This window comes from Porites lutea, chromosome 1 (genome assembly GCF_958299795.1).
Source record: "Porites lutea chromosome 1, jaPorLute2.1, whole genome shotgun sequence".
In the NCBI taxonomy this organism is placed as follows: Eukaryota; Metazoa; Cnidaria; class Anthozoa; order Scleractinia; family Poritidae; genus Porites; species Porites lutea.
Genome location: NC_133201.1, coordinates 16,602,802 through 16,674,890, shown reverse-complemented (window position 1 = coordinate 16,674,890; position 72,089 = coordinate 16,602,802). Strand labels below are relative to the sequence as shown.

The 72,089-nt window shown below is 38.5% G+C and overlaps 1 protein-coding gene across 11 annotated transcripts; it reads right to left on the bottom strand.

Annotated features, from left to right (window-relative positions):
• Positions 1 to 19,061: 19,061 nt before the first annotated feature.
• On the bottom strand, positions 19,062 to 71,420 carry LOC140945968 (uncharacterized). Of its 11 annotated transcripts, none has more exons than XM_073395037.1 (6): positions 71,224 to 71,386; positions 65,398 to 65,487; positions 62,306 to 63,692; positions 61,282 to 61,335; positions 59,591 to 59,683; positions 39,424 to 39,972 (listed from the first exon to the last, which is right to left on the bottom strand). In XM_073395037.1, exons 3-6 carry the CDS (start codon positions 62,351 to 62,353, stop codon positions 39,850 to 39,852), a joined length of 318 nt encoding a protein of 105 aa, XP_073251138.1. In that variant the 5' UTR covers positions 62,354 to 63,692; positions 65,398 to 65,487; positions 71,224 to 71,386; the 3' UTR covers positions 39,424 to 39,849. The 11 variants fall into 11 exon arrangements, 1 of the variants encoding a protein (XP_073251138.1); XR_012166793.1 differs by lacking the exon at positions 39,424 to 39,972 and adding an exon at positions 58,502 to 58,603 and having other exon boundaries at positions 61,282 to 62,020; positions 71,224 to 71,385; XR_012166794.1 differs by lacking the exons at positions 39,424 to 39,972; positions 61,282 to 61,335 and adding an exon at positions 58,502 to 58,603 and having other exon boundaries at positions 71,224 to 71,385.
• Positions 71,421 to 72,089: the final 669 nt, after the last annotated feature.

Genomic DNA, 72,089 nt, shown 5'->3' with positions numbered 1-72,089 from the left:
CATTATGCCAAATGAACGCTGTTTCCAGATAAATTACCTAATTTTCCATCATTTTTTTGGTGACAGAGAAGTATAACGCTTGTCATCTCAGCATCTGCTCGCAACACTTTAAAAAATAACCTTCTTTTAGGAACCAATAGTTTAGTCTTCTAGCATCTATACGTTTAGTCTATGTATTTCTATTCAGTTTGTTATCATTGTTTTGTTCTATTATTCTTCATATAACCGCCATGCAGGGATTGATTAGTGCATAAGCATGATGTATTCATTACGGCACGATATACAATTTGATCACTGATTTGATCTAGTCTAGAATTTTGTGCATGAATCAATGTTCAGTGTTAAATACTGTTAAATATCAAACATATTTTAAACTATATGCTGACTTCAAGAGGACAAGGTCTACAATTAGTTGATGGTTTTGCAAACCAAGTACCACGTCAAAAAGCCATTTGTGATAAGGCGTATGGATTTTAGGAAGCCAGGTCTGAAAACGGGTGTTTAAAAGGACATATGAAACAGGCTCGCGATTTGGAGAATTGGCAGCACACCCCGATACGAATTCCGAGGATTACGCCCCCTCGCTACCAATGGGCAAATGAGTGAGTTTTATTATAGATTTGTTACTGAACGTTCCTATGGATGCCTAGTTTTTTTAGACTAAAACTTCATTGTGGAGCAATCGCTGAGCGTCGTTTAGACTGCAAAGGTCTCACAATCTTTCTATTTTGTAAATTCCCATGGTACCAAATAACGCACATGCGGCAATGGCTTCAGCGACGGTTTTGTAATCTTGTGTCCATAACCCTTAAATTCGTAATTACCTTACGTAATAACTATTGGTCATACTGCCATCAATCAGAATCAAGATCAGCTTTCGGAAATATATCACTCGGTATAATTTCCACATTCCATCTCGCTCATTTTTTTTTTTTTCACTCATCTATAGCCTTTAATAAATAACCAAGCAGACTACAATCACTCAATTTCCACAAATACTGCGTTCTTTTGTTAAAATTTTGGGAGGTTCATTTAGCACGATCGAAGAGAAAAATCTACTTGCCTTGAAGCGAAATTTAACGCAAACTCCACCGCCTCCATGGTCAAACTACAACGAGTTGCAAGGCTTTGAGTACTACCTATAAAATCGTGCTTTGATGCAGCCTTGGTTGGTGTGTGTGGGAATTTGAAAATTCAATCATTGCTTTCAGGTGTCGTTGGGTTAATGAAGCTGATATTCTTAAAGCATTTTAATAAATGTTCCTTAAAGAACGGATTGATTGAACCGTAACTGTTATTTTGGTAAAGATAAATAATAGCAGCAAAGCATTTTTACATTATGGTTCTGGGGCTGGTACATCTTACTCAAAAATTAGGAACACGTATAAAAACACTTTAGCATCAGAATACAGCATCCTTCTATTGATCCCAAGCTGTACCCCAATGACTAGAACTAGGTCTACGTGCTTGTGATTGCCAGAGGAAAGTTTGTGTTTTCGTATTTACTAGGCTTGTCTAAAAAGCGAACGCCACGTGGCATGTGATCTTCATGAAACTACTTTCGCAACAACAACGGACAACGGAGATACAAGGAAAAAAACAAAGAAAGATATAAGAAAATATAGCGGAGAAACAGTTGGTGTAGCTTTTTGGTCAGACCCAAGTCAGTACTTGAGATAAGCGTTTCGTCACAATGCTTCTGTCAAAAACAGTCGATAGCTTTCAGGGAAGATTGAACAGCAATGTTCAAAGCACCATGTCGCGTATGGCAAGGGAGCTCATTTGGAACAAACTGTCGAAACACAGGCGCCCTTAGCCTGGTATTTGCACGATCAGCATAAACTGCCCATTTATGACAAGATGTCAAAAAAAAAATTTCAGGAAAAATCGATATTGCGTACTGATAATGATCGAGACTACATTTTGCACTTCACAACGTAAGCGAAAAACTAGCCTCTGCTCAAAGGTTAGAGATAGTGTGAAGTAATATTTCACGACACGACACGCACTGTTTTATCCAATATCCAAACACGAGAAGCGGGTGCACAGACCTACTTTTGTACTCAATTTGGTGGCCATTTTTATCCTAGAGACGATAAAGCCGTCCATGATAAGACGGACGACTATAACATCTATTGTAAAAACGGCAAATAAGACACGCATTTAACCCCGGTCGACATGACATCTTCTGTTAAGTACGTCGTTTAGACGCACTCATTAACAAACGACTTCAATGTCTCAGACATTAAATTGGCCTAGCCTAAAAACGCGGGACGGCGTAAAGTGGGACGCATTTATACGCCCAACCCGTTCGAAAACGACTGGGAAGAGTCAGTGTTTTGTCCTTCTCAGAAAAGTCTGTTTTGTTCAATGTGTACCTCTACTTTTATGCGTCCCGGTCTTACACCAGACGACTTTAACGTCTCCAGCATAAAAAAGGCCAGTTAATAACTTGTTTTCCTTTCTTGCCTCTTTACGCAATATTTTACTCACTGGAAGTGAATCAAGTTAACCCAGTGTCATAAAGCGAGAATAAGAGAGGGAGCTGCAATTTCTTTTGTTTTTCAGTGAATCGTCTTACGTTTTTTAACTATACTATAATTTATTGTTTTCTAAACTCAATTCCAGCTCTTTAAAACAGACCCGTGAAGTTCAATTCTTGCAAGACAGGCAGAGGTGGAAGCCCGAGCTTCTCTCATATCGCCAAGAAACGACCATGCAGTTGACTCCCGATAACTCGAACCCTCGCTAACTCGAACCTCGTGCTAACTCGAACCAAAATTGATTTCCCCTGGATTTCCGTCATACATTTACTGTAATTTTACCCTCAGTAACTAGAAACCATCGATAACTCGAACATCCCGCTAACTCGAAGTACTCTAGTTTTTGTTTCCCTCAGATCATTTCTATATAATTTTACCCTCGATCAGAACTCGAACCATGTTTTGAGCCCCTAAAAAGTCGGGGAAAAAACAGTCTACTGGCGTCCGAAACATTGAATTTTGAATTTCCCATTGACGTGTTGTGAGCATATAGTTAACTAGAGAGGCTGATATTGTTTGTCACAAATCTAACGTGAAACAGCTTTACTTCTCAAAACAGTAAAACGCATGCTCTATTTAGGCAATGTTTTGTTATGTTACGTTCTGATTTATAATCTAGAGGTATCTTCCAATTTTCACTTAACATTTCTACATTTAACTGTGATTAAAATGTTCACTGTGCCGTAAAACTGTTTTTTCCTTACTCCCGGCTATTTTCTTTGAGCTCCCGATAACTCAAACCTTTTTCGATTTCCCTTGAAGGTTCGAGTTTTTGAGAGTCCACTGTATACTATGGTTTCAACAATAATTTCTGAAGAAGGCTGCAACCTCTTCGTCAATTTCCGAAAGACTATGTGTACAGTACTTCTACCCCCCCCCCCCGGGTGGGTTACTCCCTTATATAAGCTATATAGGTATGTGACACCCCATCGGGCAGGGTTTTTGCCCATTTTGGTCTGGAATCAGGTATGGTTTTCGAAGGAACTACGGGGGTGCATGAACGTAGTTATCGTGTCAATTCCAAATGAGTATACGTAAGAAAGAAAGAGAAATATGCCAATTCGAAATGGATTTGAAGAATTTTTTTGTTTGCGCCCTAATCTAAGTAACGATGACATAATTTCTGCCTAATGGCCACATCTGAAAACGGGTATGGATTTTAGAGGTCTGGTCTGAAAACGGGTGTGAAAAATGACATTTTTTGGTCTGAAATAGGGTCAAGATTTGGGGAACCGGGCGGCACACCCCCACCAAGAGTTCCCAGGAGTACCTTCCGGGAGTTCTACAATTGAAGACATGAATACGATACATGGACTCCCGGTTCAGGAACCACCCCTGTGGAGCCTAGTCCATGGACCCCTTCGTGGACCCAGACCATGGACTACCCCTGTGGACCACCACTAATTGTTGAAGATGAATTTTCCAGAAGTCTAATCAAATTTTAGGAACCTTCAATGATCTTAAATGGAGGAAACTGTGGTCAGCTTTAATTATCAGGATTATGGGCTTCTCATACGTTACACTTGTTCAAATTTTTTTCAATTCCATATATACGACTTATTCAATGAGTTCATTCAGTCTGGTCGAACCACAACCATGTGATGAGTAACCATATTTGAAGGGAGCAGGAGGAGTGGTAGAGAGGAAAAGTCTCCTGCGCAGCTCTATTTCTTTTTGGCTTCGCGTTGCGTGAAAATTGAAACAAAAACGGCTGCGTATGACACTACGGAGGAAGCTTATGTCTATGTTATTGTAACGACAACAATTTCGACTTAAATGAATGGCAATTTACATGAACCAACCTGTAAGTGTCTGCAGACTGACCAACCACATTGTTTGATGATATGCAGGTCATTTTATTTTTGCTTAGAATTCGTGAACAGGATTCAATACGTTTGTCGACCAATAAACATTTCCATGGGCTATGAGGGAAGGGAAGTCTAGGTCCTCCCTATACCTCTACTCGTGTCCCCTTCAAATATTGTCTCTCCTGCCAGACGTAAACTCAACCCATGTATGAAATTCAGGAAAAAACTGTTGAGCAAGCGTATAGTGACTGTTTATTAAAGGAAAACTCATTGCAGCAAAACATTGTACATAAAAGGCTGAATTACGGATACTTTTGTTCTGTAACTCTGACAATATGCACAAAAATAGATAATAAAATCCTGATAATATAAAATGACACAATTTCGCCCATTTTCGTTTAGACGGCTGGTAAAAATTCATCTTCAAAAATAAGAGGTGGTCCTCGAGGGTTGATCTTACGGAAAAATAGGGGCACCTAACTGTAGCAGGTTCTACAAACCGCCTAAAAAGTATCAAATAAACGATGACAAATCGATATTCTTTTATGGCTCAGTCAATTCCAAACGTCCCCAACCCCCCTTCTCCCGGGCATTTGTGAGGAATTTGTCATTTTGTTTTGGAAAAGGTGCAAATGGCCTGGATGGGGCCCGGCGTTCATACAGGGTTCATATAGGGTGCAAATGCCCCACCCCAGGACAACACGAAAATTATATTTTCCAGTAAATAAGCTGGAAATACCATTTTTATGGGAAATCTCTAATAATCTAGGGGTAGCGAATTGATGGAGCGAAAACCACACATACGCATTACTTTAAAGCATAATTATCAAAAAATATTTGTTATAGAAATATCTAAAACAATCCCTGAATAAGCATATTTTTAACTGAAAAAAAGAAGAATTGACAAATGCCGCACCCCCGGGCAGAGGTTTCTGACAAGTTACCTACCACCGGGACCGACAAGATGACAAATGCCGGGGGGGGGGGGCTGGCATGCTTGGAATTGACTGAGCCGTTAGTATTGAAATAATGTGCTCATTAGTTATAATAGCCCGTTCCTGGCGTTGAGAGTCTTAGAGGTTAGAGGCGGGATTCCAGGCCAGGGGGAAGAGGGGGAGGGGGCGGGGGGAGGTGTGGCTCTTGACTCCCTTTTCCTTTAGTAAAATTGAAAAATAATGCAATTTAGGCACTTGATACACAGTATAAGAATATGTGTAACGCTGATAATCTTCGCAAACATTTGCATTCACAGAATGTAAAAATTAAAAATACAAAATACAAAATAAACGCTAAAAACGGTAACTCAAACCTAACTCAATCTTAACTTAAAATTAACTCAAACTCAAGTCTAACTCAACTCAGACTTGTAACTCGATCATTATCCTATCTCAAAAAAGCTAAACGCAAAGAAAAGACGGGGGCGGCTATAAATTCGAACATTTAGATTGAAACTTATTACGCATCGAATGTTTTGACTCTGAGACGGTACGCAGTGTACCAAATGAACACTGATTTTGAAAGAAGGGTTTTAATTAGCTTCTAAAAAAAGAAACTGTGGTGTTGCGGTGGTAAGAGTGAAATGCAAACATTTGGTTTTATCAACTGAGTTGATACAGTAGTTTGGCCTCTGTAGAGGGATTGAAAAGCTGTGGTTTATATATCAGATGCTATTTACCAATCAATTAATAAACTAAGTGTCTGGTCTAAGCCTAGGAGAGTATCCTCGCCTTTAACAACGAGAAAACCAAGGGTATGATCCTATCCACCCCGCAAATGTCCAGAGTACATCACCTTGACGAGTATGATCCTAACATCGCAGTCAGTGGTTATAAACTAGAACGTATTAAATCTTGGAAACTGCTTGGAGTTCACATCAATGAACATCTTAAGTGGGACGATCACATTAAGCACACGGTATCTGGTTGCTACGCCACTGTATCAATACTAAGAAAACTGTGAAATATCTCGCCAAATGTGAGCTTAGAAAGCAACTAGCAAAAACATTGATTTTGTCAAAACTAGATTATGCCGATCTGATTTTTTACCCTCTACCACAATTCTTACTTCGCCGTTTGCAACGAGTTGAATTTGCTGCCGCAAGTTTTGTACACGGTCACTATGTTAAGAACTTTCGGGATGTACTTAAGAGCCCATGACTGTAAATATCGAGAATCGCTGGCCAGGCTAAAAAAATCGAAAATTCTGATAATTTGTCAGAAAAACCCCTTTGGGGAACTATCTTCGAAAAAAATATTTTCAACTTTCAAGAATCTGTAGTTTTCGAGAAAATGAGGAAAAACGCCGAGATAGCGGTTTTTACCTAATTAATTATGCAAAAATTAGAGTAAAAATGACCTACTTTATCGCGTCTGTACCGAGGCAAGATTCAAAGATATAAACAGAAATATTTTTGTTTAAAAGAATTCTATCTTTTCTTTCTATCCATGGTATGTTTTAAATCATAAATATGATTTGGAATTTTTTACGGTTTTTTAAAAACTACCACCAAGCGCACTTTTTAAAATGGCTAAAAAATGAGCAACTTCAGAGGCAAAAACCTCACCTTGGTGTGTGTGATACCTAGCCAAAATGTATACTAGGACAAAGTTCAGCTCTTATATTAACAGAATATGAAATAAAAATCCTGGGTACTCCGGATTCGCCTTTATAAAATAAAAAGTTTCGTGACCACCAGTGGCAAAATGTCAAATTTGCGTAAGTCAAATTTGTACAGAAACGATGCCGCCTGATTTTTCTTTGTAGTTTCGGGACGTGGTATATTCGAAACGTAGGAGAAAGGATGAAAGCGACTTTAAATGAAGCTAAAATTAAGTAAAGGACCTGAAATATTGATATCCCTGATAACAAATTGCTGTGAAGGTTGGTGACACAATGTGGCAAATTTGCACACAAATGCATCTGCATATTCCTATCCTATACTGTTAGCATCACGCAATATTTGAGGTTTGAAATAGCATAACCAAGAGAATAGCTAATTTTAGATGTTTTGTAATTTGTATGTTAGCTCTTCTTAATTGTACATTATAAAATTAAGGTTGCTCAGCAATTGTTGAGGGTCCACAATAGGGTTCTCAAATCCCATCTTCCCGCTTGTTTTTTTCTCTTAATCCCGCTATCCCGCCCTCTTTTTTTTAAAGCGTTTCTTGCTTTCATCATACAATGTTTAAGACCAACCTTTTTGAAATAGGAGGCTTGGATGTTTAAGGTTCTTGACTTAGCCATTAGCGACCGTAACTCTATTTTCTGTTTTGCTTATTTGTTTATTTATTTTTTTCTGAGCGTATCAGTACTAAAAAGAAGGTTTACTTCGATCTGAGTTCCGGCCATAACAGCCAGTTGAATCGGGTAGAAGGATGTTTCGATTTCTTTGCTGCTAGATTCCATTAGGCGATGAAGCCAATTGTCTAAGCTAACTACGGGTCATGGAAAATGTGTATGAACACAATGGTTGCACAGATTTGTAGAATGTTCTCTTTCAGATATGGAAACATAAACCTGGTATGAAATCGAACAGCACAACCAAATGCAAACAACCCCCATGCAGAAAGTTTACTTTTCCAACCTTCTTGGACTTGGTCCTCGATTCTTGTTTAAAATCTCTTTATTTCTTCCATTCTAAAATCCGCACAAAAATAGGTTCGTGTGACCTGCAATAGTTTGCAAAACAGTCTTTTTTTCTCACGGTCGGTTTTAAAAGGTGCCAAAATGTAGTCACGACACAACTTAATTCCCTTATTCCGCTACTTTTCCCTTACGATTCCCGCTTCCCAACCCAATAAAAATAGGAAATCCCGCTCCCGCTCATTATCAAAACTCCCGCTTCCCGCTCCTTTTTGTTAGCTCGCTTCCTGAATATCACCACAAAAAAAAGCCAAATCCTGCATCCCGCCAAACCTATTGTGGACCCTCATTGTTGTTGGGTGTTGGAGTACTGTATTCTGCAATTGCGTGACCGTTGTCAAACTCAGCACAGTCAGACTTTATTTTTACCGGTACGATAAAAAATAATGTGAGCTTATGAAGTGTGTAAAGAAATATTATTCATGTCTGATAACTTAACTTTACTTTATTCACCTGAATGAATTTCACCGTCATACATCTTTCTTGGAGTGGGCACATGCTTTTATGGTACCGATAGTTCATTCGTCGAGCCATTTTGGGGGATTTGCCATTAATAACACTATACATCAGACCCTGTAAGTTTTCAATCAAAAAAAATGCGAAATAGTTAATTTTCTCAGTAGTTTTTCAAAGTTATATTTTGGTGAAATTGCCATGTCTCGCATATTGAAAACAACGTAAGTAAAGACGAGATTAAAGTAATCATTGCCCCCTTTTCTCTCTTTTCTGAAATTCTTCCACCTGCTCTTTCTGCCTCTTCACTGTTCGTGCGTTCAACACTATTAAGTCCAGACACGATTGCGAACACCCAAAGATGGTCAAAGATCGCCAAGCGGACCGACCAGTAATTGTGCTATTGATTAGGTGAAACCTTAATTCACGATCATTGAACGGACCCTCACGGATCCTTGCAATTGTCCTCTAATAGAAAAAGTAAATCAGATGGAGGGAGTACTGCCGACACTGGGGTCGTTTTGGTGTTTTTTTTTTTTTTAACCATGAATATCCTTCATGGACCCAGTTAGCTTTCCATTTATTCAACAAGGTTGTAAACTGATCAAAATCAACAAGGATGGAGTTTTCCACTGGTACCTCATTTAGCAAATTTTCACCTATCTTCATGTATCTTGAGAGAGTTACACACACACAAAAAGCAACATTTGGGATAAAAAAATCTACTTCCAATTTTTCTATTCACCTTCTATTCTCTACAGATTAATTAAATGTCCCTTTCCTGAAAAGTTAGCCAGCCAAACTTCCTTGCAAAACAAAGACAGTGAGAAGACGATCAAGTGCCGGAGCAACAGAAGAAGAAAGGCAAAGGGAAAAAAGAGAGCGGGAGAGAAAGATCGATATAGGTTCGAAAGAGAGGTCCAAATATTGGCTTCTGTGAATGCTCCAAAAAAGCTTCTAAATTAGTGTACGTCCAATTGAGCAGTCTTGTGTTGCAACTCTCTTTTTCAGCCTTTCCCATATCAAGCTAACTGGCTAGCCTTCATAACAGGCGTGCGTTTTTCAGGCGAGCGAAGGCAATTAAGCCCGAAGCCGGAGCGAATGCAAGTGAGGAGAGCCATTAAGGGGTATGTCTGGGGCGGAATGCAAAAAAACAATGGTATGTGGACGGCCGTTGTTTTTTCTACGTCTTCCCCGTCGCGCTTGTCTGCGCTTCTCACTCACTTCGCGCTTGCCTTCGCTCTCCTGCAAAAACGCGAAAAAAAATAATGCCTGTTATGCAGGCTACTAACTGGTTGAAAGCCGGTCCAAAAAGGAGGATTTGGTCAAAAGGCGGGGTTTCTTCTACTAAAATGGGCCGTCAAAAAAGAGTTAAAGGGGCTATGCCAAGCCAATTGCTAGTTCATTTTAAAAAGCTAATATGGTCTTCATTTCGCATAAATTTAGTTCCAAAAATTATGGTCCAGTTTTGTTATGTAACACTATATTTAGGCACTGAAACTGTTTCCTGTCGCTTTCTGTTGCTACTGATGGCCAGGATGGACATGGACTGAAAATTGGAAAAATTGGGCCATCTTTTTCAAGTTTCTTTGAATGCATCATCCAAAAAGATATTTTTGGCTAGTGCTCCCTGATAAAATGATATCTTCTTCATACCCCACATCTAACTCTACACTGAACATTTTTTGACCGGGTAAAGGCAGTAAGTAATGACGTTACCACAGAATCAACCTAAAACAGCAAATATACTGATTTGGGGTCTTCTTGACAAGAACTGTCACAGGGAGCCCAGAACCCCAACTTCACACATTGACAATCTGTAACCAGCTGTTGTCATGTTTCGTTCCTGCGGATATATAATATTAGATACCGTCCAAACTTAAGGACACTGTTATTAGAGGGCCTGCTGCTAAGAGGGAAATATCTAAATAATGGATTTTTTTTGCCTGGTATCACAAATGGCTAGAGCTAAAATTTTCATGGTCGAAATTCCAAACCAAGGAAAAATGTTTTTCCGTAATTTTTTGGGTAACGGCACATGTTATTCAGCAATTGAATAGCCGCACCCCCTCGCATATGCCATAGCTTAACTCTTCTTTCCCTTTGTCTGCAGTTCTTTCCTTCTTTACTATGGGAAACGGTTAGGCGTAAATAAAACTGCCGATGCCACTTACTTACCTCACTATGTTATTTAGCTCCTTGGTCGCTATCAACTACCCTGCGAGCAGAGGCCCTTCGATCTGCCTAGATAAGTCGGGAAGAGGAAGAGAAGGGTAGCTATCAACTAAACAGTGATTCGATCGGACGTTCCGGTGTGAAGGCACGAGCTGGGACATTGAGGGTACTGACGTTAATACTCCTGAGCAAAAGGCAGGTATTTCTTTAAACAAAACTCGGGTCGCTGTAAACTGAAAAACGTAGTCAAGTTACGCTTTTACTCTGCGTCGCCTTACTGTCCGGTTAGTAAATGGTACTTACGTCGATATAAGTTCGTTGCCGCATACTGCGATAGGCCAGGGGCGTCAAGGATGACCTTTCTGATACTTCTCTTTTCAAGATGATGCTACGTTTTGCAAGCACTCGACATGGGTGGGAGTTGGTTAGAATAGCTCAAAAGCGGTGAACAAGGAGTCTTATCTTTCATCGACAAATCCTAGTCGCATCGTCGGGAAAGGTGATTTACTCTGTTGGAGTACAGTTGAACCTCCATGTGCGACCACCTATCCAAAACACCAAAACCCACCCACTTAGGTCTTACAGTTGGAATCTCTCCTGTAAGCGCCCGCGACCACTAATTGGGGCTGACTGTTTAATGATTTTGCATTGTTTTTAACCTCTTGTAAGCGACCACCTGACGAGTTTTCTGATCTCTTGTGGTAGGAACAACAACAACATGGAAAGGCACATATCGTAACTTGGAAATTGCATGCAATAAATTATCTTCCTTAAAGTAGATGTGTCCAGTTTTCTTCTCAAAGAAACCTCCTGTGGTTCGATTCTCGTAAGAGACCACCTCCCGTTAGCGACCACTAAGTCTGCGCATTTTGGGTGGTCGCTTTCGGGAGGTTCTACTGTAGTCTCCTTTTCCAGTTCTCCGGCGGCGTCGGTTGGAGTTTGTTTTGGTTCATGGGTTTCGCGCATAGATTTACACACTAAGGCACTGCTACATTATATTTTGAAATCAACAAATATCATTTTCTATTTGAAGGAAAACGCCCCTTGGCCTGTGGTACAACTCCGCGATGACCTAAAAGAGGCAGTTTTTGCGGGAAAGATGTTTCGGATTCGTTTCGGAGGAGAGAAACCGCTGGACCGTATGAACTACGATCACTTAGCTGGTTCCTAGGGCCTTTGGTAGCTGTCTAATTATACCTCTATTTGTGAAAAAGTAAAGAAATTAACCAAGGGACGGTTTGTTGTTTGTAATACGTAGTAAAAAAAAATCAGATTTCAACATCTCTGGCAAGAAAATGCTAACTTTTAGTGCGTGGCTGACAGGCATGCAAAGTTACTATCCCTTCTAATAAACTACTGAGAAACAAATGATGTTGCGAACAGCGCATTGTCTGTTCAAAACAAAGTTTCCATAAAATTTCATAAGGAGAAAAAAATCAGTAAAAGAAGGCGGAGCTGCTCGAGACGTCGTTGCGTGACATTGTTACTCTAACTGTTAGTTTATGACTTCCTCTCACGCAGTGTATCCCGTTCGCAAAAAACCTCCTTCAAAGTAAAATTTCAAGGAAAATGTACCTACCTATTTTAGATATACCGGAGGCGAGTTTACGATGAGACATACGGATGCTAATACAACGAAGTCAGGAAAAGGACCGAAAAGAAACGAGAGACATGGGATATAGTTTACATAATAATTCGGCGCTTTTATATAACGCTTCTTCGAGGTCGTTTATTATTATTATTTTTTGTGAACGGTTAATTACTCTGATCTTTTAACATAAACTTTATCAAAAAACGCTTTCTTGCTTCGTGATGTTTCCGAATATTACACACACTGACCCTGAATTGAAACAAAACCGGCTGCCGCAACATTTCTCTACAAATTTGACTTATGCAAATTTGTGACATTTTTCCGCTGGTGGTCACGAAACTTTTTATTTTGTAAAGGCGAATCAGGAGTACCCAGATTTTTTATTTCATATTCTGTTAATATAAGAGCTGAACTTTGTCTTAGTATACATTTTGGCTAGGTATCACACATATCAAGGTGAGTTTTTTGCCTCTGAAGTCGCTCATTTTTTAGCCATTTTAAAAAGTGCGCTTGGTGGTAGTTTTTAAAAAACCATAAAAAATTCAAAATTAAGTTTATGGTTTAAAACATACCATGGATTAGAAAGAAAAGATAGAATTCTTTTAAACAAAAATATTTCTGTTTTATAGCTTTAAATCTTGCCTCGGTACAGACGCGATAAAGTAGGTCATTTTTTCTCTACTTTTTGCATAATTAATTAGGTAAAAACCGCTATCTCTCGCTATCTCTTTTGCTCGACTGTTCTTCACTGATTTCACAAAGGGATTTGATCTTATTGACCACATCACTGATGCAAGAGCTGGCCAAACTAGAAGTCTATCCTGTCCTCCTGAAATGGATCGCGCCGGGCCTTCCTGACCAACCGGTAGCAAGCAGTTAGAATCGGAGGAACTCTGTCAGATTAGCGAACTCTGAAAGGAGGAGTACCCCATTGGGACAAAACTAAGTATAATCGTTTTCGCAGTTATGACGAATAAATTCTTGTGTGACTGGCACCTACGCATTAAATTTGTCGACGATACCACTGCTTTGAAGATTATTCCAAGGAACTCTATGTTTGCTTAATGTCGTTGCTTCGGAAATCTATAATTTCGCGATATCTCATAACATGAAACTTACTCTTTACTATCAGCAAATTAAGAGCGTATCGATTTCAAGAGGAATTACTTGACCTTATAAGATCCTATCTGTGTGATCGACTAAACTGAGTGTAACTAGGTGCTATTACTAGAGAAGCGAGTGGAAGCGGACTAAGAGAGGCTGTCCTCAGAGATTGGCCCTAGGCCAATCTCTGTAACATCTTCCAAGACGATTTGACATATGTAATTGATTCATCTCTCTATATATATACGCGGATGACCATCCAGTGTATGGAATAGCGGAGACCCTAGAAACAGCTAACAACTATCTAATAAGAAATGCCAATAATAAAACCTCTGGTTTGTATGCTAGCAATTTTCAAAAAGGAAACCCCAGTAGATACCAAACTATGTCTTTAATACATAACAGTACAGTAAGTGATATTCCATTACACTTTCAAGGAAACACCAGGCAGTCTTAAGTTGTTAGGTGTCACCATAGACGACCAGTTGAATTTTAATATTCATATTAATAAATTATGTAAGAGGGCGAGTCAACGGGTCGGAGTAACGATGAGGCTTAAAAAACTCATTCTTACCAATGCTAAAATTAACTTTGTATAAATCAGCCATATTGCCCTACTTAACTTATTGCCATCTGACCTGGCACCTCTGCACTGCTTGTAACAGTAGAAAACTCGAACGCATGCAAGAAGGAGCATTACGCGCACTTTTTCTGAATAACATAACAGAATGAAATTTTCCAGACTGGCTTTCGATTTTAGTTAATTTTTTTAGGCCTTAAGTAACAACGAATAATTAGTAGGCTTTTGATCAGATATTAGTTAATAACAGGTTTTCTTAATTATGTTGTTGAGTGTCCCCAATTAGTAGAGGGGTATTACCCTCGGCTAGCTACTTTGACACGTTCATAAAGTTCTTTTTGGTTGATTTTATTAAGCCAGCTAAGTGTAAAGAGATGTTTATTAATTTCCTTCACAATTCTAACTCCTAGCCTAACCCTATTGTAATAGGTAACAATATTATAGAGCGGGTTGAAAATTACAAGATCTTAGGAGTAATAAATTGATGAACAATTAACTTAAGTGGAATAACCTTGTAGATCTCATCGTCAAGAAAGCCAGTAAGAAGTTATACTCTCTTAGGATATTATGTAGGGCTGGTGTGGCTCAAGATAACATCCTTAAAGTTTATCTAAGTACAGTAGTAAGACCTGTAATAGCATATGATGATGGCAGGCTGATTCCAGACTATTTATCCGATGTAATAGAGCGAGTCCAAAGAAGGGCTTTGAAGAAAATTTATCCTGAGGCTGAGTCCTATACGGAGGCCTTGCAATTACCAAATCTAAAGAACAAAACTTGAGAGATCAATGACTTTTGTGTTAAGTCTTACATGGATAAGATGAAGTCTAAAGACCATCCTTTACACTTCTTATTGCCAAGGCCACTCATTAATCAGCCCGAGTACAATCTAAGGAAGAACGCAGACAAAATCTATTTGTTTAATGAAACTATTACCTGTGGGACAAAGAGGGCAGATCACTATTTTACATTTCGATATTTTAACTAGTATGATTAATTTTTATTGTAGTACAAATCAGTAGTACAAAGTAATTTTACTCGTTAATTCCTTTTTTTCTTGCTGCAAGAGAGCCCAGTAATAAACTATTTCTTATTTCTTAGATTAAGTTATACACGTGAGACAAGCGTGTTCTCAGTCACAGTGAGCTTGTCAAGCACAAAAGCTAGATTTTACGCCATATTTGTTATATTTGTCCCTGCGCAACAAAGACAGACCATCCCTTATAAGTTGCAAAACTGAACGCTTTAAACGAAGCTTTTTTCCGGCGATGTGCCTTTATGCTCATGGCATGTAATTTAGGAACTTATGGAAATTTAATGTATAACTTGATATATATTTCTAGTTTCTAGTTGTTTTATCTAATTTATTGTATTATATCTTCTCATAATTGTAAGGCCTAGTCCATTTTGAACACGATGTAATTGGCTTAAATTAATTTTCTTTTTATTAATATCTATATCTTTTTAAAATAATTTCGTAATTCGCTTATTTCTAAGCGCGACGATTTTATCAATAAACCAGACTTATTATTATTATTATTATCATTATTATTGTTATTATTATTATTATTACTATTATTATTATATGACCCTATTCAGACCGACGGGGGGCCTTTTGGACCGAAACCCCGACTCCCCCCTCCATCGCTAAAAATTTGAATAACTTCAACTGGCGTCGGTTTCAGCTATGATCACCAACCTCAGCGACTTTTCCTAGAAATGATCTGGGAACATTTTAAAGTAGTAGTCAGGAGTACGTCAACATTGACGTTTCCATGGCAATCGGGTTTAGAAAGCCGTGTTTTTTTCCTATAAAAAGATTTATTCGTATTTTTGCCTATTAAATTATAGCATTAAACTTATAGCAATATTTTATCAAATTTGTTATAACTGTTAGTGTAATCCAGACTCTTTTTGCGGCTGATTTGAATTTAAAATGACCAAATGGTAGAGGGTCTTCAATAGGTTTTTCGGGATCCGGTATTTCCCTTATTTGAATCTCGGGATTCGGGATTTTAAAGCAAAATCCGGGGGAGATTCGGGATTGAAAGTATCGCTGGAGGTGCATGCGTCAAATGTTGCAAATGATGAGTAAATATCTCTTTGTGATTTTGCTGATGGCCGTTTCATGAGCGGTTTTGAAGTTATAGCGGGGAGGAGGAGGAGGGGATCTAGGAACCCAACCTTCCCGGTCGCTGTAAGCGAAAAATAAAAGCCATTTCCTAAATAGAGTTAAAGGAATACCGTGGATAGCATCAAGCAATTTTAGTCGAGGCCAGGGATGCGTGTTTGTGGTGGTGGTGGGATAGGAAAATATTTATAGAAGATCGACAACAACTACGATACGGGCTTCGACCCCTCAAAGAACTGAGATGGGGTCGTAAAAATGTCAGGCGCTCTTACCGGTTTCGCGGGTCATAGAAGACACCTCACGTGTAGTTTTAAGGTATTATTCGTACAGAGAGGGTTGCGGTAATCCTTAGAAAAGGGAAAGGCATTCTAGACGTACCATGAGTTTTTAAAATGGAGTAGGGCCAAGGAGAATATGGGCAAGAGCCGTTACAGCGAAGGATAAACCCTCTCAAGTTATTCTGAGGAGTATATGCGCCTCTTAAACCTCTTTCCTCATTTTGGAGTGTATCTACAGCTCATTTTGAAGGCGTGGTGGCCGAGTGATTAACACCTAGAACTTTGGATTGTAAGTCCGGGTTCAGGCCTCATATTGGTGATATGCTGAAATTGCAGAATTAAACTGATAGTCCGTTGTACAAGGCCAACGTGGCCGCATGTAAAATACTCTTCTTCGTTGCTGTTTGAAATATAACAAAATTACAAAAATTGGGGCAGTAGAAAAGAAAATTCCCAAAAAAATTTCTGTAGGAGTAAAGATTTTGCTCATTATGGCTTGAAATCAATCAATAAACGTACTTGTCTTTTAAACTTCAAATGAATAAGAGAGAAAGACTGGATCCGAAAGAGGAATAATCAAAATATTGAGAAATATATGATTCGATCTAAATTTTAACGAATTATTTACAAAGGTGCTGGCTTCAAGTGGACAAGGCGATTGTTTCGCAAACCGAGTACCACTAATTTTCTGAAAACGGGTTTGGATTTTAGAAGCCAGTTCTAATAATAGGCGCTGCAATAAATATATGACACAGGATCAGGAGTACTCTGCCTGCGCTACCAATAGGCAATAAAGATTCTGAAAGGGTGAGTATTACGAGACAGTGTGTTCGCATATCTCCCTCTGTCCAGCTTCTTAAGCTAAAACCTCATCGAACTCACTTAAGCAAGCTCTGATGGAGCAGTCGCTGAGCGTCATTAAGATTCCCCGGCCTTATGATCTTTCTATTTTATATGTCCAAGGGAACTAATCTACCCAACAACTTACATGGCAGTAACTTCAGAGTAGTGGAAAAATAGCGGTTCTGGCCCACTTGTCTCCACCAGCAGATTTTCCCCATACAAATCCTTCTACTTTTAAGCAGTACTTACAGATGAAAATGAACTGCATCTCATTAGCTACCTACGAGTCATGTGTAGTACTGTTTTTTTTATATACAGAAACTGTCAAGTCGGTTAACAAATTAATATCATTTATTGCAGATAGTGATAAACCGTGAAATTCATGTGCAGCTTATAGCTAGTGATAGTTTTGTAGTCTATAATATTTCAAGGAAGTGGAAATGATTTGCCCAGTGAATGTACATTGCAGTCCTGAGTAGGACTGTTGTTGACAGCGACTGACATTTTGACACAACGGGGTGATCATCATCATTTTCATGATTATTCCCAAAACATCAGTCCCTGTCAACAACAGTCCCAATAAGGACTACAGCTGTATATACCATTTACTTATATGAAATGACTCCTAGACTCGAACCATTTAGGATAATATTATATTGTGTAGGGAAAATTTATTCTTACTCTTCTGACATGGTGTTCTAAACTACTTACAATTTTCTATGACCAGTGCCAAGATTCAAATCCATAATACATCAACAAAAAAAGTATGGCCACACTTTCACATAATACAAGTCTGTTAATACCGTTTTTGTGTTTCAAGTATACCTTTTTTAAAACCTCTTTACGAAATGAACAGATACTTTTAATAAAAGTTTTACATTGTAATCTTTGACAAAAAACCTTGTAAGCCTCTTTCATTATCACACAATGATGAAGGCAATTATTTCAAGACCTTGACAGATTTAATTGTTTCTGACGGGCTATGTCACGAGGATACTGCTGTTTTAGGTCACTTCTATGCTCAAGTCACTACTTAGCGCCTTTACACAAAATGCTTGACCTGTACAGTTATGTAGAAGATACATGTATCAAGCTAATTTCGTCCACAGGGAGCACAAACCATAATATTTTTTGGTGACATTTCTGCAGTCACGGGATTAAAAATTGAAAAAGTTGGCCCAAGTTTTTCAAGTTTCAATCCATGTCCATCCTTGTCATTTATAGCAACAGGTGACAGGAAACAGTCTCAATGCTTCAATAAAGTCTCGCTGCGCTTTTCAAAAACATGCGAATTCTAAAGTTCAAAAGCCAACTGACATTTGCATTTTTCACTACCGTCAATCATCTTAGCCGATCTCTTAGGAATAGAACTTTACAGGTTCAAAAGGTCATGGTTTGTGATTGGTTGATTTCGATCCACTTTGTGTGTTTCTGTGGTTCATAGGCTCAATGCTTGTGATTGTAATTATAATTGACGGCAGCAAAAAATTCAATTGTGAAGGCGGCTTTTCAACTTAAGAGTTCGCATCTTTGTGAAAAGTGCAGTAAATAACAAAACTGGACCATTATTTCTGAAATTCAATTTATGCCAAGACACATTTAAGCCTCTCAAAGAGCAAAATATAGCGTAACATAGCCCTTTAAAAGCAATATAAAATGCCTTTCTGGAAAAGATGTTCACAAAGTTTAGTCATTGTTCTAAATAATTATGTGTTATTGACCAACATTAATTGATCAAGATGGCTGGATATTGGCCAAGCTCTTTTTTGTGAGGCCAATATCCAGCTATCATGACTGAACAAGCTTTATCGATCTATTACATAGTGGAAAAGAGAACTTTTACTTGCGGGAACAACACAGGATTTGCTTCATCTTGCCCGCTTGAGGATTCAGCCATGTAATAAATACTGATATTAAGTAGTTGGACATTTATTTGTCTTTAGCATGGAAGTAGTATTTCAAGATTTAAGTTTGCAAAACTTGACTTGCTTGACTAACCATACAGCACAGCGTAACTTGTGACTGATATTAAGTTCAATGATCCTGCTTTCTTTGGAAGAACTTTCTGCACCAACATCACATACCAAGGTGATCTGTTATATGAAAAAATATAAACAAAGTGCTACTTAAGTAAAATTGCAGGCTATAATCCTCAGGCTACCAGACCACACTTACGTCACAATTAGAATGACTGTGTTTACAAATGAATATGTTGCTGTTAAATTTTTGTTTTTTCTTTGTTTTTGTGTATGGTAATGCATGTGGAGGAGGGGGGGGGGGGGGTGGGTTAGATTGTGGGCAGTCTCACTTTTTCTTCAGGTTTAGTGAGGGGAGTGCACACGGGCTTGACGGACCAAGAAAAGAGAGACTACGCGTAGTCTTTGGGCGGGGGGGGTGAGAGACAAAAAATCTTTCAGCAGTAAAATAACTTTACCAATGTAGATATTCTAATAAGAATATTTAACATAGCATATTAATGATATACAAATCATGTTAGCACATTACACTGTACATGCGCATGACATTGTATACATTGTGTACAGTTGTGTTTCATAGTAATGGTCAGTATATTATGTTGCCTGCACACTGCGAAGTTAAGACTGTGGACCAGGGGTAAATTCATGCAGACAGAGGCTGTAAACTGTAGACTAAGAGTAAAATGCAGGCGAGGTGCAAATGCAGAATGAGAACTGCAGACTTGGGGTAAACGGTAGACCTGGCATTAAATGTACTTGCCGCCATTTTGACTTTTGAGAGACCTCACTCTTCAAATTAGCATGTTGCTTATGTTACAAACACAAGGGTTTAGGTTATAATAGAGATAATATGTTTATGCTTACCGGTAAATTAGAGCTGCTTTATACCCATAGTACTGTTTACAGGGAAATGTGACAAAAAAAGGGAGTACCGCAAATTATTTCAAGAGCAAAATGTTTCACAGATTTTAGTTATGTGCTGCTCAACGAAACTTCCTCATAACCACATCAGCAGGGTTTTCATTTACATTATTCTAGTAGCAGGAGAAAGGTGTAAAGTTACAGGAGAATAATTATTTTGAAAGAGGCTCTAAGTCTAAATAAAGACTAGTCACAGGCTACCAAACATTAGCTGGAAAATGGAGAATTCTCCAATCTCTGATGCCTAATGAACACCCTGCATCAGATTCTCTTAGAGAATGTGCAACGTACTTAGCTTTGACTGTGAGCTTCTTAGCCTTTTTCAGAGGGCAGTAGCACAAAAAAACATTATGTTTATCTCACCATCCACACAGAGAGAATTATATTTTCTAATAACATTAGAATTTCAACCCAAGCCTGCAGTCCTCATTCTGCATTTTGCAACTAGTCTGCACTTTACTCCAAGTCTGCATGTGCAGTTTTAGCATTACACTGACCAGTTTTTTAATTCCATTTGCTGTCTGTAATTCCTGGTACCAGAAACAAAAAGCCTATTTTTCCAGGGCACAAAGGAGAAAGTTTAACCCCCTCTCAGGCTGCACATTATCATTGACATGTACTCAGGGTCAATACCATGGGAGGTAAGGGAAAGTATATAACAAGGACTGTCTGGGAAGACCTGAAATGAATGAATGTTGAAATGATGTTCTCACAACTTGTAAAGCAGTCACCTTGGTGGTCAGCAGATAATTGCAGTACATGTGTATTCCTGGTGTGCTAATTAGTATTACTGAAAACAAATTTAAACAAAATTCCCATCAAACTCTTTCGAACAAGAGTTTGATACAGTGATATCAAACACAGCTTTTTGGAGAGTTTGATGTCCGAACGAAATCAAAATAAACCAAATTATATTTTAAAAAAAAATCAAATGTGATAACTGAATCAACTTTAGGAAAGCAACAGGCTAGGGAAATCTGATGAGTGCTGGATTCAGAAAAAATAATTATGCTACGATTCAGGACAATTAAGGAGGAAAGAATAATAATTGAGATAATTCCCAAGATGATTTCAACTTGCAGATTTAAAAATTTTTTTGCTTGGCACATGTAAAAAAATACACTGACATTTTCACAGAGAATATTTATTTTTATAGAATTGACTCCAAATATGGAAATAATAAAAGAAACGAGAATTAAATCGACTTCACTGCTTTCACACTGGATCAATATATTAACATACTTGCCATCAAGAGTTCGGAATTAGAAAGTTTGGTTTTGTTCTACAATAATTTTCCTTGTGTGAGTTCCACTTTGATCGATAACTGAACTCAAAGTTTGATTGACTTCAAAAATTGTTCGATTTTGTTGATTGCCCATGCTTCATCAGACTCTTTTATTCAAAACAGTTTGATCTAGTTTGAAAACCTTGAACAATCAATGATATGGCCAATATTATATTTCCCACAGTAAAAATTTTTGCAAACGGAGGCGAACCAACAGAGGAAAGACATGTAAATCAATAATTTAATATTTAAAAAAAATATCATGCCTTTTTGTTTTTCTCTTTTTGTTTTTTTGTTGTATTTGTCCCTTGGTACTGAAGTTGCAAGGGAAACTAAAAAACAAGTGACGGTCACAGTAATCAAATAACGTCTTAACTGACAACAACACATGTTGAGCTATTGATTGAGTTAAGATACACCAGTTTTACCGCGTGGGGATATGGGATATCAGATACCGGAGAAAGTGTCAAAGTTAGTGAAACTAAGTCTATTTTATAAAGCTGATAAATATGAGCGGCCTGAATAAACAGATGCACACTTCTTATGCTCTTCTGTTTATTACAGTCAGTTCAACACCTTTATTAATTCAAAGTAAAAATTCAATGATCCTAAACTGTCAGTAGTTAAAAACAAAGCACAACTGTACTACTGCTGAAAGTGCCTGTGTCTTGACTGACAACAACGCTATCAATTGAGTTAAGATACACCAGTTTTGCCTAGTGGGGATGTGGGATATCAGATTATTATAGTTATGATGCTGATAAAAAATAATGGAGAAAGGAGAAAGAGGGTCTGGAAGGGCAGGAGGGGTACAAATGTCAGGCCATTATTTTGTCAGTTGTCAGTTACAGTGTACATGATTATTAATGATTAACTATGAACTTTTTTGTATATTTTTGATGCGAAATTAAGGCACATATAATGTAAATTAAACATTAAATTTGAAAACTGATGCAATAGTACATTAATTTAATTTTTGCTATTCAAGTGGCCCTCCATATCTCAAGTCTTGCGTTACTTTCCTCCACTCAAACGTTTTTGCTGTACTGAACTTCAGAATATCTGAATGTTAATATGTTGGGGATGCTTTGGCACATGCAGAAAAAATTGGGGATTCACCACTTGTGCGGTCAAAAATAATTTGCTCAGTGGTATTCATATGGACCAAAATGCATTGGATTTGAATTACCATTCCTATGTTGTGGAGGCCACATTTAATAGAAAACAGATGTATGTGTTTTCAAGACTACCATTATATAGTTTGAAAGGGCGCCGAAAAGATGTATCGAGTGTTGCCATCCTCTGACACCAACCTCGAAAATGAATTAACAGGTCGAAGCAACAGGTAAAGAGAATATGCCGCCCGGACACAGTTTGATCGTTTAAATGAAAAGAGGTAAACAGAATCTTGAAAGAGTATATTTTTATCTACAGCTCTGTGTTTTTCAGCTTTCAGCTGTGTCTTTCTCACTCCAATGATATTAAAATGAAAATCGAGTTCGTTTAATAAATGGGTTTGTAAATTTTCGAGATTACTTTTTAGACTACACACATTGTTGTGAAAAAGAGTCAATTGACTTCGAAATACCTGTTTGTTTAATTTATTCGTTAGTAAGCTAAAACTATGAGGAGAATAATATTTGCATCGAACGGGACGAATAGATGAATATTCTAAGTCACCATTATTTACATTATCAGCGTTAAGACTAAAAAGGTCGATATCATTAAGACTAGGCAAGCGATCGAGATACTTTTTACTTGGAAGATTTTCTATCGGCATTAAATTATTAAACGAGCCATGGCATTGGCGTATATTTTGACCATTGTAAGGCAATTCACGAAAAAGTGCCTTACTGAGTTTAGTTTGAGCTGAATTTGGCATTGTTATTCAAGAGAGATTCACATTATGTAAGACATATACTTTACGTAGTTAAATGTACTTAGCTTAACTGCCCTTGTTCGTCTTGGGCTAGTAGTAATTCAGTTTGGGCTAGTAGGTTTTCAATTTCCACTAGCCACTTTGGCTAGTAAAAGAAATGAAATTGACCGACCTTCATCTTTCTCAAGGAAGACATCTTGGAATTTCATTGTGGCGTATCATGTTACGGGCACATGCTATTCAGCACAAATTTAACAGTGGCACGTAAAAGGGTTCCTGAACATGTTATTATGTTGAAAGAAATATTTGACAAACAAGACAGCATTTTCTGAAAACGCACATCGATGTTCTTTTTTGTTACAAAATTAGCAGAACAAAACATGAGCTTCCTGATAAAATCATGCGCAAAATCGCTTGGAAATATAAACGGATAACATTTCATTTAGCTGACCAGACGTGACATGCTCGCGTGAGACGATCGCCCAGTTCACACAAACACTTTTACAACTTATATTGAATTTACTAGTATAGGTATTTTTGCCAAGACATCATGATTAAGAAATTTCACGCAGAGTTTCACAGCATTGCCAATGCTTTTCAAACATTTCTAAAGCACCTGCTTGTGAAGAAGTCTCAACAGTTTTTACAATGACGTCTTGGTGTTTCTTTTTTTTTTCAAGGAAGTCTCAAAGAAAAACAGAGTCCTGAAAGTCTTATAGTACGGGAAAATGGCTGGATTTTTCTTTGTGATATGTCGACCTGAGAGATTTGATGTGAGGAGAACTCGGGGCCATTGAACAAAATATTTAAATTGAAACCGGCGCAATTCATTGAGATGATTTTGGTTTGCTGTGTTTAAACCAGCCAAGCGTTACACAACGTGTGTGCTGAAATTTCCGCTTTGGTGGTGGAGGTCTTCCACTTGCGCCTTCTTCAGCGGATCGTTTCTTTTCAGAACTATCATCTTTGCCTTTTTTCTTTTTTAAAGCCATTGAAAAATCCTCTGATATCCATTATGGAATTTTGAGAAAAACAAAAGAATTTGCATGTGAAACAGCTTGACACATATTTATTTTATTTTTATTTATTAGTCATCGTGGAAATCCGACTTCCCATGGGTTATTCACCAAGATGGAAAAAAAAAAATCAAAAAAATTAATATTCAAAATTCAAAAATTGACCAAGCCAACATCAATGCTTGGATAGTAAAAAATTTTTTTGGCTAGTAACATCTAACTTGTCACTAGCTACTAGACTAGTAAGTTGAAAAGTTAGTGTTGAGCCCTGGGAGACAGCTGACCAGACGCAACCAGGGTCTCTCTCTCTCTCTCTCTCTCTCTCTCTCTCTCTCTCTCTCGCTCCGCAGCGACGGGTGGGAGAAAACCCTGGGAACAAGGTTGGGCAAGAACATTTTTGCATAATGAAGGGATTTCCAATTTCGCTGAGATGAAGGATTATAATGTTGAAGCAAAATGGACAATGGCTGAATGAAATAGCTGAAACACTCTTTCTTTTACTATACAAAGGTTTTCAGGTAGCTAAGATTAATTTTTGATTGTACAAAAACGCAAGGCCTGAGGAATCTGCCAAGGAATAAGTCAAAGAAACAAAAGATACACTGTATGTATCAGCAGAGAAACTAAATAATTGTCTTTTGATGAGACTTTTTTCACATAGTGAATATGGAGTGAATGTGGATTTTTTAAGTTGTAGAACTTCTTATCATTTGTCATGCTATCAAAGAGAATCAAGAGCTCTATCTAATGACAAGTGCAAGCCTTTGCTCTTCCAATGAAACTTTGAGAGAACTTTCTCTAGCAGATAATGGCAAAAAACAATGCAAACAGTTGATTGACATCCAAGAAGACTCAAGTTTCAACGCACAGAAAAAAACCTAAGTTTCAAGGGTGTGGGTTATTGGGAACTGCTGTACAATGTAAAATCTTTGTTCTCAACATTATTCCTTGGTCAAACGCAAATAATAAAAATTAATGCTGACAGTACACACAACTTATTACATTAACTTAAGCTAGCATGAGGTCTTCTCGCAATCCAGTATTAAACATCACTTGTCAGTCAACAAAACATTCATCAAACAAAGAGATACATGTAAACTCATTAGCAAATCAATGATAGATTCTCTATGTGCTTCGAGTTACATCCAGTGTACATAGCTTGGTTTTTCAATAAAAATGTCCATTGGAAGAGCTAACTAGTAAATTAGTCTCTCGTAAAGTTGATGGAGCGACCCATTCTTCTCTTGTGCTTTAATTTATCGCCGTCCAGATCAGAGCATGGGAATGGCAATGATGCTCAAGAGAAGCATCTTTAATATCTACTTTTCCTTCTTCTTCTTAATGCTTTATTGTACAGAACTATAACCTCCATAATTATGTTTGCAAGCATCATGAATGTTGATGAAAGCAACGATATAACGATTGTAAATCCCCAAAAGGGCAAGTGAAAACAGGACCCTGGACTCATGCAAGCTACAGCAAGAATGGTGAAAAAACAATGCAGAGTCGGTTTACATTAGGAAAACAACAAGTTTGCACATGTATCACACTTTTTCGTACATTTTATCACTATCACTATACAGCTACCATACAAAACTTCCTAAATTGTTTCATGTTTTACATTTTTCTGTCTGTATGAATGACACAAGACAAAAATTTTGTTTTTGTTTCTCTGAACTTAGTATACATGTACAGTCCTTGAGATTTCAACGAGAGAAAAGCTTGCCAACATTTAGCAAATTGCACAAGGTGATGACTTTTGAAACAGTGCAAATTTACTTCTTAAGCCGTTGCTGTAGTGGTTGCCTATTTCCAAGAAGCCATTAAAATTTTGATTCTCACAACTACTGATCAATCCTAAATGTATATTTAACGATTTTCCAATATTGAAGTTCCCTGAAATTTACAAATGTACTCGTTTCAAATTGGAAAGTTTATGCACTTTTATTAAATTGGCCTGCTTCCCAAAATTGTATTCAAAGAAATGTTTTTAATGGCGAATCAAGTTCATTCCTGTATTTACTAGAAATTCTAATAATTTCTAAATTATTTCCCGTCCAAATAAATATAAGACTTTCTGGTACAAGATTTCGGGGTCCAAAATGTTTCAATTTACAAAGTGCTGCTACTATCTCTCTTTTTAAATCTACATTGAAAGCATTACTCTTTAGCTGATTCTCCAGTGCTCCAGTGATTCTTTAGTGCACCAGTTGTCATATGTTTAATAAGGTTACATGTACTTTTTTGTTGAACGGGCACCTAGAAATTTGCTCGGGCTCCTAACTTCTTATTTTACGACCAAAAAATTTTCTTAGGCAGCAGCCTTGATGCAATGTATTGAATGACTGTATTTTTCTGGCAAATAAATGAAATGAAATTGAAACTGAAGCTACAGTACCTAGTAACATAATTCCATGATATGAGCACAACGCACTTATCAAGTGTACTTCAAAATACTGCTGTCATAATTTGGGCTCTAGTGCATCAGAATAAAAGCACTGTGTGAAAATGCAAAACTGATGTCACACAACACATCAGAGATGTAACGTCAAGTTTATGGAATTCTCCAGTGCAACGTGTAGATTACAAAGAAAACAGAATAAAAGGGGCTTACGCAGAAGCTCGACCAACGATTCATCATGATCTTTTTCTTGCATTTCTCTTGAAAATGTCTCTACATTTTGTCCTTAGAGCTGCCAGTTTATAATATTATTTTCATTTTGGTTCATTGCATTGTTTTTAATGGTAACAATGATTCTCTTATAAATGAAAAATGTTAGCACAGCAGCAGAGGAAGTAGCCTCCCCGCAGACGTCCTTTGGGGTTTGCTTGTCACGCATTCATTTCTCCCCCACAAGCGAACCCCAAAGGACGTCTGCGGGGAGGCTACAGAGGAAGAGGAGAAAACTTACATGAAACCTAACATTCACATTCGGATGTACCTGATTCACTTTGCTGGCGAACACTCCGCACATTCCCATCCAACAATCAACTAAGCAATCACCTGCAAAAAAAAAAGCACTTTATTTGAGTGTCAAGGTATTTAGCACGAAAGTACTAATTTGGGACACTATTTTTACGTCTCCAACTGGAAACGGGACCGCCCGTTAAATGGCGGTCCCGTTTCCAGTTGGAGACAGCCACGCGAAGGTCTAGCCGCTTGCACTGCAAAGGGAGTTTCATTTCTCAGGTATTTTAAGACCCTGAGTATTGGTGCGGCCCCGGAAATCGAACCCGCGACCTCCCGCTCCGCAGTCAAGTGCTAATCTTGCTGCGCTGAGACGACTTCACTTTGATATTCTTCGGTGACTATAACGACGAGCACATACAGTTAATTTGAAAAATGATAAAGACATAATCGTAAATGGATTACCCTGCAAATTCAGAGGGAAAAATCATAATATGTGTAAGAAATCGGTGAGAAAGCGGCATAACTGTATACATGGCACTTGGCGATATCTTCACCGAACAATTTTAGCTCCTACGGCGTTTCAAACGCGAAAATACAACCATACCTTAAGAATTTCTGCACGGCCTCCCATTGCAAGATCATAGCAAATCATTTTTGACATCTCTAGGGTAAAAAACTGTTCCGAGATTTGCAAAAATCGCGATCTGCGGCCAAGAAGCAGCAAGATGCTTTGCGCGAAACGCACTGCGCATAAGCGAGAAATTCAACATCCGGTCACTTTTGTATTTCCGGTTATTGGGAAAACATAAAATTCCCGTCGCGCGAAATTTAAAAACAATAAGCAAGAAACTAAAGCAAAAGATAAAGAAAAAAATTGTTTCTTTGAAAAATTCGTTCATTTTTCGAGTCTCAAGCTTTTGCACCAACGCTGTAAATGGTGTTTGAAGTTTGTAGGTCGCTAGCGCTCGACAAGACCAATTTGTTTTTACCGGCTTTCTTGCCTGCCACTGGTTTGGCATTTGGGAGGGGACGATAACTGACCAGCAGAGAACAGTAATACTTATTAAAGAAGTAACCGAAACGAGGACGCTTCATTTCAAAACACGAGCTAACTGGTAAATAAACTACAAAGCGATTGTGAGTTGTCGAATTCCAAATAAAGCTCGAAGTTTAAAGACATTAAGACTGAGACATGACGGGAAATGCTCAGCCCGGAGTATGCGTAGACGTTTTGCCGCGGTGTTCTTTGTGCGTTGCTGTCCACCCAGCAATAGGTCATTTCTGAGTTACAAAAACTCTCACTTTCAAAACAAGGCTAAGTGCAAAACCTTTTATGTGTATTTGAATTTTATTTGCATGAGAATATCACTGAAAAAGTTCATATCAAAAAAGTTTCAAGTTCATAAAGCCAATGGTCTTTTTGCTGGTAGCTTATACTGAATCGCTTCAAGCGAGGACGCGGAGTATGCATGTATACCACGCAAGTGAATAGTGCTTTTCGCGCGCGCTGATTGGCTAGCTCAGTGATTTGCCAAGTTCTATTCTTAGCTTTCAAGTGACGTCACAAAAACCCATACTCCTGATCGCAAGGACTTTTAAGGTTTTATCACCATCTAGCAAAATATCTCTCAAGTTTTCAACGTGATATCGTTTCCAATTTTGAAAATATAGCTCTTTCTAATTTCGCAAGTTTTGAAATTCTCAATGGCTTCAGACATTCCCTGAAGGTTTTGATTTTAGTTTTCGATGGCGTGATAGTGAAAACCATGCACCTCACCTCCTAGCCGAGCCGAAGCGGAAACAAAAAGCATCTTTAAGTTGATTATAAATTGTCGAATCCAAAACCATTGAAATTTTATAACTGAAGCCGTCGTCAAACGTTTGGCGTCCTTCGTTTGGTTGACATCAAGTTTGAATTTATTTGATGGCCTGAGTTACCGTGTGACTTTGTGCGCATTGACATGCATTACGTTGCGCGCAAGATTTTAAGACTTTCGTGCATTTCTGGGCGTGATTTGACAATCACAAATGTAGGGTTTTGGTCCGCTAGTTATTCAGCTTATCTAGTATTTACTAAAACAATTATTCTCCTACGTTTCGGCCTAAAAGTGGATATTTAACGTACATTAACTTCGCTGCTTCGCGGTTCTGAAAAATTTCACCACTATTCCTCCACTTTGGTGAATACTCCCTTAGTATCATGCGTAATTAACATTTAACGGAATTACCCAGAAGTCAAAACGACTGTAACATTGCTGTTTGCATAATTAAGCCAAAGGGTTAAGAACAGGAGAGAAATAAGCACTTCTCGCGTGTCCTTAGTGTTGCTAACAGTGCTTCTAAGACTAATCAATGTAGGAGGGATAAGATTTCCATTTACCGTAAAATTGCGAAAATAAGCCCCGGGCTTATATTTTTCAAAGGCCCTTTTTGAGGGGCTTATTTTTGGAGGGGCTTATATTCGGAAGGGCTTATGTACGGAGGGAAATTTGCGTTTCAAAATCGATTGGGCTAGCTTGTAGTGGGAAGGAAATTACCATTTTTGCTTTCTTTGCTTTGTATTCGAGGGCAAATTCCAAGTACAAGTCCCCCCGGGGAGCTTATATTTGGAGGGGCGAGTCACGGAGGGTTTTTTTGCGTTACGATTTTGGGGGGCTTATATTTGGAGGGGCTTATTTTCGGAATTTTACGGTACTTTATCAAGTGGTTCATCCCTAGTTAAGGGTCGTACTTGCGCCAGAGACCCCGTGCAACAGCATTTCTGCAGTGTCCCATACGGTATCTCGACTGAAGCACACGCATGGCATCTAGGAAAGGAACATACCAATTTAATGAACTCCGGCACGCCAACCATAACACATTTTGTTGAACATTCTACGCGGCTGTATGACTGCAAAGGTTAAATTATGGATAGTTTTTACAAACTGGCGACCGAAAATGATGTTTTGTTCTGTTTATCTCACACACATATTAACTGTGATTTGTTTTCCTGCAGGTATTTGAACGACAACGAGCTCAAGACGCTCCCGTCAGGAATATTTTCAAATCTCTCTTCCTTGCTCGGCTTGTAAGTAAAAGACGCATCAGTCTTCTCTTATAAATTCATATGACTCTCCTAATAGGATCTAAAGACCTCTGGTGGTACTGGTCCGAGAGGGGGGGGGGGGTGGGGAGTCTTGAGTTAATGTTTACTGGGTATGTGCCGCTGGCCTCTCAGAGCCCTTACTCCATTATAGTCTATTTTTTGGCCAATTATAGAGCCCATCTTAGTCTCTTTTTGGAAATGTAATTTTTACGATTCCAACTTCACTTTCACTTTCTATTTATGCACCTACCTTATCAATGTGGTTTCAAGCGGCGATACGTAATGCGGTCAATGCGAGCTTATTGTTAACCTTAATAAACAGCAACTTTCTGATCGTGATTTTTTTAACCGAGAATCTTCCCATTTTGAATCCCTATTACCCCAAAACTCCGAAAATTTACGACCCCATCCTAGTAACTCTATTGAAAATGCGACCCCATCCAGCGGAAAATCCCCATTAGCCTCTTGTAAGGGAGTACCCCCCCCCCCTCCCGAGGGGTACTGACGCGCCAATGAACAAGAGTCGATTCATTACCCTTATGATGTCGCTATTTGCTTTCGCTTTTTGCTAACTTTTTAAACAGATTTGGCTAATTCGAAGTGGGTCTTATCAACCGAGCCAAATGCTAAGGCTAACAACACTTACCGAGACCTTAACTATACCGGATATCACAAAAACCGAATCGAATAATTGTTGTATTATACATTGCTCTAAAGAAAAAATCGACAAACAGACCGTCCTGACCGTCGCACGGACCACAGTTTGACATTGCTCGTGGAAAAATGATATACATTACGCGGGCAACTGCCTGCAGATTTAGTCAGTTTAAATATCTGCTTGCAGATAACTAACAAATCTCACGGTAGGTTGGGCTGATTTCAAAAATGAACTAAAGGCCTTTATAGAATGCAGAGAAGAAAGATAGTGAACGCAACGCTACGAATAGCGTGCATGAGTGTTTTGTTGTTGTTGTTTTGTTATGAAACTGTAAAATGTGCTGGGGTTTCACGTACGGAAAGAAAGCGAGCCGAACAGTAAAACTCAACGCAAACTTTAATTCAATGTCTGGACCAAACACATGGTAAAAACGTATCAATTTTGCACAATTACAAAGTACGGGATCTAAAAGAAACAAAAAAAAAATGGTGGCAAGCAAAATCTGTAAGAAAGATTCATGAGGGGGGCATTGGGATTTTCGGTTTTGCGGTTTTGGCTATTTTATAGATCGGTTTTTCAGTTTTTGTTGCAAAAGACTTCGGTTTTTCGGTTTTGGTGGTCATTGCGGTTTGCGGATTTTTCGTTTTTTAGCATCTGGTTTTCGGTTTTCGTGAAAAATACTAGCGGTTTTTCGGTTTTGGTACCCGATGTGGTTTTTGGTTTTTCCTATTTTGTCCTATTTTGGGTTCCGGTTTCTGTTCGATTTGAGCAGCACTTAATCTCGAATAGCCGCGAAACGCCAAAGTCATTTAGAGGAATGCGTGACAAAATAAATGTCATGGTAGGGTATCAAGCGTCTCCCTTGACGCCCGGCGAGCCTTTGACCTCGCAGACCAGGGCGACCATTTGGTCAGTCTGCGAGCTATGGCTTCCAACGTGCCTCCCGCGCCAGCAACGGAAGAAGCAATTGTGGATTGTGTTGCGTTTTTTTACGAGGAGGGGAGTTATCAAATGGTAATGTTCGATTAGAGATTTTCGATTGAAGTTTCCAGAGCTATAGCTTTTTGCGACTGCAAAATTGCAATTCTAAAGAGGACTTGTGTGCAAATTCTCCTAAGTTAACTAGGCTCCATAACTAGCGGCTTTTCGGAAATTGAGCTGCAAAGTCTGGGCTCGAGAGAGCGGCAGAAACAAAGCCTATGATTTAAGCAGACACAAAAAGATACGACGGCTTCAGACAAAGTCCATGACATTCACAAATACTTTGGTGAAATTAGTGTTAGTTTAGTTTGTTCTGTATGCCCCACTTGTCACCATTGTATCGGTTTTTGACGGTTTTGTATGCGGTTTTCGGTTTTCGCCGAATTTTTTTGCGGTTTTGGATGATTTTTTTCTTCGGTTTTGCGGTTTCTAATATACCCCAATGCCCCCCTCATTCATAGTTAAGACTTGGCAAGTAAATTAATACAGTGTGCGCGCATGTCATGGCTAAACAAAACAATTTTTAATGGCTGCGATTACTGAAAGGAAATTCTTCCTCAGTTTTTGCTGAGACAGTGCCTCTGGGGAAAAGAAGGAGCTGTCACAGCATACGGTTTGGATTTAAATTATCGAATTATACACTTACAAATAATGAAAAGACCAGCATTTTAAGATCATTGGAGAAGACTTCTACGCATTCCGAGTAATTGAAACAAAGGTTTCCAATGTTTATACAACTTAGTAGAACCTGAGAAACAGTTTTTCTGTACGTCTTTCGCGGCTAATCGTCCTAATTTTTTCAACTTTCTTAGTTAGATCAACGAGAAAGCTCAAAATACAAGTAGGGTCTGTAGGCAGACAACTTCTTCTTGAGGGTAGCTTGTTGATAATGACATATTCCTTGAATCATATTTCTTGTTTGAAATAATCCTGCACTCGAAACATTCCACTTTTTTTTTTTGTTAAGGAAAAGATTGAACGGCTTAGCACGAGAGTATGGGAATGTAATGAACTCGATCTGGCGATTCATTTGCAAACGGGTTTATGTTATAGAAACTTAAGTTTTTAAGTACAAGTGAGAGGTCCCCATAGACATTTAGGAGCAGCACCAGCTTGTATATACGCAGTAATTCCCTAAAATACCAATATGATTATATTTACAAGTACAAGCTTTGAACACGCTTCCGACGATTTTCCTTTTCTACACTGAAAATTAATCTCTATCTATTCTAGAGAAATAAAGTTACTACTCACTTTAAAAAAAGATTAAGAAAAATAGGTCACCATACTCGTTTGAGAGAAAATGAATATTGACCTCTTTGGGTAGCTGTAGTCTTAAGGTTTTAATGTTCGCACCCTAATCATGCGTAAAAAATGCGCATTAATGATGAAAAACTAAGCAAGAGCCTTTCAAATACCCATAAAAAGGAGCACTAATGGGAACGGGGGGGGGGGGGGGGGGGAGAAGCGGTAAATTGAGCGCCCTCTCGGCCGCAGATATGTTCCTATATAATGAGTACCGTTAGGAGATATCCACGCTAGACAAAGACTCTAACATTTACCTTTTGAATTCTTTCACTACGTTGTCCTTCTAATCAGTTGATTTCACAAGGCAAGAGAAACGCCGACGGATTCGAACTTCTTGTCAGGAACATGAAGGACTACAAAACAAGTGCAACTTTAATGGAATTGATCACGAGGCCGCCTATCGATAATCCCGAGAAAATTCCCTCCGAGATTGCGGGGTTGTTGAGATTGCCTGTAAACGCGGGGTATTTTTTTACCACAACTAGGCGGTTTACCTTACCTACCCTCAGGGTTCATCAACTCCCCCCACATAAACAGCTCCTAAACGTTTTCAAAAGCTACACCTTCACTACCTCCTGTAAGTTAGACGTTTCCGAGTTAGTTCAGTTTCCGAGGGGGCCATAAAATTATTATTTGAAAGTATCTCATGGTTCCAGATGTTCTTCTGTTTTCTTCTTGCCACTCCAAAACCTTTGAGCCGCTAAGCGGCGACAACAACGTAGCGCACATATTAAACAAAGAAATAAAATATCGGCGCCGTCCTCAAGATGAAATCTTGTGTCACCGGGCCAGAGCGGCAAATCTCCACCAGCAGGCTCATGCTTAAAATCAGCAGGTAAAGATCAGACTGAGTTGCATGAATTTTAGATTGTAAATCAAAACCATCATTCGTGTAGATACAATTGGTAATACCTCGCCCCAAGGACCTTTCCTTGTCCGCTGATGTAAACAAAAGATTGTTTCTGTTCCAGCCATTCCTGTATCAGTCCTTAGGCATACTGTCTTACTATCTCTCTTCCTCTGATAGCTTCCTAAATGGTGGGCAAGTGACCGGAACTTTGTTGTATTCTAACATGCGTAGCGCTTTGTGACAAATTTTACTATACCAAAATATTTTGGACGGTAAATTTACTACTGGGCGTGTTATTTAAATGGTGATATAGATTGGGTTAAAAAGCGTATGAGGTGTTCATTAATTTTTCCGAGTTTTTAGAGGGTGGCCCTCCCCAAGCAACAAACAAATTAGGTCTGACTCTCACAATATTGTATGTTTTTTCTTGATAACCCTCCCTTTTGAATCCCCGCCCTCCCTACCCGCCTCCAAAAAAGGTACTTTTCCTAGCATGAATATGACTGTCGTCGGTGCTCTTTTTGAAAAAGAGGAACGTGAACTTTTACTTTACTTTTGTCACCTCATAACATGTTCTTGTTTCTTTGCCCTTCTGTTGTTCTTGTCTTTCTTTTTGGAGTGGTTTTTGGTTTCATTATTGCCCGTCTTCCCAAGTTCCCGAACAAACTGAACCGAGAGAAAAGCTTTCGCGTTCATTTGGACTGCAATTCTGATGAATATTGCAAAACGGTAATCACTTGAGTAGTTAAGTACCTCTTTAGAATTAAACATCGCCTGTAATTGATCAAGAAAAATAAAGGCAACTGCTATCTATCTTAATGCCATTGGTCAAAACCTGAAAAAAATATTCAAACAGATGTTATCTACTTGGACTTGGCTAAGGCTTTCGATTCCATTGATCTCTAAGTTATGCTTCAAAAGCTCAAACGATATGGTGCGGAAGGCGGCACGCTTCTTTGGTTTACAGATCACCTAAGTGGAGAATTTGGAAATTGTTGTCTAGTAATCGACCCCAAGTTACATCGGAAGTTTCCCAGGGCAGCCTACTTGGTCCAGTTCTACTTGTTCTCTTTATTGAAAAGTTACTGTGTGTATGAGGAGAAGGACCTGGGTGTAGTTATTTCGGACAAGCTTACCTGAGACCTACATTTCCACCTGATTACAGCAAAAGTAAACAATCTGCTAGCTTTGCTTAAGACATCAGGACCCATGTTAACTAAAGTGGCAGTAAGAAAGTCCCTATAATAATCAAGCGATTATGAAAACTCACCTTTGTTACGCTACAGAAATCTAGTCTCTTGCTCAGAAGCCACTAAAACATGAGGTTGAGCAGGTAACAAACGTGCCACCAGATGGATTTTAAGCTTGAAGACAGGCCAGATGTCATATGGGAAGAGACTACTTACCTTGGATATGCTGCTTCTTCCTTACGATAGAGAAATTAAGGATCTCGTTTTATTTTACAAAGCCAGTACTACTATATTGAAATAGACATTACTAATTATGTAACCTTCAACAATCATCCACTTGGGCGCGGGAAAAGAGGGCGGCAAGAAAAAAGAAACACTGTGTGCCTCTTCTGTCTCGCGCCTGCAGTCACGCGCGTGGTCATTTTCGTCTCTCGCGCGTTCTCGCTCGACGGACTACGAAAAAAGAGAGACTGTCCGTAGTATACAACAAAACAGCAGTTCATTTACTTCTCGTTGTGGAACACAATCCCCTCCCACCTTCCCTTATGGCTGTTTAATTCTCCTCCAGACCAATCGTACTGTATTACAGACTTGTAAAGCAGAGGAATGAACCTTTGGGACACCCTGTAATTTCAGACGTAACCACTCCAACTATTCGGTAATCGAACTTTATCGAACTCAATTCAACTTAATCGAGCGACTGGGTTCGATTAAGTTCAGTAATCGAACACATTCCGAACTAAAATATTTGCGAGAAAATTCTATTAAGTTTGATTTCCGAACTCAATCGAACCAATCGGACTTAATCGAACGTTTTAAACCATCACTTAAAATAGACAAGGATTGAGGATGTTCAAAAACAAAAGGGGAAAATTAGCACATCTTCAGAAGGAATTAGTGGACGACTTTAGGCCGATTACTCACAGAATAAAAGACTGGTAAGTACCCATATGTAAGTACCCAAGAACAAAGCAACAAAACAACCAAATAGAGTTTTCCGATTTAGCGGAAGTTCTGCGGAAGTGGAACTAGCCTTTCAATACGTGAAATTCGTTTAACGCCGACTACTGTAAGTAAATTGCTGGGTGTTTATAACTTCACTTTACGAGACCAACTGCAGCTCTCAACTTTATACTCTTCTTGCAAAGTTACATATAATTCGATTCACCAAGAAAATCAGGATTCAAGGAAGTAATTTCCATGGCCAACTTTTTAGAGCCTCAGGCTGAAGAAGACGAGAAAAAAAAAAATTCCCCTTCAGCCCCCAACAAATCACGGCACGTAAATAGTGCAAGTAAAAAATCACAATACACCGTGAAATTCGAGTTTTGTACTCTCAGAAACAAAGGTGCTGAAGTATGGAAGGCGACAATGTTTCTAAGGCTGGGTTTTTATACGGGGCGTGGAAGAAGGTTTTCACCCTATTCTTTCTACCATCAAAACTAAGCAGGCACTCAGCCTAATTTGTTTAAACCTTCATTTTGAACTAGCTTAAAATGTGTGTTTTTCCAAAGAATATGCATGCAACTTATGTGCTTCTTTGTTATTCTTTTTGTAACTCAATAAGTTGTTATATATGAGGCTTTCTTCTGCAATCCATGGAATTTCGCGCCAGTGTCTAAAAATATTTGCATTCGCTTAGTTAGTTGGATTGCACCAATAACTATGATTGCACATTCTGCCGTTTGTATAAATTTATTGAGCTTTTGCCATAGTTTTCAACCCTCACCCTAACCCACAAAATGCACAGAGTCGAATAGATATCCACAAGTAGACAAAATTGCGAGATGCGATGCCTGGAGACTTCCCCGGGCGTCTTTCCCAATTTGTAGCAGTCGCATTCGGCCGATACGATACGCGTATGCTGCAAATTAAATAAATTCACACTTGGTGCTAACGGGTTTTAAAAGTCGTTTAAAAACGATAGACCATACACGCTAACAAGGAAAAAATAAACAATTCTGCTTTTGTTTGCTGGATGATATCCTGGGCACGGAGGGAATCTCTCACGATATCTAATTTTTCTTCATTAACCTGCGATCAGGCGGTCCTTAGATTTTCCCATTTTCTTTGGGAGGCCTGATCGCAGGTTATTTCTATATTTGCTGCGTCAAACTTAAATAAGAATCGTTTTCATCGTCTCATCGAGTGCCATATAAATACGATAATTTATAATTTATATCTCCTCTCCTAGACGCAAATACTGCAAATGAATCCGCTTGTTTTAGAAAAAATTTACCAAGCATGTTTGTGCTCATTTATCCTTTTACGAGCCAGATATTTTGCATTTTAACCGTCGCCCGGTTAGCTCAGTTGTAAGAGCGCCGGTCTGCTGAGCGGGAGGTCGTGAGTTCAATCCCCGGCCGGACCATCAACCAAGGTCCTTAGAAAACTGGTGAGATCATGCTAGCTGTGAAACCCCTTTCTCAGTTCAGGTGATCGCGTCATTGGGCGGTGACGTTAAGCCGTTGGCCTTGTCTCCTTCATCCTTGTACTTCAGTTGGAGGGGGACGTAAAAGAACCCGTGACATTGTTGGAAAAGAGTAGGGGACGTAGGCTCCGATGTCATGGTCTATCTGACTTTTGCCGTCATCGGTCTGGGTGGGCGAGGTGTGATCAAAACATGGACTAAAGTGGCGCCTTTACATGATGACGTCCGATCTCACCTCTCTGGTTCCTCCGCAATTCAGCCATTGGCTGCGAGTGAGGAAAGTTGGCACCGTTATTATTTTATTTTTTTTTACATCATTCAAAGATTTACTTATAGCGAAAAAAATCGAGATGACCTTTTACAGTATAATGGGATCAATTTCACATCTCGGAAAAATGGCTCGAACTTCCGCTAAATCGAAAAACCCTAATGAGCTAAGATCATGAGAAATAAATGTTCGTGGTTTATTGAAGTCGCTTTGTGTAGCGCTGTAACAGGAGATGCTTTCCCTGATCCACGTGGCAGAAACAAACGTGGAGAAGTCTGAACGTGTCGGTGCGATTGATTGTCACGTTACCAACAGCTGTACAACGGACGCCGTACGGTTAAAAAAATCTTTCGCGAAATATAATATTCACTCTGTGATTGAGGAGGTTGATTGAAAGATAAATTTGTAATATGACGATATAGTCTTGTTCTTCCCAGGTGTTCTTGTATATTTATTCGCTCCAAAGAATACACTTCATTGATCCACTACAACACTCCCGGAATATACTCAGTCGTAAGACACCCTAGAAAAAGGAAACTAAGTTCAGCAAAACACGCGCAATTTTCCTGTATAACGTCCCATTTTTATTCGAATGCATGCCAACTTCGACCTTCAATCCTAAACAAAGTTCGAATAAGTTCGATTACTAATTTTTTCGTGAGAGTTCGATTGTGTTAGATTACTGAATTTAGTCATAGGTTAAGGCGATTCGATTAATAAAACGTTCGATTTTGTTCGAGTCGTTACGTCGGGACTAATTTTAACTATAGCGGCTAGGAGTGATTTGGCGAAGGATGCTTCACGCATTTTGATCAGATTATCACAAATTTTTCTTATAAACATGGCATTTGCAGCTTATGTACTGGAAAATGCAATTTTGTTGTTCTCTCCGGGTGTGGCATTTGCACGCTTTTTAAAAGCCCCACCGTGGGGTTTTTGTATGAAGCGCCCAGCCTCAAGGGGGGGCAAAGTTTTGAGCAGCTTTTAATTACCAAAGAAAAATGACAATTATCACCCCTGGAGAGGATTATCACCTCTCACTACCCCGGGGATTACTTGGATTATTACACCAATGTGTAGAGAAAAGTGACCTGCTCTCCATATTTGGATTACTTCATCTCTTACGCCTTTTCATCCCAAACATTCTGGTCTATAGTTGTTTGCTTTTAGCAAAAGAGTTATGGGTTGGGAGCATTAAATGCCAAGTAGAGAGCGGTTGCTATAGTTTATTTTCAAATTGACTTCTTTGTTAACCTTACGGAACATCTGCCACCCCTGCATCAAGGAATGCAGCCGTTGTCTGTACCATATAAATTTCTCACTGTTTTCGATAATAAGACTTACAGATCTCTGTCTTCGCTCCAAGTGTCTAAGGCGGTAGGTCCTGCCAGCAACATTCCCAAAAGGCTCTTTAAGAACTTTGAACCCGAGTTGGCTCTTATAATCCGGGATATTTATAAGCAGTGATTGAGGGAGGGGTATATTCCATCTCTCATCAAATCATCAATTGTTAGTCCTCTCCCTAAGGTGATCCCTCCTAGGGCCATTGAAAGTGATCTAAGACCGATATCGCTTACGTGTACATTGGTGAAGGTTATGGAGGGTTTTACCTCCAGAAGACTTATACCCCTATTATTTATTTATTTAATCAAGTTTCAGATTTACAATTACAATGACAATTAAATCAATCAATCGCTCGATCTGAGGTAGGCTTAAAACAGAGTACAAGACTCCTTAAAATAACCCACCTATTATTACATCATAAATTGATCTAAAGAATACGCTTGCAAGGGGTATTCGACAACAGATGCCCTTTTGTACATGTTGCAAGCTGTCTATGAAGCGGTGGATAGTGCCGAGGCTTCTGCTCGACTGTTCTTCACTGATTTCACAAAGGGATTTGATCTTATTGACCACATCACTGATGCAAGAGCTGGCCAAACTAGAAGTCCATCCTGTCCTCCTGAACTGGATCGCGCCGGGCCTTCCTGACCAACCGGTAGCAAGTAGTAACTAGAATCGGAGGAACTCTGTCGGATTGGCGAACTCTGAAAAGAGGAGTATCCTATTGGGACAAAACTAGGTGTAATAGTTTTCGCAGTTATGACGAATAAATTCCTGTGTGACTGGCACCTACGCATTAAATTTGTCGACGATACCACTCCTTGGAGATTATTCCAAGGAACTCTATAAGTTTGCTCAATGTCGTTGCAATAATTTCGCGATATCTCATAACATGAAACTTACTCTTTACTATCAGCAAATTAAGAACGTATCGATTTCAAGAGGAATTACTTGACCTTATAAGATCCTATCTGTGTGATCGACTAAATCGAGTGAAACTGGGAGTTATTACTAGCGAAGCGAGTGGGAGCGGACTAAGAGATGCTGTCCTCAGAGATCGGCCCTAGGCCCATTATCAGATGTAACATCTTCCAAGACTATTTGACATATGTAATTGATTCATCTCTCTCTATATATACGCGGACGACAATCCAATGAGGAAAATAGCGGGGGACCTAGAAGCAGCTAACAACAATCTTATAAGAAATGCCAATAATAACACACCTGGTTGGTATGCTAGCAATTTTCAAAAAGGAAACCTCAGTAAATATCACACTATGTCTTTAATACATAACAGTACAGTAAGTGATATTCCATTACACTTTCAAGGAAACACCATCGAATATTCAGGCAGTCTTAAATTGTTAGGTGTCACCATAGACGACCAGTTGAATTTTAATATTCATATTAATAAAATAAGTAAGAGGGCGAGTCAAAGGGTCGGAGTAATGAGGGGGCTTAAAACACTAATTCCTACCAATGCTAAATTAACTTTGTATAAATCAGCCATATTGCCCTACTTAACTTATTGCCATCTGACCTGGCACCTCTGCACTACTTCTAACAAAAGAAAACTCGAACGCATGCAAGAAAGAGCATTACGCGCACTTTTTCTGGATAAGCAATCAAGCCACAAAGCTCCACTGGACAAGAGTGATCTAATAACGTTACAGAATAGAAAAATGAAGGATATTGCTCTCCTCACGTACAAGGTTAAACACAAATTATGTCCCATGAAAATATCCGAGCTATTTCATATGCATTGTACACCTTACAACTTGAGAGTAGCAGTGTTCGCCATCCCCAGATTTAAGACCAAGAAATATGACAAACACTCGCTCACTTATTTGGGACTAAGTTGAGGAATAGACTACCGGGCGAAACTAGGACCCTACCAACCTCCGACGAGTTTTAAACATTGTGTTCGGAAATGTGATTTAAAGTGCGATGCAAGATAATAATTGCACGAACCAGGGGCGGATCTAGGGGGAGGGTGCAGGGGGTGCGCACCTCCCCCCCCCCCCCCCCCCGAGATGAGCTGCGGTTTTCTAATACAACTGGTATTCTGCAAAAACTACGTGGTTTATTGGTGTTGAAGTAGAGCAAGAGACGAGTGTACCCCCTCCTAAAAAAAATCCTGGATCCGCCCCTGCGAACTGCATTCTTTTTAACTCATAACAGAATGAAATTTTCCAGACTGGCTTTCTATTTTAGTTAGTTTTTTAAGGCCTTAAGTAACAACAAATAGTTAGTAGGCTTTTGATCAGTTATTAGTTAATAATGAACAATTAACTTAAGTGGAATAACCAGGTGTGGAATAACCATACAGATCTCATCGTCAAGAAAGCCAGCAAGAAGTTATACTCTCTTAGGATATTATGTAGGGCTGGTGTGGCCCAAGATAACATTCTTAAAGTTTATCTAAGAACAGTAAGACCTGTAATAGAATATGCTGATGGCAGGCTCCAGACTATTCAGGGATCCGATGTAATCGAGCGAGTCCAAAGAAGGGCTTTAAGGAAAATTTATCCTGAGGCTGAGTCCTATACGGAGGCCTTGCAATAACCAAATCTAAAGAAAAGAACTTGAGAGATCCATGACTTAAGTCTTACATGGATAAGATGACGTCTAAAGACCATCCTTTACACTTCTTATTGCCAAGGCCACTCATTAATCAGCCCGAGTACAATCTAAGGAAGAACGCCGACAAATTCTACTTGTTTAATGAATCTATTACCTGTAAGACAAAAAGGGCAGATCACTATTTTACATTTCGATATTTTAACTAGTATGATTAATTTTTTTTCTAGTACAAATCAATAGTACAAAGTAATTTTACTCGTTAATTCATTTTTTTTGCTGCAAGAGAGCCCAGTAATAAACTATTTCTTATTTCTTAGATTAAGTTATGCACGTGAGATAGGCGTGTTGTCATTCACAGTAAGCTTGTCAAGCACAAAAGCTAGATTTTACGCCATATTTGTCATATGACCCTATTCAGACCGACGGGGGGCCTTTTGCCTATTAAATTATAGCATTAAACTTACTATAGCAATATTTTATCAAATTTGTTATAACTGTTAGTGTAATCCAGGGTTTTTTTTTGCGGCTGATTTGAATTTAAAATGATCAAGTGGTGGAGGGTCTTCAATAGGTTTTTCGGGATCCGGTATTTCCCTTATTTGAATCTCGGGATTCGGGATTTTTAAAGCAAAATCCGGGGGAGATTCGGGATTGAAAGTATCGCTGGAGGTGCATGCGTCAAATGTTGCAAATGATGAGTAAATTTCTCTTTGTGATTTTGCTGGCCGTTTCTTGAGCGGCTTTGAAGTTACAGCGGGGAGGAGGAGGGGGGATCTAGGAACCCAACCTTCCCGGTCGCCGTAAGCGAAAAATAAAAGCCATATCCTAAATAGAGTTAAAGGAATACCGCGGATAGCATCAAGCAATTTTAGTCGATGCCAGGGATGCGTGTTTGTGGTGGTGGTAGGATAGGAAAATATTTATAGAAGATCGACAACAACTACGATGCGGGCTTCGACCCCTCAAAGAACTGAGATGGGGTCGTAATAATGCCAGGCGCTCTTACCGGTTTCGCGGGTCATAGAAGACACCTCACGTGTAGTTTTAAGGTATTATTGATACAGAGAGGGTTGTGGTAATCCTTAGAAAAGGGAAAGGCATTCTAGACGTACCATGAGTTTTTAAAATCGAGTAGGGCCAAGGAGAATATGGGCAAGAGCCGTTACAGCGAAGGATAAACCCTCTTAAGTTATTCTGAGGAGTATATGCGCCTCTTAAACCTGTTTTGTCATTTTGGAGTATATCTACAGCTCATTTTGAAGGCGTGGTGGCCGAGTGATTAACACCTAGAACTTCGGATTGTAAGTCCGGGTTCAAGAGGGTCGTGAAGGGGTAAAATGGGAACTGGGATTAGCCTTATTGTGGACTGGGAAAATGGGATTTATTCACTGGGACTGGGATTTAGCCACTGGGAATGGGATGAACAATTATAAAATGGGAATGGGATTTCTTTTCTTCAGCGGTCTTTGCTCCAATATTTTGAAATAGAAAAATAAAATTTCGTGGCAATAGACCTTGCACTCCTCAGTAGAGACCGTGAAATCAGTATTTTTCGCCTTCGCGCCCGCGGTCTAGCTACCAGCTAGCAGTGAAAGCAGAGACAGTGAGTCAGACGAGGATTGTGCAGATGAGAGAATTGGTTTTCATATGGTTATGTCAACAAGGGCTGGAAGAGAAATAGTGTTCACCAGCAGAATGAGAGATTTTCTTAGTCCTGGTGAAGGTACGTGTATCCAAATAGCGTCAATCAGTGCTTTTAATTTATTATGCGCATGATTTTTCAAATAATCATTAGTAATGGGATTTTAGATTTGGTAACTGGGATTTTGGCAAAAATTAGCCTGGGAACTGGGATTTGGTACCCCCCTTCACGACCCTCGTTCAAGCCTCATATTAGTGATATGCTGAAATTGCAGAATTAAACTGATAATTCGTTGTACAAGGCCAACGTGGCCGCATGTAAAATACCCTTCTTCGTTGCTGTTTGAAATATAAAGAAATTACAAAAATTGGGGCAGTAGAAAAGAAAATTCCCAAAAAATTCCTGTAGGAGTAAAGATTTTGCCCATTACGGCTTGAAATCAATCAATAAACGTACTTGTCTTTTTTAAAAACTTCACATGAATAAGAGAGAAAGACTGGATCCGAAAGAGGAATAATCAAAATATTGAGAAATATATGATTCGATCTAAATTTTAACGAATTATTAACAAATGTGCTGGCTTCAAGTGGACAAGACGATTGTTTCGCAAACCGAGTACAACTCAGTAGTCCATCACCTGCAGTCCATTAGCTAGGACCCGAAAATTTGGGTCTAATACTCATCTCAGGAGAATAAGCGAAACCAGTGTCCAACATGAAAGTTTATCTATTAAGCTTTCAAGAAATATCTTGCCGGACATTCAGAGTGGTAGCTTTCCTGCAGAAATTCGACTTTGAAGAGACGTCACTGGAAGCTACCGAATGACGCCATTTTACCAAATCCGGCTCTCGATAGGAAGGCGGACTCTTAATAACATGAACCAAAACACATGCAAAGTTGTTTGAAAGTTGTCTTATCCTTAGTAAATCGTAAATGTGTGTCTTATACTATCTTCTGATACATTCGAAATTTTTTCTTTGATTTTTATCGAAAAGATTTCAGGTATCAATCCCGTCTCAACTTCCGCTGTCCGTTATGAAGCGTCATTGTCAAATTCAAATTTTGCGTTTAGTCGAAACTTTGCAGTGATGAAATGTGAATCCGAAAATAGAGCTCATACAATGATGAAGAATTTGACTAGAAACACGTATGTTTTTAGATTGCGCTAAATTTCTAGTGTGGGTGCTTATTTGTAATGAGTTTAGTAAAGCATTGATTTGGCTCCACGTATACGTACTGCATTCGACAGAACTGAAGTCACGCAACGATCACATTGACTGTGTAAGATTTGCCATTATGAAGCAGGTTTTCAAAGTTTTTAAATTCTTCTTTCAAAATTAACTAGAAAAGGTGTCACTGCAGAGCATCATAAGGCAAGCTGCAAAAATAGAAATATTGCAGAATGCGTTAAACTCACGCCACTACTTATAGACCTTATACTGTAGAATATTAAGTTGAGTGTTAAATGAAAATATATCCAGATATGCTATGGATCCGAGTAAAGAAAATAAACGCCCGGCATTAAAGTAAATCATTAATTGTAGATATATTTTTAATGCAGCAACAGTAATCGTGAACGCTTTACATCATTTGCCAAAGATTATATCCTAATACAAAGTACAACTTAAAAAATCTGATTGCACGATACTAACTACGGTAATGTAAACATCTAATTTGATGTTAATGCACGGAAATTAGGTAGATATATTAATAATGTTGGTACAATACATTTTCGCAGATACGATGAGTCATGATAAAGAAACTTATGCACATGGCTCAGGGTCTTAGAATTTATATTTAAAGAAATAAGGAACTGTAAATGTACTGGCAGAGACGAGGCAGAGCGGAGAATGGGCGTGGATGTAACAAAATTCAAATACAAAAATTTGTTGAGAATGGTATCTAAGGGGAAGGGTAACCCTGGTCCTAGGGTTACCCTAGCAAGAGAGTTCAAGGTACTCTGGTTAAAAGCAAAATTTCCCAGGAAGCCGACACGAGTCAAACGAATCAACCAGCTTAACTGATGTGTTTCGTCATGTGAAGACTAAACTAACATGCCTTGTAACGTCCAAGATTTGGACGAAATCTTGAATTCTCCATTTTAAACACGTTATACGGAAAAAAGGTCAGGTATTATCATCGCATAAAGAAAATACATAACATTGTTCAGATGTTTAAAATCTAGCAAGAAAACTTAGTTAACTCATTCAAAATTTCATGAGTTACTGGTCATGAGTTATCCCTTAGCAGAGCGTTTACAAGGCAGGTACATTTAGGGTAACCCTGTTGCTAGGGCAATCCTATCTGGATGCTTTGTAAACACGTCGCGTAAAAATAATAAGTAGAAATGTGCGAGCGCTAGTTTAACCCTCTTGCTGTTTGGGCTACCCTCCCTTCTTGTAAACAGGCCCTAACAGAATTGGTATTTTTTAATTATCAGCGAAATAATATCCTTGTATATCCATCCACCTTGTAGATAATTTCGAGTTTAAACGTTAAAAAAAAAACGCGGCCAACCAAATGTTTTTGAACTGATGAGACAAATCTGTTTTAATTCTAGCGAAACTTCTCAATAAGAAAATAAAAAACTCGTTCCATTGAACTGCCATGGCCATCCAAGGAGAAGAATCGCTGCTACAAGTGGCTGACTCCCGAAATTACTAGGTACCTTTGAAGGCCTTTTGTAACATTCCTATGCGGAAAGGGACAAGAGTAGGTCTGACCCAGAAATAAACTTTTGCCCGCAGTTTCCAGAGGTTAGACTGATAGACAACTGAGTTCGGCCATGGGATCAGTTATAACCTGTTTAAGGAGATCGAGACAGAATTTGGGCTGAAAGTAATCAATGAGCAAACTTTAAATCGCGTGCTTATCCCAGACGAATGTAATCAACCCAACAATCCACCAAGACACGAAGAGGGATGACGGAAGAGAACCTTGGAAACAGCGGAGAATCACCTGAACACCCCCCGGCTTAAACGGAGGCGTTAGCGTTTTTATTCAACCAAGCGCGGGTAAACGGGGGAGTAACTATGACTCCCTAGTACGATCAACCAGCCTACGAGGGTGGGCCCAATCATGCTACGAGCCTAGGAGTATTTCCTTTGAGGCCCTGGCGTTGAATTGGAGAGGGCCGGCTTCTGGCAGCTAGATCAGCTGCGGCTATACGGGCACTAGGACTGAGCGCCTCGTTCTTAAGTCTTATATGATCTGTGACTCTTGAGTGGGGGATGTGGATAGTCAATAAATTCCGGCGCTCGACCTTCACCATTACGACCAGATGACGGTACCGAGTTACCCGATGTCACCTCTTGGAACGGTCGCTGGCTAAGTGAAAGCTCCTTATTAACATCAAAAGAGCGACTATCCTCGATCCTGGAGGGAAAAGTAAGAATGGATAGCGAGACGGGACGTTGTAGTTGTCGCTTGAGAATAGCTTGCTCCATCGCGTCAAGGTAGAAAAGCAACATGACTGAGACTCTCTAGGAGTCGATGATGGAATGGCCAAATGCCTCGTCACCTAATTAGTGACCAGGTGTAACAAAAAAAGGACATTCCCGAGTACTGTGGGGATAGGCGCATTGGTTCTGGAATTCTTTCATAAGTGCAGCATCCCGAAATGCATTACCGGTAGAAATTAGACTTGAAGATACGCTATTGGAAGCTGCCGACGGCCGCAATTGTGTTTCTTAGCCGGGAACCCCAAGAAAATGAAAACATACAAATAAACTACTTCAAAGACTTTTAAAAGCCAAAATATATTTTCAAAGTAGATTTAAGTTGATTTGTTTAGAGTGAATTGTAATATTAAATGTAATTTGGAAGGTTTTTGGTGGATTTTGGACAGAATTTACAGTGAATTTAGACTCAAAATTTAGCTGTAACGAAAGCTCTGTGGAGAGTTACATTTAAAGTGTTTTGTAGAGGTCATTACAAATTACATCAGAAATTATATTTGTTTATCCGTATTTATCTGTATCTTCTTTTAGATATTCTTTATGATTTCCGTTGCCCTTAACTCCTCAATATACAGCTATTTCGAGAAAGGTTGTCGGAAAAACTGTGCACGCGACAATCCCGAAAGGTAATATGGGATATGATCAATACACTGTTCCTGACACTGTAGCTGTCGAACCTGCTTTTGTTTCTTTCCTTTAGCACTCGCAAACATACGTCCATGGCCTCTCCTGCCATTCTTTGAAATTTCTTTGAAAAACAGTGAACTCAAAATCACCCACAATACCTTTCGGGATTGTCGCGTGCACTTTTTCCGACAACCTTTCTTGAAATAGCTGTATACACTCCGTCCTGAGTTTAGTCTTCAGAACTTGACTTAGTGTTTTAAAATTTTAATATTTTAGCGACACAACTTGTAATATCTAAGCAACTATCATTTTCATTTAGTTGCTGTAACTAAAAACTGGCTTGCACGCATGATTAGAAAAAAGTTAATTCATTGATTTATAGTTTATAATAATATTGCATAATATATGGGTAATAACTGAGTAAACATTATTTTACATCAGCGGTGTAATTTGGCTGCAGCTAGAACCAAACATGGTATGTAATGCATTTCGGGATGCTGCACTTATGACATAATTCAAGAACCAATGCGCCTATCCCCACAGTACTCGGGAATGTCCTTTTTTATTACACCTGGGCCCAGTCGTTCGAAGGCCGATTAGCGCTTAACCCGGTGTTAAAATTAACCCAGGTTTCTTTTTCTTGTGTTCAAAAGCATTTTCTCGGATTAATTTTCTCTGTTATTTTTAGAGCTTCCAATCATCAACTTGTAGACAAAACGAATTAAAACTGAAATGCTTTTTAAGCTTTCAAATCTGAATTCAAATCTCGCACTAACCGTGGGTTATCTTAACCCAGCTTTGAACAACTCGGCCCTGGTCACTAATTAGGTGACGAGGCATTTGGCCATTCCATCATCGACTCCTAGAGAGTCTCAGTCACGTTGCTTTTCTACCTTGACGCGATGGAGCAAGCTATTCTCAAGCGACAACTGCAACGTCCCGTCTCGCTATCTATTCTTACTTTTCCCTCCAGGATCGAGGATAGTCGCTCTTTTGATGTTAATATGGAGCTTTCACTTAGCCAGCGACCGTTCCAAGAGGTGACATCGGGTAGCTCGGTACCGTCATCTGATCGTAATGGTAAATGAAGGTCGAGCGCCGGAATTTATTGACTATCCACATCCCCCACTCAAGAGTCACAGATCATATAAGACTTAAGAACGATGCGCTCAGTCCTAGTGCCCGTATAGCCGCAGCTGATCTAGCTTCCAGAAGCCGGCCCTCTCCAATTCAACGCCAGGGCCTCAAAGGAAATACTCCTAGGCTCGTAGCATGATTGGGCCCACCCTCGTAGGCTGGTTGATCGTACTAGGGAGTCATAGTTACTCCCCCGTTTACCCGCGCTTGGTTGAATAAAAACGCTAACGCCTCCGTTTAAGCCGGGGGGTGTTCAGGTGATTCTCCGCTGTTTCCAAGGTTCTCTTCCGTCATCCCTCTTCGTGTCTTGCTTCGGGAAAAGGATCAAATTCACCCGGCCCCGCTGAATGTGCATTCTACTTCCATGAGTGCCACGGGTGGATTGTTGGGTTGATTACATTCCTCTGGGATAAGCACGCGATTTAAAGTTTGCTCATTGATTACTTTCAGCCCAAATTCTGTCTCGATCTCCTTAAACAGGTTATAACTGATCCCATGGCCGAACTCAGTTGTCTATCAGTCTAACCTCTGGAAACTGCGGGCAAAAGTTTATTTCTGGGTCAGACCTACTCTTGTCCCTTTCCCCATAGGAATGTTGCAAAAGGCCTTCAAAGGTACCTAGTAATTTCGGGAGTCAGCCACTTGTTGCAGCGATTCTTCTCCTTGGATGGCCATGGCAGTTCAATGGAACGAGTTTTTTATTTTCTTATTGAGAAGTTTCGCTAGAATTAAAACAGATTTGTCTCATCAGTTCAAAAACATTTGGTTGGCCGCGTTTTTTTTTTGACGTTTAAACTCGAAGTTATCTACAAGGTGGATGGATATACAAGGATATTATTTCGCTGATAATTAAAAAATACCAATTCTGTTAGGGCCTGTTTACAAGAAGGGAGGGTAGCCCAAACAGCAAGAGGGTTAAACTAGCGCTCGCACATTTCTACTTATTATTTTTACGCGACGTGTTTACAAAGCATCCAGATAGGGTTGCCCTAGCAACAGGGTTACCCTAAATGTACTTGCTTTGTAAACGCTCTGCTAAGGGATAACTCATGACCAGTAACTCATGAAAATTTGAATGAGTTAACCAAGTTTTCTTGCTAGATTTTAAACATCTGAACAATATTATGTATTTTCTTTATGCGATGATAATACCTGACCTTTTTTCCGTATAACGTGTTTAAAATGGAGAATTCAAGATTTCGTCCAAATCTTGGACGTTACAAGGCATGTTAGTTTAGTCTTCACATGACGAAACACATCAGTTAAGCTGGTTGATTCGTTTGACTCGTGTCGGCTTCCTGGGAAATTTTGCTTTTAACCAGAGTACCTTGAACTCTCTTGCTAGGGTAACCCTAGGACCAGGGTTACCTTCCCTCTTACATACCATTCTCAACAAGTTTTTGTATTTGAATTTTGTTACATCCACGCCCATTCTCCGCTCTTCCTCGTCTCTGCCAGTACATTTACGGTTCCTTATTTCTTTAATTATAAATTCTAAGACCCTGAGCCGTTTGATATTAAGGTGTCACTGAAAGAATACACAGCGTCAGTAAACCTTCTCTGTCCCTTAATTGTTTCTGGAAGTTTCGGTCCAGCTCTCGGTGGTTGCATCTCTACTATGCGCAAAATGCGTTATTGAAAGAACGATATCTTGCTTCACTGCCTATCAAATCGTTAGCACAGATGCCAGAAATCTCAGCAGCAATAGAACTGATCAGTATCCAAGTGTCGAAACCGAAAGCAAAACCATTTATTGTGTGCACTTGGTATAGGCCTCCAGGGTCCACCACTGAACTGATGAACAGATTTGAAGATGTATTGCAAAAATTGGACTCATATCATATGGAGGTTGACATTATCGGTGACCTAAATTGTAATGTTGGTGCAACATCACCAGATTGCAGCACTCAAAAACTGCTAGATATCTGTGATACTTACCAGTATAGGCAATTAATTGATCAGCCAACACGTATAACACAGCTCACATCATCTATTATTGATTTGTTTTTAACTAATCATCCGTGGAATTTTTCGGACTCCGGAGTCACCGATATCGGAATCAGTGATCACTGTCTGGTGTATGCAATAAGAAAGATTTGTATCCCCAAATCAAATCCAAAGACTGTAACAAGCAGATGCTTTAGAAATTTCACTCCAGATAGTTTTCGAACTGATTTATCTATGGTCCCGTGGCATCTGATTGAACAGGAGCATAATCCTGACATTGCTTGGGATATATGGCAACATATGTTCTTAGACATTGCTGATAGCCATGCACCACTTAAGAAGAAGAGAGTGAAAGGAATCTCTTCCCCCTGGATTACTCCAGAGCTAAAAAGGCTAATGTTTCAGAGAGACAAACTCAAAAAATTGGCCTCAAGGTTCCCAACAGATGGCAATTGGACTTCTTACAAACACATGAAGAATAAGGTTAATTATGAAATTAAGAATGCTAAAATGAACTATTACAATGCCTTCTTCAAAGATAACCGCAGAAACATAAAGAATACTTGGAAAGGAATTAATAGACTAATTGGAAATGAACCTAAATTTAATAAGATAACTCAGCTGGACACTGGGGATACTGTAAATACTGACCCCGTTGAAATCAGTAATATACTCAACACACATTTCTCCAAAATAGGACCTTCCTTAGCCTCTCAAATTAAAGATACATCCAGTAATTTTACTGATTATGTTACCCCCGCAGAACACATTTTTAATTTGGCAAAAGTATCATGCCAGGAGGTCTTCAATTTAATTCAGAAAATACCGAGTAATAAAGCCAGTGGTCTTGATAACATCTCAGCACGTCTCCTGAAAGAAGCGTCTCCCATAGTTACTCGCAGTCTAACTTTTATAATAAATCAGTCAATTACCACTGGAATATTTCCAAATGCTTGGAAACGAGCTAGAGTTTCGCCAATATTTAAAGAAGACCTCAGGACTGATCCTAACAACTACAGACCTATCTCAGTTCTGCCTGTAGTAAGTAAATTAATTGAAAGAGTTGTTTTTAATCAATTATATGAATATTTAAATAATAATAACTTGTTAACTGAATCACAATCTGGTTTCAGACCTATGTTTTCCACTGAAACAGCTTTACTTGAGGCTACGAATGAATGGCTATGGAATATTGACGACAGTCTCTTAAATGGTGTGATATTCCTGGACTTGAAAAAAGCTTTTGATACCATGGATCATGCTATCCTTCTGGGAAAGCTTAAACTCTATGGGGTCAGTTCTCAATCCCTTAACTGGTTCCAGTCCTATCTATCTGACCGAAAGCAACAAACGTTCATTGATGGAGTTCAATCTGATTTCTGTAATATAACATGTGGTATTCCACAGGGGTCTATTTTAGGCCCTCTCTTATTCACTATTTATATTAATGATCTCCCTTCATGTAATTTGTTTTCAAAACCCAGAATGTATGCAGATGATACTACCCTTACCACATCTGCAGAAGACCCATGTGCCCTTGAACATAAAATGAATTATGATATGAATTTAATCCAGTCATGGCTGTCAGCAAACAAATTAACTTTAAATGTTAAGAAGACTAAATACATGCTTAAAGGGAGCCAATTTAAGTTATCCCAAATAAATAGTGACTTCACAGTCAAAGTCAATAATACACCCTTAGAAAGAGTAATTAAACATAAATCCCTTGGAGTTCAAATTGATGAATCTTTGAACTGGCGCCCACACATTCATACCATTTCAAAGAAAATATCCGCTGGTATTGCTATCTTAAGGCGTGTGAGTCATTTTATACCATTTGATACTAGAGTGAACATGTACAATGCACTGGTAATGCCATATTTTAATTACTGTGGTGCCGTTTGGGGTAATATCAATAAGGGACTAGCAGACAAACTTCAAAAGCTGCAGAATAGGGCTGCTAGAATTCTCACCTTTTCTAACTATGACGTTCGCTCAAGTGTTTTGTTGGATGAGCTTGGCTGGGAAAGGCTAGAATATGCAAGACTTAAACAGTTGGCTGTGACAATGTATAAAATCCATAATAATCTTTCCCCATCGTATCTGAGGCGGATCTTTACCAACACCTCAAATGTACATTCACACAATCTTAGAAATTCTGAGTTAAATTATTATGTCCCCAGACCCAAAACTGAGTCTGCAAAAAGGAGCCTACACTACAGAGGATCTGTTCTGTGGAACAAGATTCCCTCAGAGATTAGAAAACTGCCTAGTTTAAATGTTTTTAAAACTTCAATTCATGGAAAAGATTTTTCTAATACACCATGACTCATTGTAACTCTTATTATTCATAATGTAAGTTTTTGTATTTTTAACATTATAGTCAATAGTTCCTTAGTCTTTTAGTCTTAGTATTTTAGTCTAGTTTTCAACACGATTCCTAGGAAGACCATGTAAAATGATACGATTTCGTGTATAAATAAAGATTGATGATGATGATGATGATGATGAATAGAACTCATGTTAGTGTTCACTTTCAGGTGCAACGAAGCGCTTTTTGTTGCCCTTCATCTGCTCTAAATGCTTCGACGCTACGCAACTTCTTGTGTTCTAGCTTGGTACTACACAGGTAATTGAGGGAAATCCTGTTCTCCTGTTGATAGATCTAGAATTTGACAGTGTTGCTTGATCAGCCCAACACGATAGAACCTCGCCCACGACTCTGCGTCTTTACATTGCATCAGACGCCCATCGCTCTCGCTACAGATCACACAACATTCTCGCTACAGATCACACAAATTTCCTCGCTCAGTTCTTATGGAAGAATAAGACTGATCACAAAGATAACTCATGCATATGCACAACAAAATGGACTACACTTTCTATGGGATGATCCAGATCAGGATCGGTGATCCCAGATCACTCGGACCATGGTAGATCAAGTGAACCGATAAATCCTTGTCGAGAGTGGATTAATCGGTTCGAATGGTCTAACATGATCCGAGTGATCTGGGATCACTAATCCTGATCCGAATCATCTCAAAAGAACGCATCCCATTTAGCTGTAAGTACAAGTTTGGTTACCAAGCAAGTATTGGCAAGAGCAACATCTGCATAAGTTTCTTTATCATGACTCGTCGTATCTGCGAAAATGTATTGTACCAACATTATTAATATATCTACCTAATTTCCGTGCATTAACATCAAATTAGATGTTTACATTACCGTAGTTAGTATCGTGCAATCAGATTTTTTAAGTTGTACTTTGTATTAGGATATAATCTTTGGCAAATAATGTAAAGCGTTCACGATTACTGTTGCTGCATTAAAAAATATATCTACAATTAATGATTTACTTTAATGCCGGGCGTTTATTTTCTTTACTCGGATCCTTAGCATATCTGGATATATTTTCATTTAACACTCAACTTAATATTCTACAGTATAAGGTCTATAAGTAGTGGCGTGAGTTTAACGCATTCTGCAGTATTTCTATTTTTGCAGCTTGTCTTATGATGCTCTGCAGTGACATCTTTTCTAGTTAATTTTGAAAGAAGAATTTAAAAACTTTGAAAACCTGCTTCATAATGGCAAATCTTACACAGTCGATGTGATCGTTGCGTGACTTCAGTTTTGTTGAATGCAGTACGTGTACGAGGAGCGAAATCAAATTAATTCACGACGGCTTGTTGTTGTTTTACTAAACTCATTACAAATAAGCACCTACACTAGAAATTTAGCGCAATGCAAAAACATACGTGTTTCTAGTCAAATTCTTCATCATTATATGAGCTCTATTTTCGGATTCACATTTCATCACTGCAAAGTTAACGCAGAATTTGAATTTGACAATGACGCTTAGACTGACAGCTGAAGTTGAGACGGTATTGATACCTGAAATCTTTTCGATAAAAATCAAAGAAAAAATTTCGAATGTATCAGAAGATAGTATAAGACACACATTTACGATTTACTAAGGATAAGACAACTTTCAAACAACTTTCCATGTGTTTTGGTTCATGTTATTAAGAGTCCGCCTTCCTATCGAGAGCCGGATTGGGTAAAATGGCGTCATTCGGTAGCTTCCAGTGACGTCTCTTCAAAGTCGAATTTCTACAGGAAAGCTACCACTCTAAATGTCTGGCAAGACATTTTTTGAAAGCTTAATAGATAAACTTTCATGTTGGACAGGTTTCGCTTATTCTCCTGAGATGAGTATTAGACCCAAATTTTCGGGTACTAGGTGATATCAAGAAGCCACTAATTTTCCGAAAACGGGTTTGGATTTTAGAAGCCAGTTCTAATAATAGGCGTTGCAATAAACATATGACACAGGATCAGGAGTACTCTGCCTGCGCTACCAATAGGCAATAAAGATTCTGAAAGGGTGGGTACTGACGGTACAGTGTGTTCGCATATCTCCCTCTGTCCAGCTTCTTAAACTAAAACCTCATCGAACTCACTTAAGGTATCATCCAGGGTAAAAAAATCATCTTTTTTCTAAATTTGCAATTTTTAGACGATTAAATAGAGCTCATCAAGAGCTTTCTTTTAAAAAAAATTCCAGGAAAAAATGTTTTTTCTGTGCAGACTTATGGAGTGCAAAAGTTTTTTCTATGCTAATTATTTTAATTGATCGTTGACAAGTCCTGTCATACTTGATACGCGTGGCGCTGTTGAACCAAGCTAATCACGCAATTTGACAGAAATCGTGGTTCACAAGTATAGTGCTCACTGTTTTTCCCTGGATTTTGAAAGTGAATCAGCCTCCAAAGAACAAAAAAAAGCTTGTCCGTTTTCGTTCTCGACTCCAAGACGAACGAAGACGACAAAATCGTTTTGCCGCCAAAGAGTGGGCTTCGAAATTAGCAGAGAGCGACAAGGGGCCCTACTACAATCAAGAAAAGCGGCTAAAAGATGACAAAGCTCCTGAAAAACCCATTGAAACTACCGCGGAATCGAGTTTCACGAGTTCGTTAGCGAGCGGAGCGAGCTTTTCACGGGCCGCGAGGCAGCTAAGCGAGAGACGAAGTCACGAGAGGTCCCGCGCCATATAAAAATCGGACGAAGTACTGTTTTGAAAGTCTGTTGTAGATAGATGGATAGATCTTTATTTATCCACGGTACAAAATTCGTCAGCTTTAAAAATGCCTAATACTAATATAATAAAAATATTTAAATAAAAAAGCTGCTTTCCACGAATGCCGTGCCTTACAGTTCTTTGAGTAATCGTTTAAATTGCCCAAGGGACTCTGCTTCCCTTAAGTTACAAGGAAGACTGTTCCAGAGAATGGTGCCACTATAGCTGAAGCTGTTTTTGTAATAGTTTGTGCGCGGTAATGGAACATTGAGTTTATTTTCAGAGTCCCTTAGGTTATATGCGACTTCTCGCCTTTCAAATTTAGAACTAAGATAGTTTGGAGCCAACCCGTGCGGAGACCTGTAAACCATCGTAGCTCTTTGAATTTGTTGCTGGAAAGCTAGGTTTTTCCACCCTAGGAGTTTGAAAAGGTGACCAGCATCTACGTCATAGCTTGAGTAGGTCAAAACACGGGCTGCTCTGTTTTGAAGCTTTTGAACCTTCTTCCTTAAAGTTAGCGGGAAAGAAGCTTCAAGAAAATCTCCAGGAAGCGGTCTGTTGTTGATTTTTCAAGGGAAGTGTCAATTTTTTAAAAAATGTATCGAGTAAAAGTGGGCTTGGCTCAACTTGGCTTGCCCGGTGCGAAAATGTAAACTGCCCGTTGCAAATAACTAATGAAGCTTTCTCAACAACAGAAAGGATCGAACAGAGCAGAGCCTTTGAAATAAATTGTTCATCTGTTGTCGGGTTTCGTTTTCAACTTTTCCTGCTGTGTCACTATTGTTGTCCATTCTCTGGTATGCATCAACATTGACAGCTTTGGTGTTATAATCTGTTATACCCTCGTGACGGGTACACGCCGCCAAAAATCTTTTTCCACTGTTTTCTCGAAATGAAAATCAGGGCAAGTTGAGGGCACGTTTCAAACTCCAAGTCGGCAACCTGTGAGCCAATTTGGCTGAAATTTGGCCAACTTACTGCCAGATAGTTTTTCTAAAAAACCGTGTCTGCGAATTTTGATTTCTTTTTTCGTTTTCGAGTTAGAGTATTTTTTTCACAGGTAGTGCTAATGACTTGCTATCCCTAACTTCCCCTGCTTATAACAACAGAACAAACGCACTTGACAAAAATCTGAGACACGGTTTTTTAGTCAAACGTGTTCGGTTAATTTTTGGCTGGACTGGACTTAAATTTACAGTGATACCCACTTTCACAAAAAGCTTCTCATTTGTACATCGCGTTAATATTTTGATTTTTTAAAAGAAATAAGCAATAATCTGGAACTATTAAGCTTTCAGAAAATGTACGGTTTATAGAGGTATTTGTTAAAAGCAAAAGCGCTATCGCCGATCAAAGCTAGCAGGGTGCTTGAGGGTGGATGATACCTTAAGCAAGCTCTGATGGAGCAGTCGCTGAGCGTCATTAAGATTCCCCGGCCTTATGATCTTTCTATTTTATATGTCCAAGGGAACTAATCTACCCAACAACTTACATGGCAGTAACTTCAGAGTAGTGGAAAAATAGCGGTTCTGGCCCACTAGTCTGCCCCAGCAGATTTTCTCCATACAAATCCTTCTACTTTTGAGCAGTACTTACAGATGAAAATGAACTGCATTTCATTAGCTACCCACGAGTCATGTGTAGTACCGTTTTTTTATATACAGAAACTGTCAAGTCGGTTAACAAATTAATATCATTTATTGCAGATAGTGACAAACCGTTAAATTCATGTGCAGCTTATGGCTAGTGATAGTTTTGTAGTCTATAATATCTCAAGAAAGTGGAAATGATTCGCCCGGTGAATGTACATTGCAGTCCTGAGTATGACTGTTGTTGACAACGACTGACGTTTCGACACAACGGGGTGATCATCATCATTTTCTGATTATTCCAAAAACATCAGTCGCTGTCAACAAAAGTCCCAATAAGGACTACAGCTGTATTTTTATACCATTTACTTATATGAAATGACTCCTTGACTCGAACCGTTTAGGATAATATTATTGTGTCAGGAAATATTCTTACTCTTCTGACATGTTGTTCTAAACTACTTACAATTTTTTATGACCAGTGCAAAGATTCAAATCCATAATACATCAACAAAAAAAGTATGGCTACACTTTCACGTAATACAAGTCTGTTAATACTGTTTTTGTGTTTCAAGTACACCTTTTTTAAAACCTCTTAACGAAATCAACAGATACTTAAATAAATAAAAGTTTCACATTGTATTCTTGGACAAAAAACCTTGTAAGCCTCATTCGTTAGCACACAATGATGAAGGCAATTATTTCAAGACCAGCGCCGTAGCTAGTATGAGGCCAACCGAGGCACTCGCCTCGGTAAAATTTTGACGAATTTCGCCGATCATTTTTATTTTACATAAGCGATCATCGGATATTTTTAACGCATCATGATATTACAAAGAATTCAGCAATTCAGTCAATATACTATGAAAAAATTACCATATCATCGATCTCAAGGGGCTACGTACGTTAACCCCAATTTTTTTTGAACAAATACTGATCAAAACCATTGGCAAGGTTAACGGTCACCCAGATTATGTAGCTTGTTTCTGATTATTGCTTTTTAAATTCCACTTAAATTAACTCGAAAAAAAGTTACCGAAAGGCCCAGAAAACGCTGCAAATCGCATTTCCGAGAGACTAAAGTTCAAAATTTCTCGGGGGGGGGGGGCATGCCCCCGAACCTCCCTAGCAACTCCCGCCTGCCTCGGTTGGCCGTTTGGTCTGGCTACGGCACTGAAGACCTTGACAGATTTAATTGTTCCTGAGGAGTTATGTCACGAGGATACTGCTGTTTTAGGTCACTTCTATGCTTAAGTCATTACTTAGCGCCTTTACACAAAATGCTTGACCTGTGGAGTTATGAAGAAGATACATGTATCAAGCCAATTTCGTCCGCAGGGAGCACAAACCATAGTGACATTTCTGCAGTCATGAGATTAAAAATTGAAAACGTTGGCCCAAGTTTTTGGACTTTCAATCCATGTCCATCCTTGTCATTTATAGCAACGGGTGACAGGAAACCATCTCAATGCCTCAATAAAGTATTGCTGCGCTTTTCAAAAACATGCGAATTCTAAAGTTCAAAAGCCAACTGACATTTGTATTTTTCGCTGTCGTCAATCATCTTAGCCGATGTCTTAGCAAACAGAACTTAATGGGTTGAAAAGCTCATAGTTTGTGATTGGTTGATTTCGATCTGATTTGTGTGTTTCTGTGGTTCATAGGCTCATTGTTTGTGATTGTAATTATAATTGATGGCAGCAAAAAATTCAATTGTGAAGGCAGCTTTTCAACTTAAGAGTTCGCATCTTTGTGAAAAGTGCAGTAAATAACAAAACTGGACCATTATTTCTGAAATTCAATTTATGCCAAGACACATTTAAGCCTCTCAAAGAGCAAAATATAGCATAACATAGCCCTTTAAAAGCAATATAAAATGCCTTTTTGGGAAAGATGTTCACAAAGTTTAGTCATTGTTCCAAATAATTATGTGTTATTGACCAATGTTTGTTCAAGATGGCTGGATATTGGCCAAGCACTTTTTTGTGAGGCCAATATCCAGCTATCTTGACTGAACAAGCTTGATCGATTTATTACATGGCCCAAAAGAGAACTTTTACTTGTGGGAACAACACAGGATTTCCTAAGCGGGCAAGATGGGCCCATCTTGCCCCCTCAAGCAGCCAATCAGAATACAGGGTTTGCTTCATCTTGCCCACTTGAGGATTCAGCCATGTAATAAATACTGATATTAAGTAGTTGGACATTTATTTGTCGTTAGCATGGAAGTAGTATTTCAAGATTTAAGTTTGCAAAACTTGACTTCCTTGACTAACCATACAGCACAGTAACTTGTGACTGATATTAAGTTCAATGATCGTGCTTTCTTTGGAAGAACTTTCTGCACCAACATCACATACCAAGGTGATCTGTTATATGAAAAAATATAAACAAAGTGCTACTTAAGTAAAATATGCAGGCTATAATCCTCAGAATACCAGACCACACTTACGTCACAATTAAAATGTGTTTACAAATGAATATGTCACAGTTAAATTGGTTTTCTTTGTTTTTGTGTATGGTAATGCATGTGGAGGGGGGGTGGGGTGGGGTAGACTGTGAGCAGTCTCTCTTTTTCTTCAGATTTAGTGGGGGGAGTGCAAGCGGGCTTGACGGACCAAGAAAAGAGAGAGACTATGCGTAGTCTATGGGACGGGGGTGAGAGAAAAATAATCTTTTAGCAATAAAATAACTTTACCAATGTAGATATTCTAATAAGAATAAAACATAGTAAAATCCAACTAGTGGTCTATTATCAATGCTGTGTTCTGATTGGTTGAGCTACTACTAGGCTATATGTTATAGCCTACTAGTAGTGAAAAGCGCGTGCTTTTTAGCAGCAAAAAAGGATTAAAGTCTAACCAGCTAAAATTTTTTTATTCTCAATATATTTTTGACCAACTAGTTGGATTTTACTAAAACAATTACTCCTCTCACCCTCATGGCCTCTGAGTCAATAGCCCATTCGGCCTTCGGCCTCACGGGCTATTGACTCAGAGCCCATTTGGGCTCGAGGAATAATTGTTAAATATATTAATGATATACAAATCATGTTATAACATTACACTGTACATGCACATGATATTGTATACATTGTGTACAGTTGTGTTTCATAGTAATGGTCAGTATATTATGTTGCCTGCACACTGCGAAGTTAAGACTGTCGACCAGGGGTAAATTCATGCAAACAGAGGCTGCAAATTGTACACTAAATGTAAAATGCAGGCAAGGTACAAATGCAGAATGAGAACTGCAGACTTAGGGTAACAGGTAGACCAGGCATTAAATGTACTCACCGCCATTTTGACTTTTGAGAGACCTCACTCTTCAAATTATCATGTTGCTTATATAACAAACACAAGGGTTTATGTTATAATAGAGATAATATGTTTATGCTTAAATTAAAGCTGCTTTATACCCATAGTACTGTCCACAGGGAATTGTGACAAAAAAAGGGAGTACTGCAAATTATTTCAAGAGCAAAATGTTTCACAGATTTTAGCTATGTGCTGCTCAACGAAACTTCCTCATTACCACATCAGCAGGGTTTTCATCTACATTATTTTAGTAGCAGGAGAAAGGTGTAAAGTTACAGGAGAATAATTATTTTGAAAGAGGCTCTAAGTCTAAATAAAGACTAGTCACAGGCTACCCAACATTAGCCGGTGAATTCTGCATAGTAAACGGAGAATTCTCCAATCTCTGATGCCTTATGAACACCCTGCATCAGATTCTCTTAGAGATTAATGTGCAATGTACTTAGCTTCGACCGTGAGCTTCTCAGCCTTTTTCAGAGGGCAGTTAAGCCCAAAAAAACATTATGTTTATCTGACCATCCAAACAGAGAGAATTATATTTTCTAATAACATTAAAATTTCAACCCAAGTCTGCAGTCCTCATTCTGCATTTTGCAACTAGTCTGCACTTTACCCTCAGTCTGCATGTGCAGTCTTAGCATTACACTGACCAGTTTTTTAACCCCATTTGCTGTCTGTAATTCCTGGTACCAGTGACAAAAAGCCTATTTTTTCAGGACACAAAGGAAAAAGTTTAACCCCCTCAGGTTGCACATTATCATTGACATGTACTCAGGGTCAATACCATGGGAGGTAAGGAAAAGTAACAAGGACTGTCTGGGAAGACCTGAAAAGAATGAATGTTGAAATGTTGTTCTCACAACTTGTAAAGCAGTCACCTTGGTGGTCAGCAGATAATTGAAGTACATGTGTATTCCTGGTGTGCAAAGTATTACTCAAAACAAAATTAAACAAGATTCCCATCAAACTCTTTCGAACAAGAGTTTGATACAGTTTGCCCATTGAACTATAATATATATACTTAGCCAAGCCTAAAAGTGGAGCTCCCAATTTCATTACAGTAAATAATGTAATGATAATGATACTAATGATGATGATAACCCAACATTGTCCAATGTCGCGTACATTGTTTACAAACATTCCCACATTATCTACCCTTCAGAACGATATAGAAATGTTTTTGAAAACCTTCCAGTAGAAGCTTACCACCATCCTAACAATTTAAGCAATATTTTTGTTAGAGCCCAATTACCAGAGACTGATAACTGTAACAATGCCCGGGCCACTCCCGGTTCTTTTTGGTGCAACAGCAGTAAATGCACCACATGCCCCTGTATTGACCACGGTTTACTGTACTTAGCCTGGTAACAATAATTTTATTCTCCTTTCCTGTTACAGAAATAATCTGCAATTTATTATACATGGCCATAGACTTATCAGGGTTAACCGTTGTCCTTTTAAAATAAACTTTATTACTATTATTATGAACACAAGGTAGCCTTTTCGTTTTAGCCCAGCGACACAAGTGGAGATGGTATTGTGTGGAATAGCCTTGCGTGTATTAAATGACAAGACCACTCACAAATTCTTAACGGCAGTAGCTAGAAATCCTGTGTCTAAACATACACGGTCTCAAATAGTGTAAGAATATGTAATTGCTTTATTCATTAATACCTGGATCGGAGGGAGCGGGACACTGTACAGATCCATACATCGAATCATTCCAAGGTTCGGTAGATGTAAGTTGTCTCTCTTTGTTCCCTACGATCTTCAAAATAAGTCATGAACACATTCTCATCTAGTTTTTTTTCTTTTGTCTTTAGAAGTGGTCCTGCGCCCTTTGAAAACCCGTAAATATATATTGGCAAACATATGTGACTTCGGTTTATATACAAAGATGGTGGCTTACCTTTAATCCCAGGCGATCGACACCGGTAGACCTGGGCTCGATTTTGTGAGCCAATCGACGGACAGTAATTTACCACGCCCCTGACCCGCCTTTGTTCCCGCCTCCTTTGACTCGGCCCAGCTCATCGCATTTTTTTTTAACAACTGTACTTTCTTTTGCCATTCGCGTGCTGGGAATTGACGCTGATTATTTCTTTCATACAATTAAAGTCGAAAAGACTTATGCAAATACTGATGAAACAATGTGAAAAAGGCTAAGGTATACAATATTTAATACGACTAGCCAATACCAGTCTTCATCAGGTTTATTAGGAAAAACCATGAATATACAGAATATATACTACTGTAAAATAATAAACGGAAGTTACATGGTAAGGATTACATAATGACTATAGTTCGTCACGATTTTTTAATTCTCAGAGACTCAATGGTTTTGGCTTTATGAATGAGGGGCACCTTGCGTGCTTTCCTAAGACAATTGCGTTCATATCTAAGTGTTTCAATCGTCATAAGTAACATATGGGAAACAGAGTGACTGTTGCTGAGAAAGTGTTCTGAAACTGTGGTTTCGATCTTGCACAGCCTGTGGGAAAGCAATGCAATGTCCCTTTGAGGCAATAACTCCATGCTTCAGCAGGTGTACATGCACAGTAGGTGCTAGCCTGGCTATCAGCATCTGTTCAGCATCTGACATGTTAGACAAAATCTCAGGAACAGCCATTGGATCCATGTTATTCTCACCTGACCAAACTTTTGGCACCTTCTTATCTCTTCTGCAGCGAGTACACATGTTTCTTGTGCCCTTACACTCCAGTCGCCTTTCCTTGCAGACCTCACAAAAAGTAAATGTATAAGTCATCTGCTCCACCTCAAACAACTTCACGCAACCTTTTCTCTTGTTCTGATATTCCTCTTTGGTTTCGCTGCTACCTGTTTCTCCTGTCATCCTCTGTTTCCACTTCACCAGGCTTTGCAAACTCATAGTCCACACCAACTGCCCTTGCTCTTGCAATTAGATATAGGCGGTCATCTTTTAAGTGGCTACTACTACTGATATTTACTTCTGCAAGAGGATGCTGTGTTCCCTGTGAGTTGCTTGGTCCCTCAATTGGGGCATTTCCTACTACAGGGGTGTCCCTTTCCATCTCTTCTCCTAGCGAATGAATTATCTGTATTTACAAACTACACAACATAAGCTAATTGGCACTAGTGGACTCTCTTTTTAGCATGCCTGAGGGATAAGTGAAGTTGTTTTGGGTATTCAATTACAGGAGAAGCATTTTAGAATTGTGACTCTTGGGCTAACAGATGCAGGCTACAGCCTGCCTACCTAATGGTGTTTGTGTTACTGATTTCAGAACCTGATTTCAAAAGGGAAATACACAATATTTACACTTTCCAAACCTTAGATAAAAGAACAAGGCTTGAAAATCGTTTTCTAAGTGGTGATAACTACTGACTGAGATTTCATAAATCAGTCAACAGTCTTGCCATGTAATGTATAGATCTTGACTATCGCACGCTTTACCAACATTACCTCATTTTCCAAAGAAAACTGCTACAAATTGTACTTGTAGAAAGGACCTTCATGCTGTGCTACAACTATTATGAACCTATTCTCACCATGGAGCTATCCTAAGGTGGCTGTACTTTTCTCCGCATGTCCGCTCCCTTATTTGCAAGGATCTTATACAGGCATTTGTTTTCACGATTCACTACAGATATTGTTATCACTTGTTTCCCTTTTCTTGTTCATTTATATTCCACAATATACTTAACCCCCATTCACACCAAAGCTTAAACAAAGTTGTTTATTAAAACACAGTTAAGTTTCTTGCAAATTACCAGAATGGTTGAAGGTCATTATTTTGAACCCTGTGTGAGAATCTGAGTTCCAATTTTCTGTCTTTTTTTTCATTTTAATACATGTTTAGTTGGTGTGAATGGGGCATAAGTGTATAAGTATAGTCATTCACCGTTGAGTACAATTTGTGTTTTTCAAAAAGTATCAAAACTGAATGAGCCCTTTAAAGGGCGAATGCAATTTGAGCTTTTTGAAAAACACATGAGTGCAAATAAATTCCACATTGAGAGAGAAAAGTCATATGATTACTTTTTAATAATATACATGAAATAATTTACAAGTACTTTCCTGCCTTTGTGTGCTTTAATTTTGCAACAGGCTATACTTAGCTGTTTGGCTTTAGCATCTCAAAATCAAGGAACTGAATTGTTTATCCCTAGTTATGGACAGGTGTATCCTTTCTCTTTCAATGCCTGTTCATAGCTGTCATAATAATTTTCAGACCTTTTTGGGCTCAAAGTAGCCCACTTGTTTGTTTTTATTACTCATGAGTCTCGGTGTAGAAGGACTCGACCAAGCAGTTTGTTGGAGTTGGCATGCTAGAAACTCTCAATTTTCTCTGAAAATCCTTCCTCTTTGTACAATAGCTTCAAACATCAAATCAATATATGGTCCTCTTTACAATGTTTTGGTTTGGTTTTTGTTTTCAATTGTTCTATAGTATTTTGTTGTAACAGAACTAAATTTTGCTTTGTATGCGAGCTATTTTTCCACTCGCAAACTTCATGTTACCTGCCTGGCTTCCCATGGGGTGACCAGCAGATTGTGGCACCTGATTGGCTCTGATATATTTCTATTGTTTATGAGCTAATCACATTTTTTCATTCTCTGAGAAAAAATTTTTTTAAATTTTTTTGCATAATTTTTCCTCATTTTTGCACTGTGTTTACTAAAATTTGCACTGCTCTAAGCCAATCAGTTTCAAAAAATTTTTCCATGTATATTATTGTCTTTCATAATAAACATCATCTTCTGTAATCAATTATAGCAGTACCTGCTGAATGACTTTGCTCTTGTTCACCTAGCAGACAGCATTCTATGCTACATTCAACTTGGAGGACCTCACTTTCATGTTCTTCCAAGGCTAAGAAGATAAGATTTTAAAAATCTTTAGTTTATAATAATAATTAACAATTATTCCTCGAGCCCAAATGGACTCTGAGTCAATAGACTCATCTGACTTTGACTCATCTGAATCTCACTCAGAGGCCATGAGGGCGAGAGGAATAATTGTTTTAGTAAAATCCAACTACCGGTAGTTGGTAAAAAATATACCACTTTCAGCTAGTTAAAGCTAGATGTAAATACTTTTTTGCCGCCAAAAATCCAGTGCCTTTCGCTACTAGTGGGCTATAACATATAGCCTAGTAGTAGCTCAACCAATCACAATGCTGCAATGATAATAGACCACTAGCTGGATTTTACTAATCAATGATATGTTCAATGTGAAATTCAATAATTATTTCCCTATCTCACAATAGTGAATACACACACACCTTATTCGATGGTACGGGGATTGTGCGAGTTGCGTAGTATTTTTCTGAGCCGGCCACAGGGGCGAGAAAAAATACGAGCAATGAGCAAAATGTCTGCTCGTATTATATGCTAAACCATCAACTAAGAGGTTTACTATTCCACTACAAAAAAAATTGTTATTTTGCAACAGGCTTCTATTTTTTTGGAAAGAGTATTAAAAAACATCCTGATTCCCTCTGTGAGAATGACAATAACAATGAGGTAAATGTTTGTGCATATTATATCAGGGTGTCCAACGGCATGGTTGCTCAAAAAAATAGTAAAATAGGAAACTCAGGATTAAGAAAATAGGAAAATTAATAGGAAACTTTGCATTAAAAAATAGGAGAAAAATAGGAAAATCAAAAGTACTTTTGTCTACAAAGATAGCTTCCCTGCACCCCATAAGGGTTATAATAAAGGCTACGAGTCCTCAGATTCTATGTTCACAGGATTTAGATCAACTTTGGCGGCTAAGGAGTGAAAATGATGAGTAACATTTTATGATTTAGTTTATTGGCTCAGTTACGCTGTATTAAATCAGAATGATATGATTGACTACAGGTCGAGCGTGGTTCTATAATCAAAGGTGATCATATGGAAATTCCCTTCAAGTTGATGGCAATTCTTTCAAAAGCTTTGAAGAGTGAAATTTCTTACGATTGAGTTGTTGTTGAAGGATATATAGAAAAAAGTCCTATGGAAAGCTTTCCTTCCATTAATCTGCAATCGGTGGCTGGTTGAGAATATGCTTGTTTGAGTCAAAAGACCGCATAATTTTAAGTACAGAACCGGGCTCTCCGCGGTGTATGCAAAATGACACTGATCTATTTGGTACCAGATTGTAAGTGTGTCATGCTTTTTAATAGCCATGACTGTAAGACCGATTTTGCAACCAAAGTACTAGATTCTTCACCAGCTGCTTAGGTATAGCTGTTAACAAGGGCTCACCAAGAGAGCTACTGCCGTAAACTAAACTTTAGTTTGTTCTTTTCATGTAGCATCCAGAATCAGCTAGTGATTGGTTTTTTAAACAAGAAGCTGATTGGATGATTTATCTGGCCTGTGTTGTGAGAGGACAACTTGATCCTGTTTTCAGTTTCAAAGATGAACATAAAAGCGAGCAAGACTTCAAAATAAAATATAACATGTACAGATACCGAAATGCAGTTTCAGTGGGCTATGCAAAATATTTAACAATTATTCCTCGAGCCCAAATGGGGTCTGAGTCAATAGCGGCCAAATGGGCTATTAATTGACTCAGAGGCCATGAGCACGAGAGGAGTAATTGTTTATTAGTAAAATCCAACTAGTTGGTCAAAAATTGAGAATAAAAAATTTTTACCTAGTTAGAGCTAGACTTTAATCCTTTTTTGCCGCCAAAAAGCCCCCACTTTTCACTACTTGTGGGCTATAACATATAGCCAAGTAGTAGCTCAACCAATCAGAACGCAGCACTGATAATAGACCACTAGTTGGATTTTACCAATATTCAATAGTCATGAGGACTATAACACTTCATACAATACATGCAGGTGCACAAGAAAATTATACAAAAAGTAACAAAAAAATGTTAACAGAACTCTAATAGGCAATAGAGGTCATGGAAAGAACAAACGTAACTGTCATTTTTACTAATATTAGAACATCAAAGTCAACATGATACTTGCTTTATGATATATAAATTTCACTCAAAAACACATACAACTATAATTCCATTTTCAATTTTGTTACAAATTTTGGTTTCACCAGCTAAAAAAATGGAAAAATAGGATGTTTTAGTTTAAAAATAGGAGAAAATAGGAATAGGCTCAAAAAATAGGAAAAAATAGGAACTGGACACCCTGTTATATGCTAAACTATTGAATGAGAGGTTAATTATTCTACCGACTGCAAAAAATGTTATTTTGGCTTCTATTTTCTGGTAAGAGTATCTAAAACATCCTCATTCTGTCTGTGCGAATGCTCCTTTTGCATCCACTGGTATTCGCCCTGTTGTAAACTGGTTAAACCAGGACCCTACAGTGTATTACGGCCTCATATTTTGCGCGTTCTCTTGACCTTCTATAGTAAAATGACATAACAGTGGAATAATAAAAGGTGTTTTTGAGCATTTATTGGGGATATTTTTGTCTTAATTTGGCTATTTTTGCAAAGTACAACATTTTCAATACAGTACAAACTAGCGCCTATATATAAGAACCTAGCTAAATTTGCCAGTTAGGCCCTCTCTATTTTCTTCAATCTATATAAGAAAATTCCATACACTTATATTTTAGAAAAATACCCCAATTTTTTTGCAAATAAATATTTTTGCAAGAATCTCTTCAAGCAAGGGAAATGCGGTTTCTTACACGTGATTTTTTAATGTATTTTGACCGGTCCGAGTTAAAAATTAATTTGTTTGGCCTGTCAACATGATCTGCACTGTTCAAAAATCATTTCGAGCACTGGCTTAATGACCTCCTTATTTACATAATATTATTCTTACACACTCGAAGATGGGAATCTACAAAATGGGAAAGCCTTAAAGGAATAGCGATTTCAATTCGAGAGGGAGAATAGCTCTTTCAGATTTTGTTAAAACTCCCAAAATAAAATAAATAGAAGTGAACCCAAACAATCTGCATCAAATGAGCTCTTTACACAGGCATTGGAAAAACCAATGAAGACCGCTGAGCATACAAAGAAGAAACAGTGACATCCCATAGACTTTTAAGAAAACATAACAACGCTTTCACAGGCTGTTAATTTAAGATCATCTAACACTGAATAAATTTAGGTCCGGGATTTTAGCTTACAGGAATGACAAACAACAGTCATAAAGAGGAGTTTACATTCATTAAGTGATTCATTGCACGGTCGCATAGGATAAAAAATGGCCATGGTTATACTTTTCGATGAAATTACATAACTTGCACATTTAAGCTAGGTTACCTTATTTTCCACCCCAGAAAGAATGAAAATACATCGTGGAGCTCTTTTTAAGCTTATCTCGTTCAAGTGAAATTAAATTTCATTGCTGCATGACAAGTGACGTGTGGTATATATGGTCATAAAAGCTGATGCAATCACAAAGAGGTTATTGATGAAACAAACAAAACTACAACTAACGTACCTCCGTATAAGCGTCCTGACACTGAATAAATTTAACCCGGGGATTCAACACATGATAACACATGATAAATAATGAAAATTTAATCCAAAAAGGTGTTAAATGATGACTTTGCATCCTAATGAAATCAAACCACGCTACATTTTAACAATTGTCATCTTTTCAGTAGCTTCGGAAGAGTGCTCAAATGTCTTTGGAACACCTAGGGACATTTTCGGCGAAGTTCCGAAGTCTTTGGAAAGTTGTCGGAAATCTTTGAAAGTCGCCGGGACATTTCCGGAAATCCCGGTCATAACAAGGTGAAACCTGATGCATTTGACTCAGAAAAAGTTGGCAGGTATAATATTGGGACGTAGATCGTAGGAAAAATCAAGAAAGACCGTATCTGAATCACCTCGGTAAAAACTTGCAACTGCTTCTGTAACGCCCTCATTAGCAGCCATTGTATGGTGGCGCATTCCGACAGAAGAGTAAATTTGAATTGAGATCTTAGGTCATAAACGAAATATGACAAGCTTCTTGCTGCTAAGTTACCCATAAAAACGCACATTTGTCACATTTTCTGACGAAAAGAGTGTAACAATGCTATTTAAGGTCTTAAAAACGGGTTTTTTGTCAATTAACCTCATTCAGATCCTCGACAAAGTGGAACTAAATCTTTTATAGAGCTGATAAATATCAGATTACATTAATTTTGGCCTGAATGAACAGATTGACACTTATTATGCTCTTCTATCTATTACAGTCAGTTCAACACCTTAAATTCAAAGTTAAAATTCAATGATCCTACACTGTAGTAAACAAAGCACAACTACATGTACTGCCACTGTAGTCTTTCATTTTTTCTATATTGCCACTTACGAGTCCTTATTATGCGGTATCAAACTTGACATTAGCAAAGAAACAACTTGTAAATGACAAAATCACAACTTCTTGTCCAATAATTATGCCTTATAAGCACAATATCAAATGTTACAAAATGTTCAAATAACAAATATGAACTTTGAAAAACTATTCGAGCTTTGAAAAACTATTCATGTTTGCCGCAAACACTACTCCACAGCTCAACTCTTTGGTGGCTTTTAACAGTCATATATTACATATTTCAAACTCTACGGAGGAAATTGTTTAAAAGAAAAATATGCAAGCCAAATACCAAAGAGCGACATAAAATCAACAACCCTCTGAATAACCAAAATACAGTATAATAAAGAGAAACTGTCCGGCCTTCAATTTCCTTTTTTTGATTTTTCTCAAAACCATCAATCTTTGGTCTTTTAACAAACGATCAGTGAACATATCTGCTGGCAAGACTCTTGATGGTTGGTTTGCAAGTTGTGGGAACATTGTTTGGATTTCATCTAAGAAACACATGAGGAGTACCCATTCTCCCTCTTGTCAATATGATGCTTGCATAGAACTTCAGAATAATACAGGATAAAAAAAACTACAGTAGTTCTACCAGTTGAACTCCACTGCTGGTAAAGAGGCTGTGTCACAATATTTAGTATAATTTGTCTGGATCATTTTGTTAATAGTGATGGCTTTGTTACTTTAAGGGGACCATCGCTGTAGAGAGGAAAACAAATACTGTAAGTGTGCGAGCAAACTGAGGAGTTTAAAATGACAAAAGATAAAGTTGTATATTCGACAACAAAGAACTAACAAAGTGTAAACACTGGTCATTTATGAAAGCATCTTTTAACCACGAACCATGAATTTCACAGTTGGTACGTTGCTTTGTACGTTTTTGGATTTTTGACAATTTACTGTAGATTCAAGCGAGAATAATACAGAAAATAACTAAACAGATTCATGTTTTTTTTTTGTCATGCTGTCGTACAAACTTGCCAGTTTGCTCGTGCATTCAGTAATCTTTTTCCACAATAAAGCGATGGTCCCAAAAAAGTAATGAAAGCCATTAAGTCAATTATCAAAGCACAATTGTCATCCGTTTCAATCTTCTCTACGTCTACCTGATCCATCCATTCCTCATTTTGTATTTGCTTAGTCACTTAAACCTTCATTTCATGTTTTGAGCGGATATTTTATGTCTCACTAAGATTGGTGGTGGTTCCCACTGCTGAAATTGGATAAATTTCGTGTCACGGCACTCCTTTAAATTGCTAAGTACTAGTTATTGATCAGTGGTTTTAAAACAACCTTACATTTGGTACCAGGGCAGCTTACCTCGTCTTTATACTATCTGCATTCTTCATCAAAATCTCTTGCCTTGGACAGCCTTAGTACAATCAAACACTCCAACTTTCAAATTATACTTGCGCATCACGAGGTTTCTGCTCAACCGCGTCTTTATCTCAAAAATAAAAGGGTAATAAAAGGGAGTGAAGCGATCGATCACTGAAGGCTGACAGATCGATAATAATATATATAGGAACAACCCATAATATAAAACAACCCTCAGATGTCTTGCGGTGCTATCAGGAAGCAAAACTAAAACAAGAAAAAAAAATCGCCTGGTCGCAGGGGTTGTTCCTCATATTTGCAATTATTTTCAAAATGGACGCCAAATAGAGCGTTTCCAATGAGCATGAGCAAAAGAAAGGTCCGCTGACCAGCACTTCTCTCCTTATTAGGACCCATTCTTTCTTGTCCCGTCTGTCATACAGTAAACACCCGCATATAAGAACAAACGATTTCGGAGGTCAGGCTGATTGGGTTCTTATTTATCGGGTGCTTAATGACAAATCAGCCTCAAAATGTTCTTAAATTATTATTTAGTAATACTATCCAAAACATGTTGCTAGAGGTATATTTAGCATATTTTAGGAAAGTAAAATAAATAATTATTCTGTAATTTGATTATATTAACAAATGAAGTTATCTGACAGCAAACATAAACTTACATGTTTTGTAATTATGACACTTTTTCCATTTTATAAGAACATGTTACAATTTTCAGGCTGATCTTGTTCTTATAAAAATGGGGCTTTATTGGCCAAATTTCAGCCTGATGTTCTTAATCCATTTGTTCTTATATGCGGGTGTTTACTGTAGTACTGATTGCGATAAATCTAGCAAATATCGAGTCCAGC

Coding starts and splice junctions, on each gene's coding strand:
- LOC140945968 (XM_073395037.1), bottom strand. CDS start 62,353: ATGATTCGATGTATGGATCTGTACAGTGTCCCGCTCCCTCCGATCCAG. Junction 61,336..62,305: donor TCCCGCTCCCTCCGATCCAG/GTATTAATGAAT, acceptor CTGAAAAAATAG/GCTTTTTGTCACTGGTACCA. Junction 39,973..59,590: donor ACAAGTTACTGTGCTGTATG/GTTAGTCAAGGA, acceptor TTGTCCCAATAG/GATACTCCTCTTTTCAGAGT.